Source organism: Papaver somniferum, chromosome 11, assembly GCF_003573695.1.
Source record: "Papaver somniferum cultivar HN1 chromosome 11, ASM357369v1, whole genome shotgun sequence".
Taxonomy (NCBI): domain Eukaryota; kingdom Viridiplantae; phylum Streptophyta; class Magnoliopsida; order Ranunculales; family Papaveraceae; genus Papaver; species Papaver somniferum.
In genome coordinates, this window is record NC_039368.1 from 128457635 (window position 1) to 128527897 (window position 70263).

Genomic DNA, 70263 nt, shown 5'->3' on the forward strand with positions numbered 1-70263 from the left:
GGTTTTCACTTATTGATTTTATGCATCCTTTTTATGCACATGCATAATGTCTTATGCATCATTTAGTTTAGATGCACAAGACATTGTCTTATGCATTATTTGTTTTCACTTTTCTGGTTATGCATCATTTTCCGTTTTAGATGCATAATGTCTTATGCATTATTTAGTTTAGATGCATGAGCCATTATACATTTTTTTAGCTGCACATACTTCATGTAGACGCTGGCTTGATTTTACATTTTTTTTCTGTGCAGGCTTCTTCCCACTAGCCATGGCCCTGGTACCTGGTGAAGATAATGATAACTGGGAATGGTTCATGAGGAATTTGAGTAATGTTCTTGATCATGATCAAAGGCCAATCACATTTTTATCTGATCGTGCAGAAGGATTAAAGAGAGCGATTCCATTTTACTTTCCTGGAGCCTTCCATAGTTTCTTCTATTATCATCTTAAGATGAACTTACCTATTAATGCATCTGACGAAAGGTATGGTGCAGTTATTGATTCATTTCAAGCTGCTGCTTATGCTCTTAGTCGCGAAGGTTTCCAAACTGTCATCGCTATTATTAGAGGTCTTGGTTGTGGTTTGGTTTCCGACTATATTGAAGATATCCCTCCAGAGAAGTGGTCAAATGCCTTTTTCCAGGGTTGTAGGTATGGTATGACATCTTCTACTCTTGTTGAATCCTTCAATAGTTGGATGAAGGTACACAAGAAGCTCCCTGCAAATGTCAGAAAGGCGGAATACGGGTAATAGTTTCATAACAATTCTCACACCGAAGAATGAAAATAAGATGAAGGCTCTTATTGATGGGGGTTTAACCTGGCTGGTTATACAGTCCGATACTCATGTTTATGAAGTAGAAAGAGGGGACAGTTCTCATAGTGTTAACCTTGAGGCAAGGACATGTACCTGTCAGAGGTGGCGCGTCTATGGGTTTCCATGTGTGCATGCTTTCGCATCGATAACAATGTCTGGTTCTAATCCATATGATTTTGTTGAACCTTATTTCACTACTTCATACTTCAATAATGCCTACAGTCATGCAATTCATCATATTCCAAACTATAACAGGCCTGAAGTTTATGAAGGTAATGATATTATCGATGTACCTGATGTTAGGAGGCCGCCAGGGAGACCACAAGCTAATAGGCATTTTAGCAGATATGAGAAGCCGCCCAGGAGAGCTATTCGCTGTGGTAATTGTTTTGAGCTTGGTCATCATAACAAGAAAACATGTACGAATCCTACCTGTTACAAGAAGCCTCCGAAGCCGTCGAAGCAGCCTAAGGGAAGTTAAAGAAGAGCAATTATCTTGTTTGTTTTTTCAGACTATTACTTTTATGTTTGAACCTTATTCATTTTTCTTTCATTAGTTTCCGTATTAGTTTTTATGAACAAGTATTTTTTCTTTACTTAGTTTCTTTTTTGTATTGGTTTTATGAAAAATACTTTTTTTTTCACTGTGTGTTTTTCTGCTTATCAGATAATGTTTTCATTTTTATTCTTAAATGCATAATGGATTATGCTTTCGTTTTTGATGATGCATAACTTGTTATGCATTAGTTTTTATGATGCATAACGTATTATGTGTTATTGTTTTGAAGATGCATAATCTATTATGCATTGTTTTTCGACGATGCACGATCTGTTATGCATTTATTCTTTTAAAGATGGCGTCATAACGACTCATGCAAATGTGTTTCCTTCATGCATCTGCATCTGCATAACAAGTCATGCACATTTATTTTATTAGGAATAACATGTTATTCAGATTTATTTTGTTGCATAACTAGTTATTTAGATGTTTATATGTAACATGTTGTTCTTTCATTTTCCTTGTAAGATTTATATCATAGTACAGTTAAATGAAATAAGATTGCAGCAAATAGAAGCACTGAAACCAGCATTGATATATAATAAATATATATATAAACATCGACAAGATAACATAAGTTGTTCTGACAAGAACTACTGACTAAAGTTAAGTTTTCATACCAACACATTACACATAACTACTGACTGAAGTTAAGCTTCACACTAACTATTTTCCCATTAGTTTTCACTCCCAAGTTAAATTTCTCAACCTACCAACAAGACACAGGTTGTTAAAACAAAGTTATGTTTGAGCCTTTCTATTATGCACAGCTTCACATTTGATGCTCAGCTTCATCACATTGACGCGCAACATCATCCCAGATGTATTCATTGGCATCTATCGCCCAACTATTTCTAAGATCCGTCAGCATTTTCAATACCAGACTTACTCTTTTCTTGTTGGCTTTTTCTACTGCATCTTCCTTTCCCAACTTCAGCCATTTGTCCCTGACTTGAGACTTCATGCTCATCTTCATATAATAGCATACAAATATGAGGCAGTCGGGGTGATGACCTTGTTCAGGAACAATCTTGGTAAAAATATCCTTATATACAAGCGGTTCCCGCTTTATATCCACGATTTGTGGTGATAGATTCAGTTCATCATATCTTTGGATCAAATACGGCATACAAACCTTTGCCATTATGAGAGCTTGTTTCTTGCAGTTAGATTTATATCCTTCAACACTGTTATAGTAGTTCCACTCACCCTCTGAAAAGTCATACTCTAACAATGTCCAATGTGTACCAGCAGGGTTTTCCTTTGTCATATCGTTCATTGGAATGAACATTCTCTCAACTTCAATAGGGAGATTCAAGATGAATTCTCCAAAAAATTTGGCAATCCCATCTTTCTCCTTTGTTTTAACAAAGAACTGCAAAAGAAATATTTTTTTGGAAAAAAAAGTTAGTGGATGCAATTGAAAGGGTGCACAACAGGTGTAGAAAACAATGTTGAATAACTTGTTATGCAGTTCAATCTAGTTGCATAAAATTTTATGCTGAAGTAATTATATGGGCATAAGATAATATGCAGGAATGACTTGTTATGTAGCAAAATGATTTTATTTTCTTGACTTACCCAAGCATCTGGCGTCATGAATGCAGACTCCGCATACCTATGTTCAACGCTATCAGCCATCTTTTCATTTTCCCGCTTCTTGAACAACCTATAACTGTAGTAGCGTACTACTTGGTCTTCTAAGTATTCGTTGTTCATTAGCTGTCTTATTATATCTCCGTGAATCCGAATATCCCACAAGTACGGGTCTTCTCCTTCTCCGATACTCCAAGCCGAATTTCTGCAGATGACATAAGACATAATTGGTGAGATGTTTTATTCAAGTGACATGCGGCAGCACCATAAACTAGAGGGTTGTGTTATGCATGGTTTTTTTTTTAAGCATAACTTGTTATGCATTTATTTCATAAGAAGCATAACCTGTAATGCATTGATTTCTTAAACAAGCATAATAAATATAACAACATTTTTTGCATAACTAAACATGCATTAAACATTGGAGATGCATAACATGTGATGTAGATATTTTAAACAATGCATAAATAACCATGCATTAAACATTGGGAGCTTCATGACATATTATGCAAACAAGCATAAAGGTAATTTTGATGTACTTACATGATGTTGGCATTCTCAAAGTATGTCTCCAGTACTTCCATCATGGCTGGTTCTATTGTATCCTTGTAATCTTGAAAGCATTCCATTGTTTCCAGCGGAGGTAATTTTCTGAACGGCAAGCCAGCAGACGTACGGGGATTTTCTTCTTCAACTTTATTCTCATCAGGCTTGTCTTTTTGCTTCTTCTGCTTCCCTAGCTCACAATCTTTGAGTAGTACACTGGTTGTCCTTTGATTCCATGTTGTCCTTTCCTTGATTCTTCTTACCTTGCTTCCTGGTTGCTTCCCATCCTCTTCTGCCTTGTTTGCTTTTCGCTTCAATACTGACTTTTTCTTCAATGGTGACCTCTTCAAAAATTCTGTTCTTGGTACAAACTCCCCTCCTACGTCTTCTTCCTAGAGATTCATGTAACCAAAATGTGTTAGATATAAACAGTTTATTATGAAATTAAGTAAATAGTTGATTAAACAACAAAACAACAATATAGTAAACAGTTTATAGTTGATTAAAAATAATAAGTAGTACATAGTTGATTTGACATTAATAAAATACCATAATAAAAGATGTTATATTTTAGGTACCAGGTTTTTTGAAATGGTCTCCATCAGCATCTTCATTATAGCCTTTTTCTTTTCAGCATCTTGTGTGGCACCAGGAGTTAAAGGATTCTCAACCACCATCTCCTTCTCTGCATCAACAACCATCTCAACAGCTACTTGTTGTGGCTTTTCAGCCACTGGCTCTTCTGGTTGTTGTGGTTCTTCAGTTTGATGTTGTGGTATCTCAACAGCGGGTTGTTGCAGATTTTCAGCTTGCTCTTGTGGTCCACCAGCATCATCTTTAATTGCAGCAGCAGGTTGTGATAAATGCAGATTAAATGTGGGCACCACATATTCTTCTGCTTTCTTCTGAGTTTCTGGAAGAATGTCATCATCACCACCGGCCAAAAAGTCTCTTTCCTGTGCTTCAAGTCTTTCTTGTGTTGTTGCTATATTTGGTGTTGTCTCCAATTCCACTTGAGTTTCTGTTTCCTTGTCGTCGCTGAAGAGATTAACAGCTTTTTCCATGTCCATGAACTTGAAAGGTGAAGACTGGATACCTTGACTAGCCGTTTGGTCTTGGCTATCGAGTCTGATAACTTCTGGAACTGATTCTTGTGTAGGTGGTTCAGTTGAAGATACCAGTTCAACAAGAGTCTCATTCCTTGGAAAGTTTTGGCTCAGTGGGTCGCTTGGCTCAGCTGATGATACATTGACACTTGGTCCACCTGACGACTCCTCCTGCACTTCTATGTTGCCACAATCAATGAGAAATTCCTTCACGTAATTATACAACTTTTCATTGAAGTCTACTCCACTCTGTCTATTCCTCTCCTGAGTCTGCTTCATGTCTTTCAGCTTTGCTTCAATGATCTGCAACCTTGCTTCAGCACAATCCGGTGGACACGTTTCTTGTTCAATGATCTTAATCTCATCCAAAAATGCTTCTTCATACTTGTCCTTGTTCTCTTCAAGATTCATTGCGACGAGATCATATATCTCTTTCCTTTTTCTTGGTTTTCTTGGTTCACAGAATTCCATCTCCATTGCACTGTACTCATCTCTAAATTTCTCATTATACTGCAACATGATTAATGACACTCATCAAAGGAATGCATAAAAAATATAACAACATTTTTTATATGCATAACCTGTGATGCAGCTAATCTAAACAATGCATAACTAGTCATGCATTTAATATTGTAACTGAATAATATGTCATGCATTGATTTTTGTTAAGGTGCATAACTTATTATGCATTTAAAAACACAACCCTGCTTAACTCCTTTTCAATATTGAAAAATGCATAACCGGTCATGCATTCATATATTGGGCTGCATAACATGTTATGCATTGATTTATTAAGGTGCATAACTTATTATGCAGTTATCATTTTTTGCTAACGTAACTTATTATGCATTCATTTTTAAGGAATTTAGAGATACAGTCATAGATGCATGAAGGTCAATTATAAATCATGAAATGTTCACAAATAGGTGCCTTTAAGAACGTAATATTCTTCTTGAGCATTGCTTTCTTCATTGCTGCCAAGTCTCACTTCGCAGCTCTCGGTGTAGCATTGGAAATGACCTTGACGATGTCTGATGATATCTCATCTATGTTAGAATGATCAGCCAACCAAAGCTGCAAAAAATAATAACTAATAAGATATTCTGTATCCAAGAAAGTAATATTTATTGACAGATGTTATGAAAGTAAAAAAAAAAAAAACTAACTCACAAGAGAATATATAGTGCAACCACTGCAATTCCTGATATGAAGATTGTTTCTTTTGACAGTCTTGATGTTCTCCATCAGGTGTTCATGAATAAGATCAGGAAAAGAGACAGAGTCCATGGTTTCCAAATCCTTGACCAAACCAACATACGAGACATCTAAATTGTCTCCACTTGAACGACAAAAGAACAAGACGACTAGCATGTAAAGGCAGATAAGGCAGACAACTTCCTCTTCATGACCTTTCTTATCAAGTTTTTCCAACACCAGCCTTTCAATATCATCTATCCACACCTTTGTTACCCGTGCTTTGGGATCTTTGCTGATAAATCCTGGCTTTGTTTTGAATGGGAATTGCTTGACGAGGGGATGTGACTGAGTCAGCTCTATCTCTGCCTTCGAAGTCAGAATATCATTTCCTCTGTCTCCTTCAATTCTTGGAATAAAAAATGTAACAACAAGCTCACTAGACGTTGATGCTATGGACTTGTTTTCAGAAAACTTGAATGAATGTTGATTCAAATCTTCATGGTCATATGATAGAAAGACTTCATCCATCAGCTTGTTGCTCTCACCATCCAAGTATGCCATGTTTGCAGCATATAACCAGTTATAGAACTTTCCAAACACACACACGTTCATCATGTTAGCCTGCAACGGATTCAAACCTCCTCTGTCTTTTATCTTACTAAACAAGTGACCTACCCTAAGGAAACCTGCTCTATAAGTACCTCCTTGAACTGCAGATTTGGTTTTAGGTTTAACTGCGTAAAAAAAAGAACAAAAAAAATGCATTTTAGAACTGCTATTTTAGAACAACAAAGGAATGCATCACAAATATAACAACATTTTTTTATATGCATAACATGTGATGCAACAAGTCTAAACAATGCATAACTGGTCATGCATTTAATATTTTAGAACAACAAAGGAATCCATAACAAATATAACAACATTTTTTTATATGCATAACCTGTGATGCAGCAAGTCTAAACAATGCATAACTGGTCATGCATTTAATATTTTAGAACAACAAAGGAATGCATAACAAAGATAACAACATTTTTTTATATGCATAACCTGTGATGCAGCAAGTCTAAACAATGCATAACTGGTCATGCATTTAATATTTTAGAACAACAAAGGAATGCATAACAAATATAACAACATTTTTTTATATGCATAACCTATGATGCAGCAAGTCTAAAAAATGCATAACTGGTCATGCATTTAATATTGGAACTGAATAATATGTCATGCATTGATTTGTTAAGGTGCATAACTTATTATGCATTTAAAAACACAACCCTGCTTAACTTATTATGCATTTAAATGATAAGAGAAGTTTATTAACTGATGCATAACAGGAACAGGAAGGAATTCAACGCACCTTGTTTATAGACAACACATTGCTTATTAGATTCAAAGTAAATCTTACCATCTTCTGCATCATTTGTATTATCATCCTCATTATCTGTATCATCACCCAATACTTCCTTTGGTGCAGCTTTCTTTGCTTTCTTTGCCTTGATTTGCATCTCCTTCAGTGTTTCAACACTATCAATTTCTTCTTGTTCATCTTCAACATCAGTAGGTAAAATCACATTGAGTATAAAATTATGTTAAAATCGAAGAAGAATAAAGTGATAACTCAATAAAAATTATGGGTATTCAGGATGAAACAGTTTTCTTTTTAGGTTTACTCTTTTTTTCTGGTTCATCATCGGCAATTACTGTAACAAAATTTAAGATTAAAAAAAATAAATTCAAAAAAAACAAAATCAAACACAAACAGATGAAGCTAATGATAAATCTCACCGGGTTTTTTCTGTTTCTTCGACTTCATTTTTCCTTTTTCATCTGAAGCATCAAGAACAAAAATTAAAATCTAAAATCAAATAAAATCAAATGTACCGAATGCATGCAAGAATAAGATCGATTAAACTAGTTTTAGTACCTAATTTCTTCTCTTTTGATTTCTGAAGACGTGTTTTTGTCGGTGTTTCATCCATTTTGGTTCTACTGAATTCTAGGGTTAAGGTTTTTTAGAGTTTGAAATTGATTTTTAGGGTTTGATCAACTTCAATAATCAATCATCCGTTACAGTGTTTATGGAGGAATAGGAATAGAAAAACGGATGAAGAAAAAATGAGAAGAACGGATGAAGAAAAAATGAGAAGAAGAGAAAAGAAATAGTTCCGACCGTTTTTGGGAGTTAATAAAACTTCCCAGAACCGCTGAAGGGTAATTGAGGAACTCTGCACGTTTTTAATAATTTTAAATAATGTTGGGTGCGACTGTAGGAAAAAGTAATTCTGGACCTGGCGGTAAGAAAAAAAAATTTTGGGCCTGCGCCTAAGTTCCCCAATAGCTAATCGTAAAGATGAGACTCATATGGTGTCTCGTGCCCTAGATTCGCATAGTTGGTCTTGGAAACCTAGCTTTACCGTTTACAGTAGAGAGTGGGTTGTAATCACACGGTTCAGGCTCGGTTCAATGTTAGCACGTCCGTGGGGTAATGTGGGTTATGAGTTTTTCTTTTGGAACAAATATAAATTATATGATATTCATATATAGATGGCATTTATCACCACCCAGCGATTTTATCATTCTATCACACAGATCTTTTATTGTGAAAAAAATTAAACTCTTAGATAAGTCATAAGCCAAGAATCCGCGGAAGTTGAATAACAACCCAAACTCAAGTGTTTAAGAGTAGATTATTAATCAATGTTCCAATTTGCACTTATGAAGATCTTGTTGAAAATGAAAATTTATTTGATAAACCGAGTCCACCACTTCAATTAGGCTAAGAGCTATCTTACTCCTTTAATGGGCTTTCCCATCTTCAACAAACGCATCATCTTTTGACTACTTGTTGGACTTGGGCTATTAATTGGACCTAGTTGGTTCATTGTCCTCACTTCTCCGGTTCCGATTCCATCAGTGCTTGAACTCATTGACAAATCGTTCAAAAATATCCTCCTAGTTGATGATGAAGAGCTTAATAAAGAATTCTGTGCCGATTTTGCCTTTGCTTTTGCTGACTGAGTCGTAGCCATGTAACTCGGTGTATTCACATTTTCTGTTTCCACCGAAACCATAACTCTTTGTTTCCGCTGGCGTATCGGGACCGAGCCAGCCGAGTTTATACCGAGCTTTGACAGGTTAGAAATTGGGTTAAACCGGAGCTGATAACTTGGTGATAATGATACCAAGTCCGTATCTGCCGTTCTTTCAGACGCATTATCATCGTCGGTGTTATACGTACGGCTGGTGTAAGAGCTCTCCGGTATTGCTGCGACATGTTTATCACGATGCCATGGTTGCGAATCAATCCAACGATCCAACAAGTTCCAGCCACCTTGGTTTGTTTTTTCATCCGAATATGAATCAACCGAGTTCTGACGGTTTGACACCGAGTCCTGCACAAGGAAAAAAATGAACTTACTGACTGCACAAATGCATCCACAACAACTGCAAGTACAAATGCTAACCTGGTAGGGATAAGCATATGCAAGGGCTCTTTCATTTTGAATCGTCATTGAATTACTCGAAAGATAATGTTCTTGTTTGTTGATCTTCTGAGACGCGTATTCATTCTCAAAGCTGAAACTATTGCGCGCCTGCTGCTGCCTTCCCCTGCTATTATTCCACGTCTCCGTTGCTCTCTTTTTACCTTTGTTTTTCTCGTTGTCGCGAGAAGTTGCACCCTGTAAACGGAGGCGATCTGCTTTTGTTCTTGCCTGCACTCGAACGATGGCTTGCATACATCGCATTGTCATCTCAGCTTGTTTCCTAACATTGTGCCCTCTTACTAGTGCTTGTAGCTTCACTAGTCCTCTCAGTGCTCTCAAAGCTCTTCGTGCCTAATTCATAACCATATACAGAAAAATTTGAGCTTTTAGACTAATAATATGTATATTAATGACCAGGGTCATTGTACTACAATGATAAAGTCACTGGGTGAAGATACCAGTGGCCTGAATTTAAATTCGCCGGCGCCTAACTTTACTGATCAAAAAAAAAAACTTGATTAATAATATCGAGAAGATTAGGATGAATTAGTAGTCCTTACCAAGTATCCTTTGTAATGGGATTGTATTTTGGTGGCAGCTCTTTCTTCTTTAGAGTAACCATAAAACCTGCGACGATTATAACTAGAAAACCTAGACACCTTTGTAGCCTCATGAGCAGCTAAAACCGCCGCTTCTGCTGCAACAACTGCCATTGCGATCGCATGATTACTTCGTCTACGATCTTCATCTCTCATCTCTACCACTGCTTCAACATTATTTTCATCTATTGTCGTCGTCAGAGACGAAGTATCGCAAACCGGATAATGTTCAAGCGACACAATCTCCGGTATCTCGTGTCCCTCCTCTATTATCTATAATTAGATATAAACAAATTATTAGCACAACTAATAGCGGCATTACTGCTACATGGTTATGAAAGGGGGACCAATACATTGATGTTGAGATTACAAAGTGAATAATGTGAAGATGCAACCCATCTCACCAACATTTACTTGTGGATCATTTTATAAAGCGGCAATCGCATATGCACAAGGGACCATCAAATTTTTTGTGTTTTTTCTCAGAATATGTTAAAAGTCTCCTCCACCGTTGATGAAAATTGCAGCAACTTAATTTGAACTTTGGGCAGTGCAAACAAGTATATCAGTGTTCTACTAAACTGACAAAAGTCAGAGAGGAAAAGAAAAAAAAACAACAAGAAAGTTTGTTGACTAGGGTTGACTGAGAACAGAAGTTCATGTGTTATTAATTGGGGGTATCCTGTTCCAGAGGGTACTCTCGTTATCACCGTCACCATCAGTTACCCCCCGGTATCCCCATGACATGATATTAATATCTTTTGTCCAAGTTGTTATGTGTATTGTCACTGTCCCTGTATGGCTTGTGCCCATCTGTAAATTTTATCAACTCAGATTGCCCATTTTTTCCGGGCTACTACTGCAGAAATCTAAACCTCATTTGCCTGAATCAAGAAATGGGTAAGCATTTCTCGGTTCGAAATGGCACTGACCAAGTTTAAAACGCTTACAACACATTAAATTAATTATGCGCTCTCATCATCAATAGCTAAAATCAAGATTGTTATGCTAACTTGGAAAAATTCTAACGATAAACAAAAAAAATTAGTTATACCAGCATAAGTTATCATCTACAACAACTATAATCCAATTTTTTACAAAATCTAACGCTAACCGAACATATAGTTATACAGATTGCGCACTTACCTTATTGGCTAAAGAGTAATCCTTGGATGAAGGAGATGATGATATTGGTGCTGAGGACTTGAAGGCATTCTTGACAGAGGTGAACCAGTTCTTTGCCGTCTTCTTTTTCTTCGACATTCCCATCATTTCTAACGGAATCACAAAATCATGACCAACTTCAGATGGATATGAAATTCATTTTGAATGGAAAAAAGATGATCAAAATTGACCAGAGGAGGAAGAAATCAAAGAGGAGGAGCTAGAAATCTAGCATTTATGGTTACCCTTTTGTGAGGGGCTTTATATAGTGGGGAAGCTGCCTTTAATCATCTCACGGGGATTTTAACGATTTGTTGCAGTATGTAGTTGTACTTTATACACTCTTTGTATTTGTTTGGTTATAATTGAATTTTGTATGACACTTGTCGACTGGGTAGTAGACGTGCCAAAGCCCTGTGCTTGCTTGCCTAGTATGCAGGAAGCCCGTTGGTCAAAAGTCCAGATAGGTAAGATTAGAAGAAACCCATCATCGGGGATTTTCGTTAAGGGTTACATTAGGATTGAAATGTCCTAAATGTGGATATGGGACCTTATATGTAGCAAATTTATAGCTATTAAAAAAAAAAAAAACTCAACTTTATTCTTTACTTTTTTTTTTTTTTTTTTGCATCCATTTCAACTTGTCCTTCTCTCTTATCTATTTATTTCAAACGATGATTTATAGTTGAATTGAAATGACCTTTGTTTGGTAAGAATTAAAAAAACCCACCATATTTTCTTGCTTTTGATTGCTTTAATAGGTTTGATTGTTCGAAATTCAATTTCATGCTTCAGTTCCAAAAAATACATACAGTTCAGAATTGATGAACTCCCAGTCAAAAACAAAATGTTACGGAAATAGATTAACTCCCAACCGTAGTTTATATAACTAGGGGGAGTAAAACGTTAGATTTAATATTTTCTCCAGATGTCAGTTAGATTTAATGTTTTCGTCAATAGGTTTGATGATTCCAGTCGTAGTGAAAAAATTTTAATCTAACTTATGGGTGGGAGTTCATCATTTCCCATCCGTAAGTAGTTTCTGAAACTGAAACTTGAATTTAAATTTCGAACAATCTAACTTATTTAAGTAATTAAAAGCAAGAAAAATGATGGGTCGAAAAGCACACTTTAAGGTTTAGTTTTCGAGATAAACCTTAATTTTGAGATAAGTTATGTCTCATGATGACTTATCCATCAAATCATCTATAATGTTTCAAAACCTTCCTATATGATGACTTGTCCATCAAATCTTCCATAATATATCAGAACCTTCTTATGTGGTGATCACATATCCACCAAGTACTCTAGAAATTTTTGGAATTTTTTTCTAGGATTTTGGAATTGAGCAGACAGAAAAAGTCAGTGGGGGTGGACTGGCCAAAATAGAACGAAAAAATAGCCTGCGAAGTGGGTTTGTGAAAATGAGTTGCGAAGATGTAATTGCAGAATAAGCTGGAGGAATGTGCTGAATTTTCCGGCGGACTCTTCCAACGAACATTTTCAGCAGACTTTACCGGCGGAAGTTTCCGGCGAAATTTGACCGGGAAGGGTGGGGTGGGTAGGCGGGGGATTACCTGCAAAAACCCTCTAGCGTTCAAATATAACATAGAATTTCCACATGAGTATTTAGGGTTGGAAGGCATACCTTTAGGGTTTAGATCCTTGAATTTATAGAGTTTAGTCTTTGGGAAAAAACCTTATTTCGAGATAAGTTCTACCTGAAGACGCGGGGGTACCAAAATACACTACCAACTTTTTCGCAGGCAACCTGTATGGACTAAACTCAAATAAAATTCCGAGAGTTACAACTTAATGAATCTCAATCAGGAATTATATGAAGAGTTTATATCTCTTTCTCTCAGAATCAATATGTAAATGGAGACAAGTCCGTGAACCTGATCATACCATGAGAGTACTTGGACGATTTCAATGATCAATATCCAAGATCAATCAAGTCATATCCAATAATTAAGATGGACGTATCTACTTTTATTTGTTTTTACGTACAACATGTGATATTTCAATTATATAAATAAACAATAATGCAGAAAAGAAATAACACAGACACCGGAAATTTTGTTAATAAGGAAGCCACAAATGCAAAAAAAAAAAAAAAAAAAAAACCCGAGACATAGTCCAGATTTGAACACCAAACTGTATTAAGCCTCTACAGACTCTAGCCTACTATCAATACTTCGAACTGGAATTTAGTTGAGACCGAATCCACCGTCACAGTAATTCAGTTACATTCGCGCTCCTTATGCCTCTTGAATCTCACAAGACTCTTCGCAATTGATTCCCTTAGATGACATCCTTTACAGCCTAAGAGTTGCTTCAACTTAATTGAAGACTTTAAACCAATATGTCTCCCGCAGATAATCCTATATGTGATTTTTTTTCTGATCGTTAGATCAAAGTGAGATATGAAATCGTTTGCAGTAGATTAGTTCTAGCAAACCTAAAAATCCGGTACTTATAACTCCCAAAGAGCAGCCTAAATTATTATTCACCCCACAAGTAAAACCTACTCTGATTTCAACAAAGAATCATTATAGAGGAATTAACTTGTGGAATCATAAAGTCTGAGATGAAGAACTTTGCTGTTTGTATCAATCTTACCTGATCAGAGTGAGACTCAACAATCAATAGCAAGATCAGGATATACATGAACTATCAAGATAAAAATAGTCGGACCTGGTTTCACGAATCCCTAAGCGAAGTCTTTTTAGTCGCTAAACCTAAAAAGGTTTAAAGGAGAGGACGACTTAAGTTTACAACTAGGACACACAAGAAGAGTGTCAGGGATTCAAAAACCCCAGTTGCTTGAGGTTCTCCTTTTATAGACTTTCAGGATCGAAGGTTCCTTTAGATTTAAGCTAAGGTAGCTTTGGAATCAAGCAATCTTTTTCCTCCGCTAGATGAAAATTCGACTATAAATGAACACAACAAAATATACACTCGGGTTAGGATGAAACGTAACCGAACCGTGTATAATGACTTGTTCATGAAAGGTTAGCCGAAACTAGCCATACGAGCTATAAGGTTCACCATTTTCATATAACACCTTTAGATTTTAATTGTGAGTCACACCCATAGGTTATAATGTGATCAAATATGTCTAGAGGTGTTTTAGAGAGTTGTTCAAATGTCGATTATTTCGTACAAATAATTCTGATGCATCTAAAACTATTATACTGGGTATGTACATGTACTGGTACGTGTACTTACTTCCAGTCCGTGAGTTATTTTTGTCATAGTATGTATACCGGGTATGTGTATCCTTAAGAAAAAAATTTTTAGGAACTTTTGGCATCCATACTAGGTATATGTACCTTCCTGAGTTCACGAGTCAATAAAACTTTTTGGTATCCATACCGGGTATGTGTACCAAAGGTCATTGTCGAACAATAACTATACCGGTACGTGTACTACAGCTCCGGACCTATAACAATTACGCCAATACGTGAATTGGTATGTATATTTTCTTGTATCCAAATTTACAGTAGTTGTATATCTCTCTAATAATTTATTTGAAACATTCCTGAATAAAATGAATGACATATATCGTTGTTCCAGGCTATTTTCAAATGATTAACTTGAATCATGATCATCAAGTTTTGAAAAAATGTTCTTAAGCGTAGTCATTCATATTTCTAGAATAATTAACACGATAAACTTGACTCGAAATTTATATTGTACAATACTTTAAAGTCCACTTAGTCGTGTGACTTAGTCTCATAGATAGAGAGGTGAAAACATGAGTAATAGGTTTGTTCAGTCTTCACATACCTTTTATCGATGAAGCTCTCCAAATGTGTTTAGTTGATCTTCGCCTGCAAACCATAGAACGCAGTGATGTCTTATATCTCAACTACACATTTATAATCTTAATCTGAGACTTTACTAAATGTAGACTAGAAATAAAGATATAGTTTTGATCAACTAAATTTGACAACAAACTTGAGATAGCCACACTTGTGAGTTTGACCGAGCAATGCTCTAACACTGCCTAATGGTGACTTATCCAGCAAATTTTCCAAAATATTCAAGAATATTTCTTTGTAGTGACTTAGCTAGCAAGTACTCCATAAACTTCTAGAACCTTTTTCTAAGATTTTGGAATCGGGCCTATGGAGAAAGTACGTGGAGATAGACCGGAGTGGAAAGGCTTTGTGCTTACAAAGTTAGAAATCTGTTTTGAGGCATACTCATTTTTTTGAGGCATACTCATTCATTATACCATCTAGGGTGGGTTGATAAGGGGTGTCTAAAGGTAGCGCAATTACCTATATATCCTTAAAAAATTTAAATTACTAGAGTGCCCTTATCCTCAAAAACCTAAAATCAAAGTAACTTTAAACTCAAACATCTTGGACTCCAATTCAATCAAAGAATTGATCAAGCAAAGCAAACATGAATCGAAGTGAGCGATGTTAGAGTGCGAAATCCAAATCTCAAATGCTCTTAGATGTATTTTAGAATGTATGTGTAACAAACCCATCTTGTTTTTGATTGATTTTAGTTTGTTTGATGGATATAATATGATTTCAAAGATGAAATTAGGTTTTCCGAAGATCAGTTCGGCTGATCTTGGAGTATCAATTTTGAGACGAACCTAGTGTATGATTTAGAGAAACACTGTGCGGCTAATTCGACTTTGCTAAACTTTGTTCGAATCAGCCGAACCAAAATTCATCAGTTACAGAGTGAAGTTCGACTGATAACTTTTCAGCCGAACTGTTCATCTGTTCAGTAGATCTGGGTTTTAAAGATTCAATTTTTTGACAGATTCAACTTATAAAAAGAAATTAAACCTCGTATAGAAGTTTACCTATGATTTGAATCACACATTGTGGTCACTTCTAATCACTAAAATCTCAAAATTCAAAACCCGAGTTTTTTTTTCACTTCTTCTTCTTCCTCTCAAAATCCCAACTCTCTCACATAAATTCGATTTATCTACTAATTCACCACTAATAATTTAATTTTAATCAATCCTTAAAATTCCTAGCTAATCAAATCTAATCATAATCATTAACACCAATTATGTAAGGGTAGTTATGCCATTATCAAAAAGGGTGGATAAGGGATGATGTTGTTTTTTATTTAGTGACCCTATTTTGACATTATTTAGTATGCCTCAAAAAAATTCAGTATGCCTCAAAATAGGTTTCCAAAGTTACAAGTATATGGATCTCGTTGTTGCTAGGGAAGGATAACATATCATTTTTTTCGAGTACGAGGCTTTGGACCATGCATGAGTATTGGGATCACGATTGAGAAGAAGCCTAGTTTGTGCTTGTTATGCTGCAAGGACTTATACTCACTGTAAGGTGAAATTTTATGCTTGCGATGAGAGCAGGGATTAAGTTCTCACGCGTAAGGTGAGGATTTAGGATCTTGTATCATGCAAGGATAAAGGCGTTTAACCAATCCTCAAGTGCACTATTTGCACGTGTTGTTTAATCTTAGGTGTCACGTATAGTACCACTAAGAAAAGTTGTTGTAGTTAAGGTGAATGTGTCTTATCCCTAATAGATGATATATGTTTCCTAATGCTTGTGCATTTATATATGGAAGAAGGTCTAAATTTTAGGCTGATGGACCTGCTGGCGGATTTTGTATGCCGCTATGCATGTTAGCAATGTTTGTGTGATGTTGGACATGGCCGACACTGTTGTATAACAATCAGTTTGTTGGCGTAACCGGACCGGCAACAATAACATGAAATTGGGTGGCGACAATTCTTGCCGAAACTGGTCTGGCATTAGCTTTGCGCCAAAGATGTTTCGGCAAAAACGTATCTTCACCTCAAAAAAATATTGATGATGATTACTGCGATGATGTTTATGACCAGATTGATGACTTCTCCTCCTGGATGAACATATTTTAGGAGGGGGGAGGGGGGTTTCTACGGAAATCCTGTGACGCTCAAGTTAGCATAAAGTTTTCACATGAGTGTTTAGAGTTGGAAGGAATACCTGTTATGGTTATTCCCCTGTATTTATGGACTTTAATCTCAGGGATAAACCTTAATTTCGAGATAAGTTCTGTCTCATGGTGACTTATGCAGGAAATTCTCCACAATTTTTCAAATCCTTCCTTTGTGGTGACTTAGGAAACAAGTACTCCAAAATCTTATAGAACGACCTTCTTTTAAGGTTTTGAAATTGGATCGGCGAAAAAGTCAGTGGAGGTGGGTCGACCTAAGTGGACCAGTGATATGGGCCTGCAAACTAGGTTGGCGAAAATTAGTTGTGGAATGAGTCAACACAATGCCAAAAATGGCCGAAGGAATGTACGAACTCTTCCTACAAATATTTCCAACCGACTTTACCGGCAATTGTTTCTGAAAAAACTGGTTTGGCGACAATTTTCAGTGAAACTGGACCGACAGCGGTTTCCTGGAAAACTAAACCGCGTGCCGACGACGGTTTCGGTGAATATTGGTTGGAAGATTGGGCTGGAAAACTGGTTGGAAGACTTGTTCAGGCAGACTCCTCAAATACATGATTGTTAGTTTCCCATATAATGTTGGACTAAGCTCAACACGCTTCCTCACGTGTAGTCTCGTTAGGTCTAACACATAGACATTTAATCGGGTGCGGCAGTGTAGGCAAATTCCATGGACCTAACTATCCTCGGAAGCCAGATTACAAGGTTAGGGTTGATTCCCAACCCCGCTAGGTCTAACAAAGGGATATTTAATCAGGTGCGGTCAAAGGACTCATCCCATTAATCAGGGGCGACAAAGTAGGTAAAGTTCATGTACCTTACTATTCTCAAAAACCGACTTACAAGGTTAAGGTTTACCAATCCCGTTGGATCTCACACAACCTCGTTGGATCTAGCACATGGATATTCAATCGCGTTTAGTCAAAGTTGTATCTAACACAACCTCGTTGCATCTAACATGTGGTCATTTAAATGGACGAGGTCAAAAGACTCATCACAAATGTAAAAAATCCTCACAAACAAATTAACCCACACCACTACCATATTGGAGTTATGGGCCTATCTAACCTCGAAAATCGGCTTAAAAGATTAGGATTGTCCAAGATTTCTTAACTGCGTATTTCCCGTACAATGTGAGAGTAATAATCTCATAATATATAGCACTTCTCGTTGGGTACACACCATTATTCTCTAACTCGGCTGCAGTGGCATGCCACATCAAATTCGTTGTAAACCAGCAAGTTTAGGGTGTTATACTAGCGTGTCAAACAACATTAATTTAATCATAAAATCACAATGCAACTAACAAATTTTATTCTTGGCACAATGATCATGCAATGAACTTGTAAAAAGTTTAAATGCATCAAAATTTGAACTTTGAATCATTTTTAAAATACAACAATGGCAGGAATCTACAGAGACCCAAATGGATATGCATTGAGAAACGTTGTCTAAGTATGTCGTATTCCCCCACCCTCATATTTCTTTATGCTTATATGTCAGTTAATAATATCAATCTATGTTATCATGTCCCTCCCCATTATTTTTTAGATCATTGGATACTTCCCAACGGTCTAATTTAAATCGAAATATCAAATTTGAACACCAATTCTTGTCTCCTACGTACCTCGTGATACCTCATTGCCAACTCAATATAAATATATGCATTTCATTTAGTGTTTCTTCATTCATCTTAAGAAAAGACTATTTCTAAACCAAAAAGTAAAAAATCTAGCTAGCTACAATGGGGAACTGTTCTCTTAAAGGAATTGCAGGAAATATTAGTGATCCAGTTCGTATAATGACGGATTCCGGTGGAACTGTTGAATTCCGAGGTCCAACATTAGCGTGTGACGTTGTTAGTGAGTATCCGGGATATAATGTTTTCCGGGAAGGATATCTATCGTCACCGTTGTTTAATGATGAGCAACTTTTTAGTAGTCATTTATATTATCTTCTTCCAGTCATTGAAGAAGAAGCAAAGAAAGACGACAGTGTGATTGACAAGGATGAGGAGAAACAAAAGGAAGTGGTGGTGGTGGATAAGAGGAGGAAATCGGATGCGGAATTGTCAGGGAACCAAGTGAGGCCATCTTTTAGTAGAGTTTCGTCTGCCACGGTGACGGATCTTGGAGGTAAGAATCTAACCATGAAACCGGCTTTAGAAGTATTGCCGTCGTTAGGGAATGGTGTTTGGAGAGTTAAGATGGTGATTGACACAAAACAATTAGAAGAAATATTATCAGAACAAGTAAATATTGGCGAGTTGATTGAGAAAACGAGAGAAGTTGCAGCAGTTAGTAGAAATAGTAATGGCAGTGATAGTAGTCACAGTAATGCAAGCACACAAAGGAAAAGCTGGAGGCCTAGTTTTTCTAGTGTTTTTAAATCATCATCAACGACAGCACCACCACCACCACCAGTAGCTGTTGCCAAGTAAATTTACTTATATAGACCTGGATCAAGATCCATAAATTCTTGTTTTTCCATTTTTGGGGGTTTTTAATTAGATCTAGGCGCTAGATAAATGAATCAAAGAGTTCATGATTCAGTTTTTGTTTGTCATTTTGGTTTTGGGTCGACTCAGCAGACACTTCTCTGTACGTAATGTTTCCTTATCTTTCTGCCATGAATAGTGTGGGTGTCAAGAGTCCGTGAAATTTTATGGTCATGGGAATGGCCGGCCGGATGGGTCATATGTTATTTCTGCTTGGTATACATTTTATCGGGGAATGCTGTTAAAATAAATTGTTATAGTAATTGCTTTAGTTTAACGTCGGTACGTAATTTCTTTTTTTTTTTAAAACCACGTGCAATGTAATGTATTACTGACAGTTTTGAAGTGTAAATTTTCGCCCCCGGACAAGAAAAATTGTTAGGCAATGAAATCAGAGTATAACAGTCGGTAGTACACCAAGTTAATGGAAAGTGCTAAACAGTACCTAGTACCTAATGAGTTATATGCCATTAAGGTGCATCTATAAGGGCGGTTCCTATGGACATAGCAAACTGGCCAGTTTGTCAGTTTTGCACTCACTATGGAGCTGACAAACAAGCAAACTGGCCTGGCTAAGTGACAAATTTGCCATTTAGCCAGGCTAGGTCAACTTTCCACCGAGCGGTCGAGTCTCGACCGTTCGGTGTAGTGTAGATCTCCCGGTGTAGTCTCCAGCTCTCCCAGTGTAGTCTCCACCGCTAGGTAATTTTTTGATTTTTTTTTTACTTCTTCTCTCCTATTTTTTAGTTATTATAACAGATTTTTATTTTTTCCAAGATATCATTTAATATAATTATCCTGAAAATAATAAAATACACCAAATGCTGCTTTTGGTTGGCAGTTTAGCAACAAGCTGGGCTCCAACTCCTCTTTGAATAGCAACGCCTAATCTATGAAAAATAAAACTACCAAAACCACTATTAGCATCATTACTAACTAAACAATTCTTCAGACGCTTGAAAAAAACATAAAGTATCGTCACCAAGCTCCCCTAAAGTAGAGGCTAAAACCCCCAGACCATAACCCAAGGAAGTACATCTGTCCAGATATTTAGTGCGCTTTCTAGAAACTGCGTTAGAAATTGCCTTTCCAGGGACAAATGAGCGAACACCATCACCAGTGAAAGGCGAGACACCAGTAACATCCATGCACACATCACGTCCATTTTCCCAATTAAGAACAAGTATATCCGCAGGTCTCAAGTCTATGTCATCAACTGACTGAACACCAAGAGATACTTCCTTACGCGCATGTACATTGGCCTTGTAGCAAATGTCAAAAACAACATCCCGAACAAGATCATGTCGGAACTTGTGCCCAACATCTTTAGCACAATGAAGCGCATGGTCTCCGAAGATGTCCATTGACCGACTACAACTTGAGCATAAACCATTCTCAGCAAACAGAGGGATACCAAGTCTATAACATAGCACAATACGGAACTCTCTAGGACCGAGGCACTGATTAAGCCTACTAATAGGTATTCCCAATAAATAATCTTGAGCATGTTTGACACGGTTACACTGCCACATAATGGAATCTCTTGCAGACATTTGAAATTGGTCTGGGATTTGCTTCTTGACTGCATCAAAGTAAGTAACTGCCAGGGCGTGCATGGAAGGGGTGGCAGTATCATCGACACAATAAGAATGAGGTAATCCACATACCTGGATAAAGTTCTGTAGAGTCGACTGATAAGCAGAGCCTTTGTTTGCTGAGAATAAATCACCCAGAATTGTCTTCTGCACTGAAGTTGTCTGACACTGAGAAGCGAGGTAGCAGTAAACACGAGTATCAGCCATGGTGTATATGCCGAGGCCACCCTCCTTGATGGGCAACGTGGCTAATCTCTGCTGCAGAGGACCAAAACCAGCACCATCTCCAGTGATGAGTAAACGTAAATACTTAAGTAAATGGTCATCAAAAAGATCAGTAGCTGGCTGCAAGGCTGATGGGTTGGTAGTTAGCATTGCAAAGTATAAGCGAGACACACCAGTACAATTGCGAAGTAATAGCATCTCACTATGTGGGTCTTTGAGTTTTTTGATCGCATCCATTAGTTGAACAGTTTAATTCACCCTGGTCAACATCATGACCGGGGTCCCACAAAATATGCCACCAAACACAATCAAGAGTCCCACAAAACATAATAAAATATAATATTTTAATAGAATTTGCCGGTTTTACCGTAGTGAGGAAACTAATTTGCCATGCCACATGGCATGGCAATACAACTTTTATACCTCTCACCATAGGAACCGGCCTAATGAACCAAAATCTGGCCTCAATTAAGTTGTTGACTTATTGGCACACTTCCAGTTGGAAAAGTTTGTCTTAAATTATCTGTCCTGGATTGGATCCGTTAACACTGTCAAGCAAGGACTCTAACATTGTTCAAGCAATTCATTCATTTAATGGAAAGAAAAATCACAATTTTAATGAATGAGTGTTTATTTGTTTTCCACTTTCATCTTTTGGCATTTGTATTTGCTATAAGCCAGCCTCATTGCAAGGAATGTTATCATGGCATTATTTTTTCCGGACCGATAATCAATGGGAAGAACATTTAATTCGGAGCAACAGTTTCAACATATTTTTATACTAAAATTTAATATCAGTTGGATCACCCGAACACTTTTGAGAATATAATTCACAGAAAAATATTCGATTCTTTTTTAGTAAATATGATATTTGATTGTGCCTTTTAAAGAAAAATTAAAAATAATAATAAAAAATTAGTGCATTTTATCAATTTAAATTTTAACCGTGGTGATTAACCATTAATTCGAGACTCAACTTTAAATTAACATGGAGGTAGTGAAGTGAGATTTCTATAAACTTTGATAAAAAAATTATTTGAGTGACTTATAGAGATTTTCTGGAAATTTAGAGATTTCTAGTGATTTTATTAGAATATTCAGTGTTGAAGAGAGTCTTTGTGATTTATGGAGTAGTGAATTTTTAAAGAGTTCATGTGATTTATAAAAACAAAAAAAGTATAATATGTAATCAAAAGTTCAAAATACTTAACAACTTTTTTATTATGCAAGTTACGACGTCAAAAACGTTCAGTATATGTATCACATCATCTATGTTATCCTTCCTTATTTTTTCATATATTTTCTATTAATATTTTATTTTTCTTGACCATGACGTCAGAGTACTATCACGCGACACAAATAAAACATAATCAGTGTATAGTGAATGTAAAATATCTAGAGTCTAGCTACTAAAACATTGTAGAATAAATAAAAAGAAGATTTTTATGTAAATTCAATGCTTATGAGAACATAACCCAAACTTCCATGTCACCAAATATCTCACCTAGTATTTAGGAGAGATTTTTTGCATGCCTATTTTCTTGAAAAATCCCTCCAAAGTCTCTAAGATCTATGAATCCATGGCTTATAAATATAAATCCAAGAAAATGTGTTTGAGTGACTTTTAAAAAAATCTCAATCCAATGACATTGAGTTTTAAAGAATCAGAAAGACTTAAAAAAAATCTTAATTTACTAACTAGGGAGATTATGGCTGTCTAGTAGGATCTCTATTGACTAACAATTAATAGATAAGAGAACTCTCTAAAAATCCTTCAAATTCCCATTTAACTACCTCCCTATAACTTCGAGTCAAATAAAAATGAGGCACTACATGTACTTTAAAGGGTTGCCTGGTAGCATTTCACTTAATTTTTTTAGCCTCTGAAGTGCAATCATATTCTCCCGGAAATTGATCCAACCCTTAATAATTAATCTGAGAGGGACTCCTATGAGACAAAGAAACATATTAGTACCGTGGTGAAGTTGTGCTTCTGTAACACCTAATATTTGAAAGTGGTTGGTTAAATGAAATATAAGTAAAGATATATTCTAACAAAACACGAAAATATTTTCAGTACTATTGGCTCTAGGATCGGAAGACTTCTGCAGTTAAGCATGCTCGGGCAAGAGTAACCCATGGATGGTTGACTTCCCTAAAAAATTTATGCTAGATGACCACTGCGTTGCCTGTTAAAAATCCCACAATGTTGGATGACCGCAATTGCTAAGTGAGAAAGATATAAGTGGATGATTGGGTCATTACAAATTAATGGTATTAGAGCAGACGATGAATCACCTTTCAAAGGTGAGAGAGTACACTGGACGGGTTGGAAAAGATATTGATCTCATAACGGGTTGGACCAGATACTAGGCTTGTATATTCTGTAGCCAGAGACGGCACTCTAAGAGGGTGAGACTGTAACACCCGGTATTCAGTAATGGTTGGCTGAACGACACATAATAATTAGTAATGATCACCCTAAACAAAAACTGAGGCATTTTTAGCACAATTAGATCCAAGGTTAGAAAGAAATCTGCAGTTAAACATGCTCGGGCTGTAGTGATCCATGGATGATGACCTCCCGATAAGATGTTGCGGCTCATTAAAAATCGCACACTGCGATGATCGCAGTGACTATTACGGTTTTGGTGTATTGGATTTTTCAACTCTCGGAGTACTTGGTGAAGACATAATTTTATTTTTGAAGTGTTTGAGGAACTGCCTAGCCAGCCACGACGTGAATCCTAAGATAGGTGGTTCCCTATTTCATAGATTATGTATTGTTATTTAGAAAGGTGTTGGTGCCCACCTTGTTACTAGGCTACCCACTAACGCGCAACTCGTTGCCAACCCTGTGTAATATACTTTGTTTGTTTCAATAAAACCTAGTGGCATCCCTTTATGTAAAAGTATTAACAACAACAATAATAATATAATAGTATTTACATGAAAATTAAAATTAAAATAATAATAAAAAATGTATTTTTATTTTATTTTCTTTATAAAAAAAAGGCAACCCAAGGATATATTATTGAGATGAAAAATCAAGGTTACAAGAAATGGTGGGTAGCCTAGCGACAAGCTGAGCACCCACACCTTTTTGAATAATAATACCCAATGTATGAAAAAGACAATTACCAATTTTATAGTTGGCGTCATATCTAACAAAACAATTCCTCAAACGCTTTAAAAAAAAATAATATAGTTTCACTAAGTTCACCTAAGGTAGTGAAGGCTAAAACTTGGAATCCATAGCCATGCGTTGCACATATTTCATAGTACTTATGCAACTTGTGAGACACGACAGCATAAATAGCATGACCTGGAGTGAAAGAGAGGGTTCTAGCGCTTGTAAAAGGAGAGACCCCGTAACGTCGAAGCAAACATCTTTACCATCAATCCACTTGTAGACAAGAACATCTGCTGGATTTAAAGATTTGGAACTGTTTTTATTTTTTACATAATAAGTCTCTACTTTGACAAAAATTAATATGTTGGAAAATTACAAACTTTTGGTTGGCAACCTAGCAACAAGCTGGGCTCCAACTCGTTTTTGAATAGCAATACCTAATGTATGAAAAATAAAACTACTAAAACCACCGCTAGCTAGCATCATTTGCTAACTGAACAATAGAAGTCCAAAAGACTTCCGCTTTGTTTATATTGAGATGTAAACCCCTACTTGGTCCTTCAGTTTCTATTATACGCAAGGCCTTGGACACCTCAAGTGTATCACCAATGATTGTACCATCATCAAGGTACCAGCCGTGCAAATGGAGCTTGCAACTGGAAGCAATAGTCTTCACTAAGGGGTGAAGAGTCAAAGAAAACAACAAGGGACAGAGGAGGTCACCCAGCTGGACTCCGAGGGAAGAAGACAAAATATATTGGTCTTAGTAGAGTTTAGCAGGTCGCATGTAACAAAGTTCTACCCAACGAGAAATACTCGGACAATGAAGATGAACCTCCTTGATGAGCTAAGATCTGCTCACCATGTTGAATGCGTTAGAGAAGTCAATGAGCAGCATTGACATCATGTCTGAGTGACCTTTCAACTCTAATAGGCCATTTACATCATGTTTTAGACACCAATCTACGCTAAACCGTGCCAACTGCAATGGGCCTAAGGCCGCCCCAGGCTTGAGTAACGGTGTTAAGGGCGTGCTAGATAAGAACCCACCTAAACCCTCAGGGCATTTTCCAGCGAACGAAAGATTGACAACTCTTAAAAAAACACGAAGTATCAATAGATGCCATTTAAAATAATAGATGTCGTATAAAATAATTTTTAAATATGTCTATTTTCATCATTAGCCACATACAAAGAACATTCAACGACACTTCACATGTAAAGAACGTCATTAGCCACATATAAAGAACTTACCAAATAGATTTACAGTTTATTAATTCGTTCAACAACACTTCAAATATTATAGTTCACCAAACTATTTTATTTGTACAAGAGGTCCTTATATATCTTGTTAACAATCGAAATATGGTCAAAAGAAAAAATCTCTATTTCATGGGGCTTCTTCCTATACCTATGAATTCTATTGGACCCATAAATAGCTTGATCCAGCCTTTCCGATCTAGAAATTTTCTTTTAATCAAAATTCCAACCAACCAGGCACGCCACAGACAGCACAACAGAAAAAAGCTTTTTTAAACCTCACTGCGGTACTAGTATCAACTCGTCTTAACTATCAGTCAAATTTTTGTTTTTTATTTTTTTTAAAGGAAAGAAGAGGATACACCTCTTTAGATTATAATATTAATTGGAAGCCATGAATAGGCTAACTCAAGTTCATCAGATGGATACAACATAAAAATACAAAAGAAAAATATTACAACAACATAAGAATTGTAATATAACAAAAGTATGTAATTGTTGATCATATAAGTAATCTATGAAATTGGGGGATGGTGTTTTGATTCAGCATTCACCATTAGGAAACTTCTTCTTCTTCATTAAGAGAAAATCCTTCATAAAACGGATAATTTGCACTAAACATCATTATCATAATTAATTCCAGTAGCCATTGATCTTTCTTGATTGAATCTTGATCATCGTCACACCGAAATTGATTGTCTTCGAAGATATACTTGAATATATCATCGTATTCCAATTGAAACACTCGAAGGCTATAAGAAATCGCACTAATGGCGCACAAAAATACAACTACATGACATGAAATAGCTATGAGATATCAACAGTAAAATAAGAAGAAAAAAAACCCTAAAACCTAAAACCTAATTACAAAACCGAGTAGATTTAGAACTGGAGATGAAGAAATATAAAAGAAGAAATTTTTTGGATAATTTTCTGGAAAAAAAGGGTTATGACCGAATTTTTTTTTTAATAATTTTCAGTCAAAAATTTGTATCGGTTGACCAACTCAACTGTTGGACACTTGCACACCATAAAAAAAAACTTGTGGTGGGTGGTCCTCTCATCTTCTAGAAATATAAATCCATTTTTCTCCTTTAAGAAAAGAAAAAGTCATATGACGACTTCACGAAACTGACTGACCGCGCACGAGAGAGAAAAACTCTCCTTCTTCTCTTTCTTCTTCAGTCAGAATCTAGTTCGACTCACTGAGTCGAATCGATTATGGGGATTCAACCATGTATACACCTAATCTTCACCATCATCTGGTTCGTTTCCTTAAACCCTAATCTCAGCCCCCGATTCTCTTCAATTTTATAAAATTGTTTTTTTTTTAATAATATTACTCAATTTGATTTTTTTTAGGGTTTTGTGATAAATTCTACTTTGCATGTTTGAATTTCTTGTTTAAATCATTCTTAATTATTGTTTTTGGGGGCTTTATATTATTTTTTATCTTGATTTTGGTATATTTAGAGTTTTTTCTTAATCTGAGATCAGGGGGTGATGTTTTTGTACTGCATTTCAATCAAAATCGTGTGGGTGTGTGTTTCTTGAGATGGGTTTTTAGAGTTTGTCTAGTTTTTGTGATTTTTCGATATTTTCGATATGATGGGTGTAATGAGTATTTGTTTGATTTTGTGTGTATAGATTCATGTTCAAGTAATGCCATTACAAGTTCAAGACCCGTCGTCAATGGATTTCAATGACAGTGTGAGTCCTAGTGGAGGAGTTTATATGAAAAATATAAATCCTGGAGTTGCAGGAGTTGCTATTATGCAAAATGTGACTCCTGGAGTTGGAAGAGTTCATATGAAAAGTGACATTCCTAGAGTTGGAGGAGCTACTTATATGCAAAATGCAAGTCCTAGAGTTGGAGGAGATGCTTTTATGCAAAATGAAAGTCCTGGAGTTGGAGGAACTCACATGCAAAATGGAAATTTCAGTAAACCGGGAACTTTCGTGGACATTACTAACGTAGCTAGCTTTATACTCCTTATGAATGCAATTCAGTCTGACTTGTTAGTTTGGTGGTTGTGATATCTATACAAAGAGTGTCAATATGTGTAAATCGTGTTTTGACAACTTGAGAATCAAGCAAACAAAATAGGTCTTGAAACTACAATGGAAGGCTATACACATAGGTTCAGTTACTGAACCATGTATAATGATTGTTCGGTTTGGAAACTTAGATAATGAATCAAAAGCTATTTGATGTTCATTAAAACACCTAACAAATTAAATCAAAGTTCACGCACATAAGTGTTTAAGTGATCAATGAAGTCTTAGAAGTGTTTAAGAGAATTCTAACTAGCAATGCTAAACATATTAAACAATAAGTTTTTGAGCATCTGTTAAACATTGTCGGGACAGTTGGTACGACAGTTTGCCAACCGTAGGGTTTGTTCACGACTCAGGGTGCTACGGTTCGTGAACCGGGTTCGCAGACCCTACTAGACTACCGAACTCAGTTGACCTCGGTTCGTGAACCGAGTTTCCCAATTGCTAGACAATTTATCCAACCTATAAAATCAGTTCACCATGATTCGCCAACCGGGTCTGCGAACTGTACCCAACTGAACTTGTGGTTTGTGAATTGGTTCATCAACCTTCCTGTATTTATATATCTCATATATCTATGGTTTATGAACTGGTTCGCCAACCTACCCTGAGTATAAATTTCAGTAAGTTCATATTTCTCTTTTATGATGTTTAAAACATTCCCAAGTGATATAATAATTTGCATGGGCAATTTTAAATTGTTCCACAAATTAATTCATAGAACTAATATTGTTAAGGACCGTTGAACATCTAATCGCTAAATTATATATCGATATTTTTCAGAAGATAATCTCGACTTGAAACATCTTCTTTGTAAATCTACTATAAGCCATACGACATAATCTCAATAGATAGAATGATGGTATAATGAGAAAAATAAAATGGTTCTGCAGTCTTCACAAACCTGATACAGAAGTTCTCCGAATGTCTTCGTCGATCTTCAGTCTTCAAGGGCGATCTCTGATACTCAACTACAATTCTAACATATCCGAAACTTGACTCAGTAGATGTAATTTTGATCACCTAACATTAACAACAAGCCTAAGATAGCAATGCTTGTGGGTTCAACCGAGCAATGCTCTAACAAAATCTGAGGGATTAAATATCGATAAATCAAAAGGAAACAAATGAAGACGTGCCAAATGATTTCATTTTCCTTTGATTTCAAACTCATAATTTGATATTTTTGTGAAAACCCTAGATGTATGATAAATAGAAGATGAAACTTCAAGTGGATTTTGATCTTTGAGAAAGGTTGTCCTAGATCCAGACAATAAGTTCGATCCATAACCTGATGAATCACTAACAAAGATTCGATTGTTGAGGATAGTGTTTTCAACTGATCCACAATGGACTTGGTAATTATCTGTAAAGATGAAAAACCCATGATAACCAGAATGACATTTGCAGGAAAACATGATAACAATGGAATTTTTCAGGAGTTTAGGGAATTGAAAAGTCTTTATAAGACGATACTGAAGTAGTTATTTTATTTGGATATCAAAAATATTCATGATTGAAAGAAGAGGAGTATATGATCTAGTTTTTTGAAGTTGTTTAAAACGTAAAAAAGAGTTTTTCTTCTGAATCAACGATTCCTCGTGGTAAGTATTTGAAAACTCTGTATTTTGGTAATAAATTTCGTCGGTTTTAAATAGAATTTTGTTTATGTTGTCATTTTTGTTTCATGTGTATCATAAGAAGAAATGATAATCCAGTAATCTTTAAAGGATTATCATTTTTCATAAGATAATCCAGTAACCTTGACTAAGAATTATCATCGTTTATAAATTCTCTAAAGCAGTTGGGATTTGATATAATTTAAGAAGAGCACAGAAGATGGAAAACTTATATTACTCCAGATATAATTTTTAGGAAGGTGAAGTCCGGTGATAGAATGTGTGAATCATAGCCAATCCAACATATGACACGTATTTGAAGATGTAAGCCATAGTCGACCTAACATAAAACGGGATGGCTCGGGTACAGGTTAGGTTGGGTTTACGCAACCCTATTTATAGTAGGTGGATTTGAAAGACAATGGGTGGGAGCACCCATTCAATCCAAAGGTGGAGGGGATGGTGGACCAAAATGACCATCTCATCTTTCAAAGATATCGGGTATATATATCTTGCAAAGATGGTCACATGGACTGATCCAAGATTTCAAGGTTGGGGATGCAGAAATTTGTTCAATACGCAAAAAAAAAATAGGGGTACAAAGAAGCAAAATTAAACGACTTTTACGTAAAGTTAAATATGTAATTGGGTCAAAATTAAGCTTTGGAGCCAGCTGGGCTGGAGGTGCAAGTGAACACCTCTGCACTGGATTGGCTCCACCCTGGATGGTCATATCTTCTCTACTTGATACGTATTGATCTCTATACCTTGGTATCTATTACTATAAAAGCGGAATTCAGAATAATAATAGACGAGAAACTTCGAAAACATAACACAAGTAGTAATTCGAAGAAAATATCTTCTCTAGATTATGAACAAGAAAACGATTACAATTCTCTCTTTGTTATGCTCACAATCTTCTCTAAACAGTGGATTAACCTTAAACTGTTTGCTAAGCTTGCACAAGTATTGTTCCAAGCTTTCTCTATGTTTTCTCTGCCTAATATCTGTTTAGCTATTAGCCAAAGCCTTCTATTTATAGCCTCCATCGTACTCAGCCGACCAAGGACTTCTATTAGGAATCTATTTTCTAAACTAAGAGTATTTTCTAAAACAAAACTCTTCCCTGACTAGGAACTCTTCCTAAACAAGGATTCCTTCCTAGAATATGATTCTTCCCTCAACTAAGCTTGAGGTTAACTAAGTTCCCTAAAGGAGTACGGATACACATGTATCATGGGTCCCCCTTTTAAGAACTTGAACTCATGTAAGAGTTAAAAATGAAGGTTAGGGAACACGAGAGTCCTCTTTTCCTTGTTAAACCACTTGGCCTTGCTAGGAACTTTACCTTTACATCCAATTAGAAAAGTTTCTTTCTCTCCTTGTCGTGTTTGAGTCAATATGCAGTCTTCCTTGAGTGGTTCCTCTCTATCAAACCATTAGTCTTCTACTCGTGCTAAGATCATAGTGTCGTCGTCGTCATCATCAAGTAATGGTGGTTCAAACAACTTCAAGTATTCGGCATTTATAACCGAGTACATTCCTAGATAATGTGGCAGATCTAGACGAAAGGCACTGTCAACAATCTGATCGAGAATACGAAACGGTCCATACCTCAATGGCTTAAACTTCTTACCTTCCCCCTTTAGTCGTTCCTTGCCAAATTTTAACCATACCAAGTCACCAACACCAAAATTACAAGGCACAAGATGCTTGTCACGGTTTTCTTTGTATTTGTCTTGTGACTTCTTTGATTGTGCTTCAACAGTCGCATGAATCTGAGATATCTTCTCCAAGAACTTTTGTGCCTTTTACCGTTCACTCCCCCCCCCCCAATTTAGGTGTCACTATAAAATAATAGATCAAAAAGACTAGGTGGTAAGTAACCATAGCACGTCTCGAAAGGAGATTTTACCGAAGAACTATGAACTGCTCTATTGAATGCAAATTGTAGATATGGTAAAATCTCATCCCAAGTTTTAGGGTGCTTGGAATTATATCCCCTTAACATGTGAACCATAGTCCTGTTGACTACTTCTGTTTGTCCATCTGTTTGTGGATGAAAAGTTGTACTCTTCTTCAACCTAGTGTCCATCATCTTCCATAAAGAATCCCAAAAGTGACTAAGGAATCGACTATCCCTATCAGAAATAATCCAAGTAGGTAAGCCAAAATGCTTCCACACATGATCAAAGAAGAGCTTTGATGCACCGGCTCCTATTGCCGTCTTTGTATATGGAATTAATGAGATCATCTTGCTAAATCGGTCGATCACAACGAACAAGTAACCATAATCAGACTTGGTCTGCTGTAGTCCACCAAGAAAATCCATAGAAATACTCTCCCGAGGCCTTGATGGTACCGGTAATGGTAGATGTAACCCACGTTTTCTGTTGGAAGGTTTAGATGTGCTGCACAACTTACACCCTCTAACTAACTTAGCCACCTCATCTTGCATTTTTGGCCAAAAGACATAACGACGAAGGTTAATAAGAGTTATTCGTTCCAAAGTGTCCAGCAACTCGGGATGTGTGTGCCTCTCTCAACCATTGTAAACAATCTCCAAAACCAAAGCTCTTTTTCCAGTAGCAAGTACCGGGTAGAGCAGACATAAACCGCGTAACGATCTTATCTCCAAAATGCGACAAAAGTTTTTACACCGGTCATCTGCCTGCCTAGACGTAACCTTCCCAGGGGTAGGATTAATCCTTAACACATTCCGTGTCGTGTTGTTATGAACAGGGAGTGAGCACACCACTCTAGTTGGATTTATGTATTCACGACCGTTAAAGTAGCATATTCACTTTAACCCTGCCAAGAAGACAGAGCAAGTCTGCCAACTGGTTGTTTAACAACTTCGCATGCTGAGGGTATAGCCAACGAAAGAGTTGACCCTGGTGAATGGCCCGTACACATGAACGAAGGTCCATGGATGCGGCTTACCACCCAAAAGGGCACTTCGCCAGATACTACTAAAGACGGTGTTAACGCTCAACATTGTTGGGTAATGGAGTCTGGTTGTTGGATTACCTTTGGACAGGGTCCATTGCAATGATCTATCCCCATCACGATGAAATTTTCGAAGATTACCCGGGCCTGTCGGCCAAGGCTATATACTCGTTGAATACATCAGTGTAGCGCGCGTGCGGCCCAGAACATCTAAGGGAATCACAAACCTGTTATTGCCTCAAACTTTCGTGGCCTAAACGGCCATAGTCCCTATAATACGCTGGTCGCGGAGGGAATCCTCCGCATAGTTAGTTAGCAGGCTGGGGTCTCGTTCATTAACGAAATTAACCAGAAAAATCGCTCCACCAACTAAGAACGGCCATGCACCACCACCCATCTTCTGGAATGCAAAGTAACTGACCTTGTATAACAATCCATCACGGAGTTCAAACTCGCCTTTCAAACCACGCTTTACACCTTCTAACACCTTCTTGAAGTCTTTGCTAGATGCGTATGACTCTGCATACTCTTGAGGAACAATCGGCTGAATTCTCATAGACACCATTAATGCTCGAATTGGTGGACGAGACAACATATCTTCCAACTTGTTTGTTACTCCCTTCTTGTACTTAATGAGAATGTTGAAACTCATCAAGTAATACATCCACTTCATGTGTCAGGCTTGTTGTAGTTTCGTCTGTGCGTGTAGATACTCCAATGGTTTATGATCTGAATGTACCATTACTTCTTTGCCTAAGAGATACACTCGCCAGTGCTTGATACATTGATATAAAGCATAAAATTCTTTATCATAATATGTGTAGTTCTTAATAGCACCTGAGACCAATTCTGAATGGTATTCCACTGGTTTACCATCATGTAACAACACTCCTCCCAATACATAGTTAGAAGCGTCAGTCTCAACTTCAAAAGTACGTTGTAAGTTAGGGAATGCCAACACTGGTGCTTCTGAAATTTTCCTTTTTAGTAACTGAAAAGCGTCTTCATGGGTTTGCGGTCATTCAAACTTTGGCTTAGCTCCCGTCAAACCATGTAATGGTCCTGCAATATTCGAAAAATGTCGGATAAACTTACGCAAGTATGTGCAAGCCCTTAAGAAACTCCTGATTTCAGTTACAGTACTAGGTCTAGGCCACTTAGTGATCACTTCAACCCCTTGGATCAATCTTCCATTGTCCTCTACCAACAATGAATCCAAGGTACACCAACTCCTCCTTTCCAAACTCACACTTCTTTACGTTCCACTTCAGTTGACCTTCATGTAACACTTTAAACACCTTCTCAACGTGAACGAGATGCTCTTCCCAAGTTCTGTTGTATATAAGGATATCATCCAAATAAACAATCACAAAATCTTGTATAAAAGGTCGTAACAAATCGTTCATCAAACGCATAAACGTCGCTGGAGCATTACACAAACCAAAAGGCATCACCAACCATTCGAACAATCCTTGTTTGGTTTTGAAAGCAGTATTCCATGTATCATCTTCTCAGATTCTCACTTGATGGTATCCGAATTTGAAATCTAACTTTGTAAAGACTCGAGCTTTTTCTAACTGATCCATCATGTCTTCTATCCTAGGTAGAGGGTAACGATTCTTGATAGTGATCTTGTTCAATGCTCTATAATCAATACACATACGCCAGCCTCCATCTTTCTTTGGTACCAACAATACCGCTGATCCACAAGGTGAAGCACTTGGCACTATCATTCCTAATTCTAGGAGTTCATGGACTTGTTTCTTGATCTCATCAGATTCCTCTATGAATGTGCGATAAAGACCTACATTAGGAAGAGAACTCTCTTCGGTCAACATAATTTCATGCTCCACACTCCTCTTTCGCGGTAATCCCGTGACATCTGAAAACAAATCCTTATACTTCAACTTCAACCTTTCTGGGTCGCCTTCTTCTTGTGCAGCCAAGGCTTCCAAACAAACTTTAGTCGACTTCTCCTCATGAGAACGGATCACAAGGAGAATGAACTTTGTGCTAGCATTCACTAACCGCTTAGCCTGAGTGGCTGTGATCAAGCTTGCTCCCTCAAGAGTAGAATATATATCCCGAATCACAAAAATTTCCCCATCTTTGGTAAAGGTATACTTTTGTTCCCTCCTGTGTAGAGTTGCATCTATATCCCGTAGGTAAGGACTACCTAGTACTACCTGGCAGACATCCAAAAGAACTACATCGCATGTAACTTCGTTAATATATGACTCATCTAGAGCGAATTTGAACGTGCAGTGCTGTGGAACTTGTAACCCCCCCTTCCTTTTGAAGCCATCCTAAAGGGTATGGTTTTGGATGTTTGATAGTCTTTAATCCTAACTTATGCACCAAAGAATTTCAAAATAAATTCTCCTGACTTCTCGGGTCAATAACAACATCAGCTAGTGATGTTTTGACTTGCATCTTCACTGTGAAGAGTCGCTCCCTAAGATCATCTTTTGAAGGTCTTTCTTTTTCCCCTGTCATAAGAGAAAGCTTTGAATTGGGATCCGTTAGTCCGTGGACTTCCCTTGGAGTTTGAGTGACTAGTGTTGCCTTCTTGGCTTCTTTCCTCTACAACCCTTTAGGCTTTAAATGAGGGTTCTTAACCCTATACTTGTCGATAACGTGACATGTTTGCTTGCAATGGGTGCAATTCAAACATTCCTTGTCACTAGACTTTCCTTCTTCTTTCCTCCTTTCACCTCCTTTCACAGTGGTAGCTTCAGATTTCACCTTAGTATTTCTCTTTGGGTTAGATTTCTTAAGCCTTCCTTCAATGACATCAACTTTTATACTTGCTTCGGAGATAGTATCCACCGAAAACATCTTCAATTCCTTCTGTATATACTCATGGAACCCGGAAATATATTTCATATAGATAACATAATCTCCCAAGTCTAAATCCAAAATCAGAAATTTCGAAGTATATTCTTGCACGGTTTGGTTGTAAGTCTGCTTCAAGTTGTGCCACTTGAACCATCTCTCCTCAAGGTAGCCAACCGGATAAAACTGTTTCCTTACAACTGCCTTGAATCTTTTCTATGACAATACTCCCCTACCTAGGTTTTGTCTTTGATAAGCTTTCCACCAGGTTAGAGCATGCTTTTGTAGCTTCAATGCCGCGAAAGCAATCTTTTCCTTTGAACCATATTCAAAGAAAGAAAAATACGTCTCTAGACGTTCAATCCAATCATCCAATTTTTCTATATCGACACTCCATCGTAAAGTGGAATATCAACACGAAAATCAATTTTCAGATTCTTACCATGAGGTTTAGTAGATGTAGGACTTTTAAGAAACTCACTTTTCTTCTTTTCTTCATCTTCATCCTCATCATCTTCTTCTTCTTCTTCTTCTTCTTCTTCCGAATCATCTTTTTCTGAAGCTTCAGGCGAAGGTGTAATCTTTTTCTTCGTCTTCGGCTTGGGTGTATGAGAACGAATACAATCACCCAGCTCCTGAAGGGTAACTTGAATTGACTTCATGTCTATTTGCAGCTTAGCCACCTTTTCTTCCATAGTTTGTGGTTCGCCTTCCTTAGGATAATCATCTGACTTTGTCATCCTTGATCCCCTTGTTTTGTTAACGTCTTCTAGCTTCTCGAGTACCTCACCAAGCTTTATGTAGATAGATCTAGTGAAAACCATAAACCACAGGGATTTACCCTAAAAACTAACCTTGCTCGTGATGCCAACTTGATACGTATTGATATCTATACCTTGGTAGATATTACTATAAAGGCGGAATTCAGAATAATAATAGACGAGAAACTTAGAAAACAGAACACAAGTAGTAATTCGAAGAAAATATATTCTCTAGATTATGAACAAGAAAACGATTACAATTCTCTCTTTGTTACGCTCACAATCTTCTCTAAATAGTGAATTAACCTTAAACTGTTTGCTAAGCTTGCACAAGTATTGTTCCAAGAGTTCTCTAGGTTTTCTCTGCCTAGTATCTGTTTAGATATTAGCCAAAGCCCTCTATTTATCGCTCCCATCGTACTCAGTTGACCAAGGACTTCTATTAGGAATCTATTACCTAAACTAAGAGTATTGCCTAAAACAAAAACTCTTCCTAACTAAGAATTCTGCCTAAACAAGGATTCCTGCCTAGAATAGGATTCTTCACTCAACTTAGCTTGAGCTTAACTAAGTTCTCTAAAGGGGTACGGATACACATGTACCACTACTAGTCACATAACTATCGACCCCAATATCAAGAAGGCTTAGACCATTGAACATCCTACAAAATCAGTGTCAAAAGAACTCCACACTTCCCTTAAAACAAGACAATTTGATAACGCAAGGCAGAACTCTAAAAGTGGATAGATTTTGGTGGTACAAATACATACCAACTGTTCATGGTTATTAGAGGCGTAAAACATGCCGTCCAAGCACAACTCATCCCATGAAACCACGTGCTTAGCGTGTTGTGTGTCGTGCTGGAGATTAAGACGTATCGTGTTATGCTAGAAGGCGTGATGTGGTGTGCCATAAAAATAAACTTGTTGTGCTGTGCCGAACACATTTATTTTATGTTTTCCAATATAAATATTTTCCAAATATTTAGATATTATATGTATTGTTATGAAAAAAAAGTCAACATAACAATAATAAAATGCTAATAATTGGCTATAATAAAGGCTCCTTTGTGAAATATACACAAAACGTGATGTATTGTGTCATGTTGTGTAGTATATTATACTGACGTGCTTTCTGAATGTGTTGTGATGTGTCGTGCTATGCTGGGCTACTGTGCCAATTAGTCTAGCCCAACCCAGTCCATGAAACCAACATGCCATACCGTGCTGGGCTAAATCACGTGTTGGACTGAGCTGTGCTCAAATTTTAACGTGTATGGGGGCAAAAAGCAAGAACGGTTTTTTGGGGACCAGCCTTTTTTTGGGGGGACCATTGTTTTATTTTGGGTAAGACATTAGAAGTAAATCTAGGTCACCCCTTATCTCAATATTTATATTAATACCAAAATTATTCTCCTGATTATTTTTGTATAATGATTAGTTAATGTGATTAATCATTAATTAAGGTTAAATTAATAGATGATTGTATTTAAAAGAAATAGAATTATTGAGTGACCAAAGTAATAGAAGAAGAAGAAGATGATGGAGAAAAAAATTATTTGGAGATGGGTAAATATGGAGAAGAAACATTCTCTCGGTACTGAAATATGCTTGTAACTTAGTGAATGTTGTTATAAATGGCCTAAAATATCGTCAAAATCAAAATTGTAACAAAAAATTTCAACCAACTCAACAAAATTCGGTTATATTATATGAAGAACATGTAACCGAATTTTCTGCAAATGTAGTTTGGTTAATAAATCCAAAATCACAGGCAACCGAACCAAAGCTTTAATGGAGTTTTTGTTTCTGCAAATGTAGTTCGGTTGGGACATTTTTTGCGACGTAACCGAACCCAAAGTTCGGTTGAGACATTTTTTTGCGACGTAACCGAACTTTTTTGCGACGTATCCGAACTCAAAGTTCGGTTGGGACATTTTTTGCGACGAAACCGAACTTTTTTTCGCGACACAATTGATTTTTTGCGACGTAACCGAACTTTTTTGTGACGTAACCGAACTCGAAGTTCGGTTGGGACATTTTTGCGACGAAACCGAACTTTTCTCTGGAAAAAGAAAAACCTCCATTAAAATTGAGTTCGGTTAGTTCGACAAAGTTTTTCGCATAATTCCTAACCGAACTTCTCTCTACAACTTCCATTTTCAACTCATTTTGGTGATTACTTCTCATTTTTTTCAACCAAAAACGATATATAATATATATAGAGAGAGAGAGGCGGTGGTGGTTGTTGGTAGTAGTAGTCGGAGATGGTAGGTGATGGTCGGTAGTGGTGGCGGCGGCGATGGGAGGAGGTGGTGGTTATTTATGTATATATATATGATTATTAGGTGCGTTTTAAATTAAGTTGGGTTAAGGATATGTTAGTCATTTCGATATTTTAGGACACCCCTTATAACTATAGGGGAAGTGACCTAATAAGACCATGGTCCCAAAAAAAAAAATCATGGTCCCCAAAAAACCGTTCAAAAGCGAACCCTATTATGATAGCCCACCAACCTGGTATTCTCCAAGACTCGTTTCTAACCCACTTGGAAAACGAGCCCTTCATCATCCCATTTTTGAAAGCATCGATCTTGTATAAGTTATGAAGATTTCATCCGGTACTAGATCCAAACTCAAGCAAATAGAATCAATATCTCTGTTCTTAGATCTGCCCGAAGAGGTTCATGATGAGATCTTTCTGAAGTTGCCCGCAAAATCCATCCTGGTATCCAGGTGTGTATGTAAGCTTTTCTATAATCTACTTTCTAAACCTAATTTTATCAAAAACCATCTTAATCTCACTGTTCAAACTAAAATTAACAACCCCAAACTTTTGTTTAGTCATTACTCGCGAGGTAAGCACCCTACGATTTACTCAATTCCCATAGATTATGCTTCAATTTCATCATCATCATCAGTGACATCCTCTTTATTATGTGAATGTGATGGAGCTGTTCTGATAAATTACCCATTTGAATCCAAGGAAATGAATTATCTTGAATTTCTGGGTTCACTTAATGGTCTGATTTGCTCTAGGATTTCTAAAACTGATAGAGTTGCTTATGAAAAGGGATATTTTCTGGAGACGGATTATTTTAGTATTTTGAACCCATTAACAAGAGAATTTAAGGAATTTACAAAGCCTGAGTATAGTTACGATGCTGTCTATGGATTTGGATATGATAGTAACATTGATGATTATAAGCTGGTAGTGATATCGGATTATGTAAAAACTCATTGCTTCAAAGTCGATGTTTATACGGTGAAATTGGATTCATGGAGTAGTATTCAGGGCACAAGGAATTACTCGTTTGGTAACGGTGGTAAAGAATCTCATGGTGTGTTTTTCAATGGTTGTCTTCATTGGTTGGGAAGTATTGCCACCGGAGAAACCTCGTCGGAAGTTATTGTCTCTTTTGATGTTAGCAGTGAGTCAATGGTGGATATGCCGGTACCTGAAAATATTATGCCACCCAGAGATTATCGGGGGGAAATGTATGCAAATGTGGGAGTGTGGGGAGACTGCATTGGTATAACTTTTATTTGGAGAATTGAGAGAATCGATGTGTGGGTAATGCAGGAGTATGGAGTAAAAGAATCTTGGATCAAAAAATATACCACAACCACAACTCGACTACCAAGGCCCTTATATCCATATTGGAAGCCGCTATGGTGTTTTGATAATGGGGAAATTCTAGTAGATAATTCTCCCAAACATTTATTTTTATGTGATCCAGCAAAGGGAAGAGTAAAATCAGTCGTTGTCCGCGATATTACCAAGGCCAATAACCGAGAAAGTTATGTGGAGAGCATAGTCTCACTTAACTCTGGTACTTATCTGGAGAAACGGGTTACACAGGGGATTGAGTGATAACTTCAGGTAAAATTTAAAATATCACATGTTATGCTTTCTTTTTATTTTTTCAGTTTATAGTTGTTATATTTTTTGGGTCTGCAACTACAATGCTACTGTAGCTAATAGTAATAAGGAAAACTATGTCAAATAGAAATGGGTTAGTAGGTTATTTATCTTACATACCTTTTCATTCTCCGCTTTCTTTATGTGATTTGATTTTGAATAACTTGAGTGCATATATTGTGGAACATTGTGGTGAAATACTTTACTTGTTCTGGACATCTCAATGACATCATCTGTTACTGTAGTGGTTCCTTAGATATTAAGCTCTAGAAGCAAAAGATCACCTAGAAGGGCACCTTAGATATCATCAACATGTACAGACGCATTAAAAAGTATAAGATTAAAAGCTTCATTGTAAAAGAGGATTGAAAGGTGCACCCTGTAACCAGAGGCATATTCATTATACTGCCGTTATTGGTACCCTTAGGTGGGATATCCAGTGGGTGCATAACTTTGACTTGTGTGAGTTTCCAACACTGTTGAATGGGAGACATTGCCATCACTTGAGAGCGTATCACTCCTACCCTTTTGTCCATTTCAATAGTGGTTTGTGTTTACAATCCTCCTAATTTGTGGCCTGCCTTTTAAGGCTTAGAAATCGTGTTCTGGTTTATGTAACATTTCTTCTTTAAGACAAGGAAGGTAAAGAAAATAGAGATGTTGTACATTTGCTGATCGAACACCTAATGGTGAAGCTTATATGGTTGTGTAAAACTAGTTTAGTCCAAAGTAGTACTATATGACTTAGAAGAACATGCCAAGTTTTGCATTAGCTTCCTTGTAATGTGATTATATCTATATTTTTAAGGCTCCAAGGTTGCTCATTGTCTGGTTTTGTTTTCGATTTTTATGGATTTTTTATTGTGCCAGAAATATTTATTGGTTTTTCTTGTTTGCTCCCCTTTGAAACCATGTGTGTTTAGCGAATTTCTTGCTTTAAGATTTACAGGTTCAAAATAAAATAAAATGAAATGGGCATATCCACGCTTGCTGTTGCATTATGTTGTCAATGTGATTATTATAGCAAGTTGGAAACTATGTATGTATAATTGTCGTATATTTACCGTACCTGCATATGAGTAATGTATGAACCTACAAAATCTAAGAACAGTTGAGCCAGTTATAAGGTCAGTGTTACAATTAGTTAGAATCTCTATGTACTCAGTTTAGTCGTTGGTATGATGCAATAGACGAAGCTATTCTATAAGATGGAATTATACCTTCATGAGATGTATCATTTACAATTGTCACTGGGTTTGTTCCCTTTTTTCTTATTTCCATATTGTTTTCTTATTTCAGATGAACAACCTGATAGCCTTGTCTGAGAAGACTCTACGATCTCGTTGTTTATAAAAGTGAATCCCTGTAACTTTAGACTGACCTTTATGGAAGAGTCTTGTTAGAGAAATGATCCATGAAAGTTTCTGCGAATGAAGAAGTTTACAGTATTATTGGAGTTTCAAAATGCTAATGAGTGAAAGCTACAAAATTGCCTGATCAGCTGATAGTGGTAAGTGAAACTAGAAAATTTGAACTCAATCGTTTAGCAAGCAATTACTGCCAATATACTTTCCTATTATATCTATTAAACTAGTTCGAAATCGTTTTTATTGTGTTATGTGACCTGGTCTATTTGCTTTGAGTCTGGAGCTAGTGTTGACACTAATATTCCTGATGGTGAAACTTTAATAGGTATTTCTAAGTGATCAAATGATGCTGTTTTCTTTTGGTTGTTCAGAATCCAATAGACATCATAGCCATTAAACAGCTAGTTGAAATTCAAATCTGTTATAACGAATAAATCGAACCCACGACATTCCAAGTCATTAAGTCTCAGAAGATAACTGTGTTTTCTTTACTGCATTTACTTTACAAATGTCATCTTTATTAGGGACTGTAATTAGGTGTTTCTTTGTATATTTGGGCAGTGTGTGCGGTGGTATCTGATTGATTCAACTGATACTGTTGGAATTTTTTTTTAACCCCTTATAGTGCTTGGTATACATTTTTCTTAGGGCAACACTATTAAAATAGATTATTTTGAAAACTCGATACATTTTATTGTTTTATTTTTCTCTTAAGAACATGTACAACGCATTCAGTATATCAATATCTGTTATTTCAGTATAAATTTTGAGTTTGTATGTTGGTTCTTTCAGGGATTGTACATAAGTCTGGATTGTGCAAATGATACTGCAGTTGGTTCAGGTTCATTTTAGGCACCTCTGCCATGGTGGAGGGCTGAAAGTTGTTGGGCCTTAAAATCAGAGTACAATCAGTAGTAGTACATGAAGTTAATTTCTGTACTGTACCTGCTACCTAATGAGTTGTGCCATTAAGTTGTATCTGTAATGACTTATTGGCACAACTTCCAATTGGGAAATTCTGTCTTAAATTTTTGGCATGGACCAAAATCTACTACTATTTTTTCTTCTTTTTTATGGTTCAAAAGAAATTTCTCATTTAATAATCGGAACAATTCAAATGAAATGTTCCAAAGCAAAGCAGTTCATTCATTGTACGGAAAGCAACAAAATCTTAATGAAGGAGTCTTGGTTAGTTTGATTTTCAGTTGTATCTTTTCGGCATTTGTATTTGTTGGAAAAAAGACAGGCTAATTCCAGAAACAAAATAGTTTCATGAAGAGTAGTTCTAGACGGTCGACACAAAAACCCACTCTAAAATATAAAACGATTGTTTGGGATCATGGTTTTTTTTTGGGATCATGGTTTTATTTTGGGTAAAGACATTAGAAGTAATTCTAGGTCACCCCATATCTAGTTATTTATTTAATACCTAATCTATCCTCTTAATTAATTTTAAGTTATGATTAGTGAAATGATTTAGTTAAAAACAATTAGTGAGATTAAATTAAAAGATGGGTTTATTATTAGTTGAGTAGAATTATTGTGAGAGTAGAGTTAGAGAAGATGAAGGAGAAAAACATGGAAAATATTTTTTTTTTCCAATTCACCCCCTTTGAGTATTCAAGTGATGAAAATTCATCTGATTCTTCATCTCCATCCTCTCCTAGAATATTTGTTAATCTTCAAAATGATCCGGATTTGGCTTATTTCTTAGATGGTGATTGTATTCTTCCCTAAAATGAAACTCAAGATGAAAATGATGGATTTTATCAACCACAACCGGAGGAAGAGTATTTGGGTGAACAGGTATGCTCCAAACTTAGATAATGTATGTTGAATTGGTAAAAACTTCCCCAAAAATGTAAATTTTTGAACTGGATTTTGCACAGTTCGGTTACGTTATATGAAGAACATGTAACCAAACTGTTCTGAAGGTGTAGTTCGGTTGCCTTGTGAGATGAATAAGTAACCGAACTCATTTGAAGATGTAGTTCGCTTACTTTATCCAAACACGCAGGTTACCGAACTCCATATTAATGGAAGTTCTGAGATGTAGTGTTATGTTCGGTTGGTTCGCAACTAACCGAACTTTACGTAAAAATAAAGTTTAACTAAGTGTATGCAGTTCGGTTGGTTCGCAAACTGCATGTACCAACTATCTAACCGAACTATGTTTAATAAGTTTGGTTGTTTCGCAAACTTGAACCTAACAACATAACCAATCGAACTTAACAAACAAAAAAAAATCTGAAGTTCCAGTGTCTAGTTCGGTTATTTACATAAAATACAAAGTAACCGAACTCTGTTCCTTTTATTAGTTCGATTGTTGCGATAAAATTCACATGCTACCGAACTCTGTTCCTTTTATTTGTTCGGTTTCTTTGCAACTTGCTTAACCAACCGAACATTGAGTTCGGTTTTCCCGATAAAATTATTATGTGACCGAACTTATTTGTGATTGCATTGATGTTGTTACATTTCTTGTAGATGGAATCCCAACCTATACCAATGCATGATCAACCTTCTCCGATTGGTATGTTGTTCGAAGATACATCTCATCAGTATGCTAATGAGTTGGTATTTGACTTACCTATTGATGCGAAGAATTGGACTAGAGAACATGCCAAGAGAGTCAATTGCGTCTTGGTTTTGAATGGAAAAGAAAGCAACACTCTTTTTGAAATGGTTTGTGAGAGAAGTGGAGATCCCGATGTTAGTCACAAGAGGAAGGGTTATGAGTATAAAAGAAACACAACGAGGAAGAACACAACGTGCTCAAAGAAAATCAAATGTCCGTTCAAGCTAGTATTTAGCAAGAGCAAATTAACGACGAAATGGTTTCTAGCCATGGATAAGGTCGTAGGTTGTCATAACCACCCTCGTCCGGATGATCTTGAAGGGCATGCAATGGCCGCAAGGCTCACTCCTCGAGAAATGGAAAAAATAGACGAGTATAGGAAATTGTGTATTCCACCTTCCATAATGCTTCGCTTATTAAAGCAAGATAACCCGGGTAACGTATCATCTTTGTACACCATTTACAATGCAATTGAGACGATTAAAAGGAATGAATGGAATACAACAATTATTTTTTTTTTGGCTCAAGAGAAAGGCTACGCGGTTCAAAAGAAGGTAGGTCCGTAAGAAGAAATAACTCATCTCTTCATTGCACATACGAAGAGTGTTCAATTGGCTCAATCCTTCCATGAAGTTCTTATAATGGATTGCACTTTCTAGGTTTTTGTACCACTTCTTCCTCTTCTTCTTCCTATTCATCCGAGTCCTCCTCTGATTCATCATCATCCTTGTCTCCATCTTCCTCATCTTTTTCACCCTCATCATCGCCACCCTCATTTCCTCCTCCTTGAGCTGGTTCATCTTCTCCACCTTGATTATGTTCTTGACTTCCCATCTCTTACACAATCTCTTCATTAACTTGTTGGATTACGTTGTCAACATTATCTCTACTGACACCATCTTGGATGACAACACCCGGTAATGACCCACCTCCATACTTAGCATTTTTGGTTCCACGCTTACCGGCACCACAATGTACTTTGCCTCTAGGCGTGGGAGTTCTCAGATCTTCCAGTAAAGGTTGTTTTTCTCTAATCAAGAAAATAAAAGATATTAGCTTAACCGATAAATAAAAAACTAAATCAGATGCAACATAAGGGTTCTCAGCATAAGGTTCGGTTTGTCAAGGTTTTTTGCGAACAAACCAAACTCAACATTTATCACTAATAGTTAAGAGTTCGGTTTGTCAAGGGTTTTGCGAATAAACCGAACTCAACATTGGTCACTAATAGTGAAGAGTTCGGTTTGTCAAGGTTTTTTGCGAATAAACCGAACTCCACATGTATGCAACACAACATAGTTGGACAAGTTCGGTTAAATTGAAACTCAACATATTGGGCACAATAGCATAGTTCGGTTATATTGAAATTTGTTTTTTTTTTGGTAAAGTTCGGTTACTAGGTAGTTTTAGAATATGATGTGAACCAACCGAACAAGATAACTCAGTTCGGTTACACAAAAACTCAAAATAACGGGCAAAATTGCACAGTTCGGTTACATTTGAAAAAAAAAATTGTTATAAAACTGGTGAAGTTCGGTTAGAAAAAAGTTTTAGGCTTCTTTGCGAACTAACCGAACTGGCAGTTTTGAGGAAAACTGTTTGGTGCGGCTAGGTTTAGAAATTGTTTTGGTTTTTGTTTTAGATTAAGTTAGAGTTAATTAGATTAGGGTTAATTTTAATTAGGGTAAGGGCAAATTAGTAATCCCATGATTTTAGGACATCCCTTAAAATTGTAGGGTAGGTGGCCTAATAGGACCATGGTCCCCCAAAGAAACCATGACTCCTAAAAAATCGTTCAAAATATACCACAACCGATGGCGATGATGAACCCATTGGGAGAAGTGGGATGAATACCATCGGACCCAACAAATAATGGTTGAGTTTTTTGAACACCACCAAATCGGATAGACACATTAAATAAGATTTCTGCAAGTCTTGGGAAGTGAGGAGTAGGACTTACCAAAATTTGTAAGAGTCGGTTTCGTGATGTTCAAAAAAAACTTCATCTAGGTAAAAGAGTTGAAAAAAGAGATAAAATGACAATAAAAATTCGATCACCAACATGCTTGAAAATGCGATTTCAGAATATTAAATTTTTCCGGTGAAAAAAATGAATTTTATTGCGCCTATTATATGTAAAAAATAAACCTTCATTATCAGTAATTAAATTCAATACTCGGTTAAAATAATGATTTCGCGTCGAAGAAATTCAAGTAAATTTAAGGTGTTGTGTCTCCTTCGAAAGAGTGTGTGAATATACTAAAAACAAAAATCTAATACAAAAGTCAGAAGTAAATTTTTTGTTTTATAAAACACTTCCTACTTCTGGAGTCTCAACCTAATTTTTAATTCTTCTTTTAAAAGTTCAAAGATTATTCTTTAAGGAGATTACTCTTTAAGGTATACCAAAACACCCTTCTATAAAGTGTTCTGGTACGACTGCAATCACATTTTCTAGAATAATGATTTGAATGAATAACACTTATGAACAATTCTCTCAATCCAAGTTCTGATATTTTGCTTTTAAAAGTCAAAAAACTACTCTTTAAGGTATTTCTGGATTCCTAATCCAACCTCATCCAAAAAATCATTAACCGGATTACCGGGGAATCTAAAAAAATTAATTGGATTACAAGAAATTACTTTCTTAAGCAAAATTTTAGTGTTCGATTCAGGTTTTTCAGGAAACAATTCAAAGAATGAGAATATACGGTATAAAATGACTTTTAGGGACTTCCGCACTAAACTAGGTGATGCACTTCAATTTTTTTGGAGCGAAAGAGAATCTAGATAGATACAAAGATAGAGAGTTTGATAACAGCGAGACTAAGGCCAAGCACTATGGTGCAGGGCTTCCCTTCCCTATCCCTCAAATAAAGGAAAGGGATACGAGTCACAAGGCATCTCCACTATGGTGCCCTTTTATCCCTTCCGTACATAATACGGAAACTCAGTTTTCCATGTGAATAGTGCTATAGGGAAACTGAGTTTCCTTTTTTTTTCCCACAAATTTTTTTCCGTTGGAATATATTTGTTTAGGTAAAGAAAGATAATTTAGAGTAAATAAGGAGATATAATAGGTAAAAAAGAGTTTTAGGAAAGAAAAAAGTGAAAAAAAGAAAGCTTTAGGGTAAAACTAAAAAAACCAAATACGGGAACTGATTTTCCGTGTAAATGCTACGAAAATCGAGTATCCGTAAAGCAGAAATTTTGATGGAAACTGAGTTTCCGTCTCATTTCCCTTCCCTACTACCCGGATCAGAGGTCATCCACCTATTAGGGAAGGGAAGGGATTTCCCTACTTCTGTAGGGATATGGGAGTTCATAGTGGTTGTCAATTTGGATTTTTCCCTACAAATGAGGGATATGCAAGGGAAATGAGACACCATAGTGCTTGGCCTAAGGATTGAGGGGTTTTGGTTACAAAAGAGAAAGCGTGTACCAAAGATGAAAACATATTTCTTCTAATTGATAAAAATTAGAGCTGCACAAGACCCACCCAACTTACCCGAACCCGTCCGTAGCCGTGGATTTTTAATCCGAACCCGCCAGTTGTGGGTTTGGGGTTGGTTATGAAAATAAAAAAGCCGCTATAGTTGGGTTGGTAGTTGGTATTAGCTAAAACCCGCCCGAACCCGCTAAATATACACCATTGATCAAACTAATCCTAATCGTCTGTTATTGAAACCCTAGTGGTACTAGTAGATAAGATAACCCTCTTTCTCTCCACTTTCTAGTCTCTTCCTCTCTGTTCGGCCTCATAAGTTCTTATTCTTCCTCCTCGGTTCTTATTCTTCACCTACGACAACAACAACTATTTCGAGTCTTCACCAACAATCTATAATTGGGTCAAAAACCCGCCCGATGTTTGTGGGTGAGGGGTTGGTTATGAAAATAAAAACCTGCTATAATTGGGTTGGTAGTTGGTATTAGCTAAAACCCGACCCATGTGCAGCTCTAGTAAAATTTTATATGGGAGGGAAAATTTGTCAATTCATGAGAATTCCTCCTCAATTCCTAGGTATCGGTTTCCATTCATGTTGAGATTATTAGTCCCACATTGTTGGGCAATCTAAGATCCCGCGGTTTATAATTTCTTAGGGCCTCTCCACTCATTGCCAATTGATTGTGAGTTGGATGCCCGTATTCTAATATGTTATCACAGCCAAGCCCTGTATGAGACATGAGACCCAGTAAGACTTAAAAAGGCAGGAAACCATACAGCAGTCCATATGAGGTGTGGAGCTACTCCACTTATTGCCAATTGGTTTTGAGTTGGATGTCCGTATTCTAACAATTCCTCTCCATGACGGGTGTAATTCCCCGACAATACATCATGTTCTGTTCAAATAATTCATCTGATCCCCTATAATCGTATTGATCGGTTTTGGGTGAACCAAACACCATGGTAAGGTGTATCGAAATATCCTCTTAAGGAGTTGTCTGCATGCATTTCACATTTCTGTACTTTTTTACCACCGGACTGCAATCATATTTTCCAAGAGAATACCAATACCACTTTTAGACACCAGTCACATTTTCGAGGAAAATGATCCAAAAGAATACCATTTTCATCAAAAGAAAAAAAAAAAGAAATCCGAAAGAATATAAGAAGAGATTTACCACCTACAAGCCCAATTACCCGGATTCGAACCCATACCTTGGTACCACTACGAAGTGTCTGACCAACTCAACTGTTCGACACTTGCACACCATAACAAAACCCTTAGTGGTGGGTCCTCCTCCCATCTTCTAGAAAAATTATAAATCCATTTTTCTGCTTTAACAAAAAGTCATATGACGACTTCACCGAACTCACTGACTGCGCACGGGAGAGAGAAAATCACTTCGTCTTCTTCTTCTTCAGTCAGAATCTAATCGATTCTTGGGAGGGTTCAGCCATGTATACACCTAATCTTCACCATCATCCGGTTCGTTTCCTCAAACCCTAATCCCAACCCCCCATTCTCTTCAATTTTATGGAATTGTTTAAATCATTACTCAATTTTGTCTTCCTTTTCTAGGGTTTTGTATGAATTCTACTTTGCATGTTCGAATTTCTTGTTTAAATCACTTATAAATGTTCGTTTTGGGGTTTTTAATCATTGTTGATCTTGATTTGGTACGTTTAGATTGGTTTTTCTTCACTCAATTTGGGAATGTGAGGTTAGGGAGTGATGGTTTTGTACTGCATTTCAATCAAAATGGTGTGGGTGTGTGTTTTCTGATTTGGGTTTTTGGAGTTTGTCAAGTTTTTGTGATTAGATGAGATTTTTCGAGGTTTTCGATATTATTGGTGTAATGGGTGTTTGAATGGTGATTTTGTGTTTTTGTATTGTGTAGATTCATGTTCACGTAGCACCATTACAAGTTCAAGACCCGTCGTCGATGGATTTCAATAACAGTGTGAGTCCTGGTGGAGGAGTTTATATGCAAAATGCAAGTCCTAGAGTTGCAGGAGCTGCTTTTATGCAGAATGTGGCTCCTGCTGCTTTTATGCAGAATGTGACTCCTGGAGTTGGAGGAGTTCATATGCAAAATGCGAGTCCTGGAGCTGGAGGAGCTGCTTTTATGCAAAATGCAAGTCCTGGAGCTGAAGGAGCTGCTTACATGCAAAATGGAAATTTCAGTAAACCGGGAACTGTCGTGGACATTACTAAGGTAGCTAGCTTTATACTTCTTATGAATGCAATTTAGTCTGACTTGGAGATTTGGTGGTTTTGATGTGTAAGTCATGTCTTGACTTTGTGAATTGATGCATTTGTTGATGATGGCAGAGATTACAAGATGAACTGGCGAAGATAGGCCTTAAAATCAAAACTCATGAGGAGAATCTGAAATTCCTTAAGAAAGAGACGGACAATGTAGATGAATCCATTCTTGATTTACAAGGTATCTTTTAATTTAACGCTCATACGTGTTATCGTGTAACTAGTTCAGGTAGTTTACAGAGGCTAGAGTTGTTTAATTTGGTGTGAGAACTGATGAAAATATGGCACAAATCAGCCTCGCTGATGTTTAGTTACTGAGGGGAGTTGACCAATTGATAGGATGATCTGAATTTCTATCGCATATTCTTTGTTCTCATCACAAGATCATATTATGTCCCTATCATGTTCAAGTTGCAGCTAAATATATCCATCGTTTACTTTTTTCTCATGTTCTGGTGTTTCTGCAGTTACTCTTGGAAAGCATCGGTCTGAGAATGAGAGTTCCGCAGGAAATGACGACTCAACCCACATTCAGACCGAGGAAAACACGGTTCAGCAGATATTGAAGCAGGAGAAGTCTGCGGCTGGTGTAATATGTCAGCTGAAAACTCACCATGCAACGCAGGCATCAAATCTACCCTTAACCAAGGACGTGCTGGGTATTGTAGCTACTCTCGGCCACGTGGATGATGATAACCTTAGCAGGTAATATTTGTTATCTTATATTGGGTCATAGAACAATACCACCTCGATTACACCTCAGTTGGTCTTGACATGATACTTTTTCTGTGTAACTTTCTACGCGCAGACTTTTATCGGAGTTCTTAGGGTTAGAAAAGATAATGGCAATTGTATGCATGACCTATGAGGGTGTTAAATCTATCGAATCATATGAAAAGGAAGGAAAAATCAGTAAGGGTTCTGGTATACATGGTCTTGGAGCATCGATTGCAAAACCCGTGGACGGAAGATTTGAAGTCATCTGTCTTGAAGGTTTAAGGCAAGTTTATACTTTCACAGCCTGTGCAAATATATCTGAGAGCTGCCCTAATTTTATTTTTTCTTTGATTGTGCAGACCCTACGTCGGTGATATAGTTTCTGATGACCCACAACGGAAGCTTGCCCTTATGAAACCAAGATTACCAAATGGCGAGTGTCCGCCTGGATTTCTTGGCTTTGCTGTAAATATGATCAATTTGGACCATTCATACTTGTCTTATGTAACAGCCACTGGACATGGTCTTCGAGAGACCTTATTCTATAGCCTTTTCTCTCGCCTCCAAGTGTATAGAACTCGAGCAGAGATGTTACTTGCCCTTCCTTTTATATGTGATGGAGCCATGTCTCTGGATGGTGGGATGATTAGGAGTGCTGGTATGTTGGTCCTTGGTGATAGGTACGCATCAAGTCCATTTAACAACAAATAAAGAGAATGTTTTTGTCGATATAGCCAGTATAGGTTTTGGTTCGCTATTCTTGGGGTAGTTTTATTCCGTAAATCTCTTGAGTTTGCATATCTAGTTTGTTGTTGAGATCTTAGACTGAAAGGCATTTTGGAGTCTATTGGTAACTAAATCATTTTCAATCTGGTTCCAGGAAAGACGTGGAGGTTAGATTTCCTCTTACTTCTCCAACGAAGAAAATGGCTTTAAACTACTTGGATACTGAAGAAAAGTTGAAGCTGAAGAAATGGGAAAAGGAAAGGATTTTGGATGATGTTCAAAGAGAACAACAGTTACTGTTCCACGTGAAACAAAGTTTTGAATCTAAAAGGCAAGAATTTGTTAAGAATCTTGCTGAAAGCTCATCCTACATAACTCAGGTATGGCATCTCGATCCGCTTTTTAGTTTTTTAATTGTAGAAATGAAACTGTTTTTGTTTCCTCTTTTTGTTGGGTCAGCTAGAAAGTGGTTTCTTAGGCTCTATCTTTTTAAACGTTGATAGTGTAAACTCAAATTAATTTTTGTGAGGGAGGTTCTGTTTACATGCTTAAATGACATTCTCCATAGCGCTCAAATGGTGAAAGACCCGATGGCTGATTATTTGGGGATGATGATCTGCCCCTTGAGTAGAATATGTTCACCAAAATTAAGCTCATTATGAAACTTGAAAGCCCATTGTTTGTGCATTGGGAATAATGGTTGTAATCAAACAAGTGGATTACTGTAATTAAGGTTTTAAATTTTGGAATAGTCCGAGTTTTGGTGAGAATGTCCTCCTTGACATACACATAATCGTCTCCTAAAATCAGCCGTTCGGTCTTTCACTGATTGAGCGCTATGGAGAATGTTATTTTAAGCATGTGAACAGGACCTTCCTCTATAATTACCAGTTCTTTATGTGGTTAAGATATATGAACCAAAAAGCTGATCTTTATATTTCTTTGCGTTCTGTTATTGGCTCATTACAAATGACAGCAGCAATTCCAGTCAGGAAGTAGAAGCAGCACCCCAAGATGAGCCGTGTACAAACTGAATCAACTTTACTCTTTTAACAATGAGTTGATAAAGATCTGTAAATCCACCTCAACTTCTATCATGGACGAAGATTTTTATTTTGTGTCAGTTGAAAGAATGCATTTGAGAAGTTAACTGCCTTCTGCAGTGCAGAACAGTTGGTGGAATTTCCCCCCAACCCTCCAAAGTTTTGCATATATCAGACCTTCCATGTGCAAGTAATGAATGAATGTCATCACTTGGAAATATCTGCAATCAAGTGACCTGTGTAACTTAAAGAACTTTAATGTAGCGGTAGTCTTTCTTTGTATCGGTTTCGGTCATATTCTCTGTCTTCGGCCTGTTAGCATTTGTCTGTTTTCTTTTCTTCATCCTTAATGATTTTTTGTGTGCAAGTTGTCCTGATTAACACTGTTACTTCTTTCTGATGAAATACTGCACAGCAGTTACCCATAGAAAACTACTTCTCTTTGTATTTCAATTCAATTCATAACTCCGTTTTATCCCGCGGAGTGAGCAGCAGACGGGATTACGGAACCAACCTGCCGAATGATGGAATCTGGATTTGCACTGCCCCATGACTTTTTGCAGTGTTTTATACTGTAGGTTGTACGAGCGAGCAATTCAGATGTCGATTCTGAAGATTCTCTTGAACAAATGATCCGTAAGCGGAATGTGGAAGATGAGGAGGATGAGAAAATGGAGGCAATGGAATTTCAGTGGCACCAGTCAGCTGCAATTGCGATTCTAAATTCAGAACAAAACAAAATTAAACACAGGAAGGGCACACCACAAAGTAAAGCGCAGCAACAGGAGAAAGGTCCTTCCTGATGCCTGAAGTGGATTTTTGGCGCATATTCAACCTTCGCTTGCACTGTTTGTGCCATCGACTACAGCCCGATAGCGTCCACCAGATACTGATTTCATTCTTGAATTTTTGATCAATTATAGTCTGATTTATTTTAGTAAATTTTGGCAGCATTTTTTTCCTGCAGAAATATGATGTGTTGAATCCAACCATGTCGTGTACTAGTTCCCCGAACGTTTTACAGCGAACTTATAATATCACAAGAACTACTCTTTTTACATCATCAAAAAAGACCAACAGCCCAAAACAAAGGAAAAACATACAGCCGAAGAACATTACAGTCCCTGTCCAAAATCACTGTTAGATTTACTATAAACATCGACCGGTTCTATTTAAAAATAAAGATGTCAAGCTTGTATTCCAAAGCCTGACAAAGGAGAAATCAAAACATGATGTGTCATATATACGTCTAACGTGTCTGAAGTGTCACCTGTCAAAAGTGGCTGATGCGTCATATATGTAGGGCCAACGCGACAAGCAGATTAATTTATCTAACTCCTTTAAAATCCTAAGCTCCTTAGGCTCCACGTTGAACGGTGATCGTCACCGTCTCATAGAATTACTCCGTTTCACTTTTCCTTTAAGGAGAGAAAAAAGAGGAATTCTCACACAAATTTCGGACGCAAAACATAAAACCAAAAAAAAAACCATACCAAACCCTTTTCTGTTTCGGTCATAAAACATAAAAAAAAAAAAAAAAAAAAAAACGAACCCTAAAAGCAAATCCTAGGATATGCTTTGTTTATGGAGATGATGATACAAAGAAATTTGTTGAGAAGGTGTTTTGTGATGTGTATTTGTAATGGAGATATTGTAGCTGCAGGGATGGATGGTATTGGCAGTAAAGGAGATGTGATTGTGCGACCTCTTGCGTGCAATCATTAAGACCCCAAAAACAGTAATTATAACTAATCCAAACAATTATCTTTTTGGCCGTAGTCTTACAAGTATGATGTTGCACTTCCATTCATCTCTGCAACTCAATGTGGTTAATGTCTTTCTACAAACTTTGATTCAAAACCTAATGTGTTTTATTTATTTTTGCAGATTTGTGTGTGGTTAATAACTTTATTTTGATTCTCTTCTTATTTGATTCTATTGCTCTTCGGTTCTCTTCTTTATTTCCTCACTCATATTTACAACACAAACGTAGCTTTGGGTTTCTACTACGAAGGAATCATGCGCGTAATTGTATAAGAAACCTGCCGCTCATTAAATTTGTTAGAATCTGTTTTTCCATAATCAAAAATCTGTTTCTGAATACCGATGAAGATCCTGATGGTTGGATTTCCGTTTATAAAACAAAATACCAAAGTTAACTGGTATTTTGCTTATTTTGGCTTATTCTCATAATTTTTGGGTCTGTTTCATTTTTCTTTCTTTTAGAAACCCTATAAATCTATAATTTTAGGTTGATGTAAATAAATAACTAAATTTCCTAATTATGTAATCGTTAAGATTGATTTTTATTTTGTTTTTTGTGGTCGACTATTACAGGGAAGATGGTTAGGTTGCTGCTACCACAGAATTTTGTAGCAGAATGGTAGTGATTATGGATGTTTTTGAAAGACTTGGAAGATGGAGATAACATGGCATGATGGGTAAAAAGTGGTTCACAGAAATGGCTCGATGGTTTGCTGATTTGAATCAAGTCTGGGTAGTGAATGGCAGTAAAAGAGGTGTAATGCTAACAGTTTCATGTGATCGTTATCGACACAATTGTCGTTTGTTTAGGTGCTGAGATAAGGAAAGGGTTTTGCTAACCGTTTCTTCTTCATCACGGGTGATAATCAGTCGTATCCAGATACATGGTAACTTTCTCCTGTTTATGATTTAATTTTACTCAATGACGAAGAAATGTTAAGTATCAAGTTGATTATTGATTGCTTTCTTTTTTGGTTGTTTCGAAAAATTGAAACCCAAGTATGAAGCAGCTGCAAAGGCTTCTTGTCTCCAACAACAGCGTAGATATCAGTCCAGAGAAAACCTGTTATCACCACTGTCTAAGATCATCTGAATTATATGCTATGGTTGGTGCTGCAAAGATGGGTATCTCAACAAGACATGTTGTCGAATAGGATCTACAAAAGCAGATACTCGATCTATTCCGGTATAATCAATTTTAGTCGGTAATTTTGAGTAATTGCCCATAAATTTTGGAAGACAATCTTGCTTATGCAATATCGAGTAGTATAATCCTCTATTTCAATCACTTTAGCTCTGTTTCTTCGTGTTTATTGTTTGGCATCATTTTTGACTTTTGATGCGGTTTGATACTTAAATTTCTTGGCAATACAATACCAAGTATGAAGCTATTGATCTTATTGTTGCAATATTAGATTAGTAATGTATATGAGTACAATTGTTTGTTACTATCAAATTGGTTCAAGGGAATATTCATTTCTAGAAGCATATCCAACATTATGCAGTTTCGGTTGCACAGAGCATTGGTGTAACTCATCTCCAGGTATGGAGTGATTCAATGGTGACCATGAGCATTGGTGTAACTCATAGTCGTATTGATTTCCTGAATAGGTAACAGAAGCTTCTTAATATCTTGTTGTGGCAGGCGATGATCTGCGTGAGAGATGGGCATACCTTGAAAACATAGGTGAGTTTCTTGCACCGTGGGATATTGTTTTCTACGGTGACTATCCTTTTTTCCCCCTTCTTTTCTTTTGCGTATTTGGAACTTACAATACGTTGGTTTCATCGTTTGTTGAAGTCTATTTAAACCATTTAACATGTAGCTTTTGACATCTGTATGTAGATAATCATCACCATTTAGTCAAGTTTATGTTTGAATTTTCATGCTCAATTTAGATAATTCTGGTGCTTGCTTATGTAACGTATTGTATTGCTTGAGATACACTGAATTCATAATATAAAAAACTTTGGTAGGACATCACTTTGTTACCATATGAATTCTAAATTCTAAATAATGTTTTTTATTCAACAGCATCCCTAGCTTAAAATTCTTTGGTGTCCTCCAGTCCACCTTTGCGCATCTTCTGAATTCTCACTTTTGTATCCCCATCATCTTGATTCTCTCGCCGAGTTCTAGGGCTTGCAGATTATCTGTGGCTAATGAATTTCATCTTAGGATTACATTGAAGCTATTCTAGGGAATAAATATGAGTCTGTGGCACAATGGTAGTGCGTCTGGCATCAAGTCAGAAGATTGTGTGTTCGATTCACACCGGATTCAGTCCTCTATGGATACTAGATTTGGTTTATTTCTTAGCTCTTCAAAAAAATTCTCAATTAAGATCCTGAGTGTTCTTTGTTGGTAACCTTAGTAAGAACTATCGTATTTGTTAACACAGGTGGTGTGGCATGAATGCATGGTGTGAATTGTATAAATTATTTTGTGTACTTAATATTTATTTTGTGTTCATTGTTTGTAGAGTCCAACTTTAGAAAACTGCAGCTAGCTCTTTCTCAAGGTTTTGGTGACTCAACATGGCCAATACAGAGTGGAAGGCTAGGGCAGGTGAACCTTCATTAGAAATCTTTATTTTTCTCTTCAAGTTTTGCATTGATCAATTTATCTCTAAAAACAATATGATGTTTTTCACATTGCAGACACAAGGGAGTAAAACCCGTGAGACAGACCGTTATAGAAATGATTACATCTGGTAATGTGGGATTACAGCTCACCGATGATGCTCTTCAGGTCTTCCTTGCAGAGATTTTGAAGCTTGATGCGGTGGCATTGGGTTATGATCTTGAATCCATAATGTAATCACATTTGTGGAAGGTAATTACCATTTTTTGTGTTTTATCGGGACCAAGCATATATCAAGATCCAAGGCTTAGTCAACAAATGCAGCAATGATTATCCTTTGGTAGAACCACCTACAAACTGCAATACTTAGTCAAAACAAGTATGTCTTTTCCCATTTCTGAATCTTACGGCTTTGATATTTCACAGCCCTATGTTTTTACACTGTGATGACTCAACTTTGGAACGCAATATAGATTAAGCTCGGAAATGATAGAGCTAATTCCCTGAACAAGGTTAACAAATCATAACAATGAAATAGGAACATCAAGTTTCGAAGCCCCAAACAAATTTGTACGGAGCTAGGATTTCAACATACACATTTATATGGAACTCGAAAATTTGGCCTTTCACTGGTGGAACTGCTAAGCCATCTGAAAGGTCATAACCATCCTAAATTCATATGGAATGTCAGACATCGGTCACAGCCAACCAAGATCCATGTGGAACGCAAAGTGGTATGGGAAAGCTTAGAATGAAAGATTTCTCAAGTGGGCAAAAACATACCATGAATCGATAAACATAACAAGAAAGAACTTATTCTGACTAATTATAAAGAATTTAAAATTGATCAGAGGCATATATAAGGGATGTAAATTCACACTCGAACTTTAGCATTCACGGTAAGTAATGCAAAGTGTTGTATATGGCTCGAGAAATTGAAAAGGTCGAACCACGATAATATGCATGAGTCGATGGGTACAATGATCGAATTTTATATTTCATGTTGTGGATCAGTGTCACAATCATATCAACTCACGGTCACCACCGATTTTGTTTGGAGGGGCCATGAATGACACGGTACAGTGACCTGACTAACTAACATACTAGAATATTATGACACAACCAACTAAATATTGGGACCGTTATACCATGACCCGACTAACTAAATATGCTGTCGACTATTATAGACAGGACCAACTAACAAACTAATTTAAATGTAGCACTACCTCTATCTTTAAATTTTCTCGACCGCCGGGTCCGTAGGACCCGGTCCCTCCGGCTACTATGATCCAACCAATTAAACACGCTACAGTGACCCGACTAACTAACACACTATAATATGACACGACAAACTAAATATTGAGAACGTTCTACCATGACCCGACTAACTAAATATGTTGTCGACTATTATAGACAGGACCAACTAACACACTAATTTAAATGTGGGCACTACATCTGCCTTATGCCCACATTTAAATCAAGTGCAAGGGTTAAACGAGTCGATGCAAGGCCATGCGATCTAACTCTTTTGCAGTTTTGTAGCTAATATAAAACCTAAGTCATGCGAGGCATGCGATCTAACTCTTTCTCTTGAGTTTCTCTATTTTTCGCTGAAATTTCAACAACACCACGGTAGAAACTAATACGTTTTTGATTAGATTTTCTATTAATTATTTTTTGAACAGAGAGGAGGGTTTTCATATTTTGTGGTTTGGATTAGGTTAATACCGATCGTTCGTGCAATTCGATTCTAAGGTTTATACGGTGGGAAAAGCCTGAAACTTGCATATATATTTGCAGGTCAGTTCACCAAATCTCTAACTTGCATATATGGAGGCACACCCAGTGGCTGGCTGAATTCACAAAATCTTTACCAAATCATATCGGGACTGGGGCGAGGCGAAGCCGAGCTTTACCAAATCATATCGGGACTGGGGCGAGGCGAAGCCGAGCTTTACCAAATCATATCGGGACTGGGGCGAGGCGAATCCGAGCTTTACCAAATACAAAATATGGTTCAAAGAAAGAAGCATTTATGCATTGTATTTGTAGTTGTATATTGAACCAAGGTTGAGAAGCTGCCTGGGCGTAGCACGGGCACAAAATCTAGTTAATATTTTATTAATCCTTAACCCTAGAGTCAAAGTGCGGTGTGGCGAGAGATTGGAGATGAAGTATTTCTCAACCTAAAAGGCGCATCACTCCTTAATTAGTTTTATCGCCTCACAAAAACTGTTTAGATGCAGAGAGGATGGAGGGGAAAAAAGCATTTCCTAATAGCAGTGCCGTGCGATTTTTTTCGAACTGCAAGCGTTGGGTAATTTGTAATCCTGATTTGTTTTTCTTTGTTTAGCTAAACCATCTTTATGATTTGTTATCATCATAGTCATTAGGAATTTGTAAGTTAGATACTGCTGAAACGGATTGCAAATTCCTGATGTTTAGATTATGATGTTGAAATGAAGTAGTAATAGTTACGGAGGGTTCTATGTTTTCTTTAACCCTTTGTTGTGTTTATACAATAAATTAACAATCAGAAAGATGAATTAATGATAAAAATGAAGATAAAATCTCAAATCCGTGAAGAAATGAGCCAAATCTGGTTCTTACAGAACGCAGCCAAATAGGTTTTAGTTTTCATAAATTTCAGATGATAAAAACATAAGCCTCTCTTACACAATAAGTAGCCAATCAATAACCCTAACTCTGCCCAGCTGATGAGAGACGCGTGGACTAAATCGAGTGGACAACAATCACCCAATAGCTAACAGGTGAAATGACTAATTACACCCACAGAGTAACTAATGGCATCCCAGAAGAGACAACCCCTCACTGTCACACTGTGACATTGCCTCTCCCTCAAAAGAATCCTTGTCCTCAAGGATGAATTTTGGATAATGTGCCTTTACATCAGAGAGAGCTTCCCAAGTGGCATTTTCTGGAGAGAGTTTGTCCATTGTAGAAGAACTTGCTTGACCAACCTGCCACCCTGCAAAACTTGTCTGGTTTGGAGAATCTTCTCAGGCATCATGATAATTGCTCCTTCATGGTCTACCACAGGCAATGTTAGAACTGGAGTGTGCTTGAGTACAATGTGTTTCTTCAGTTGGACACATGAAATACTGGATGTATGCATGCATAGGAGGGTACTTCCAACCTGTAAGCTACTGGTCCTACTTTCTGCAAGACTGGAAAAGGCCCATAGAATTTGGAGGACAATTTGAAATTCTTTCTCAAGGATAGAGATGCTTTCCTGTATGGTTGTATTTTTAGATACACCAGATCACCAACTTCAAAAGATCTGTCTGATCTGCATAAAACTTCATTCTGGCCCGAGCTTTGTGGAGTGATTCCTTAAGAATATCTAGTAAGGAATTTCTGTCCTTCAAATATGTTTCAACAGCATCTACAGAAGTGGTGACAGAAGCAGGAAATGCAAGATGTGGAGACACATACCCATACAGTGCCTGAAATGGAGACATCTTGAGGCTGGTATGGAAACTTGTATTGTACCACCATTCTGCAAGAGCTAGCCATTGGCTCCATTTGCCTGGTTTATGGCCAGTAAGACATCTTAAATAAGTTTCTAAGCAAGCATTGACCCTCTCAGTCTGACCATATGTTTGGGGATGATAATCAGTGCTGAGGTTGAGAGTTGTGCCCAAAGCCTTAAACAGATCCTGCCAAAAATTGCTGGTGAAGACCTTGTCTCTGTCAGACACAATGGATGAAGGTAAACCATGTAATTTGAACACTTCATTGAGGAAGGTATGAGCAACTTAAGCTGCTGTATAGGGGTGTTGAAGAGCTAAAAAATGAGCATATTTGGTGAGTCTGTCAACAATGACAAGAGTTACACTCTTTTTATTGCTGACAGGCAAGCCTTCTTTGAAGTCCATAGTGATATGCTGCTATGGTTGGTCTGGTATAGGGAGGGGTTGAAGTAGCCCTGCAACATTGGTTGTGTCACTCTTATTTCTTTGGCATACATCACAGTTAGAGACAAAAAGGACTATGTCTTTGTGCATGTCCTTCCAATAAAAATAGTTCCTTGCTCTGACAGAGGTTGCTTGCACTCCATAATGGCCTCCAAGTGCAGAAGCATGTAGAGATTCTAACAATGATTTTCTTACATTGCCTCCAGTGCCAATATAAAGTTTAGTTTTGTACCTCAAAATTCCTTCTGTGTAAGTGTAATGTGGAGCACTGTCAGGACTTAGGAGGAGTTGAGATATTAGCTGGTTGGCCTTGGGGTCATTGGTGTAGCTGCTGTTGACATCATGGACCCAATTTGGAGTAGAAGTGGTAATGGAGTGACAAGAAGCAACAACTTAAGATCTTCTAGAAAGAGCATCAGCAACAGTATTCTCAGCTCCCCTTTTTGTACTGGATAACATAATCAAATCCTAAGAGCTTGATTAACCATTTTTGTTGAAATGTTATGGTGATCTTTTGCTCCAGCAGATATTTGAGGCTTTGATGATCAGTCTTAATAGTGAATTTAGTGCCATGTAGGTATTGTCTCCATCTTTGCACCGCCAGAACTATAGCCAGAAGTTCTTTCTCACAAGTGGACATTGCTGCAGCTCTTGGGCCTAATGGTTTGCTGAAGTAAGAAATGGGTCTTCCTTCTTGGATTAGAACTGCTCCAATGCAAGCATCACTAGCATCACTCTCAACTATAAATGGCTTTGTAAAATTAGGTAGAGCTAACACAGGAGTGTTACTCATTGCAGTTTTGAGGTTCTCAAAAGCAGTAGTAGCAGCTGGAGTCCAAAGAAAATAATTTTTCTTGAGAAGATCAGTGAGAGGTTTACTTATTGCTCCATAGTTCTTGACAAATTCCCTGTAGTAGCCTGTAAGTCCAAGAAATCCTCTTAATTCCTTTAAGGTGGATGGTGTTGGCCAAGATTGCATAGAAGCAATTTTGCTTGGATTAGCACAAACACCTGCTGTGATGATATGACCCAAATAATCTAGAGAGGATTGGCCAAAACAACATTTAGTCATCTTGGCATACAACTTATGTTGTCTAAGTAATGAGAAGGTATACTTGAGATGCTCCACATGTTCAGACATATTCTTGCTATATATCAAAATATCATCAAAAAACACCAGAATAAATTTCCTCAATGCAGGCTGAAATACCTCAGTCATTAAAGCTTGAAATATAGCTGGAGCATTAGTGAGGCCAAAGGGCTTTACTTTAAACTCATAATGTCCCTGATGTGTCCTGAAGGCTGTTTTGAAAATGTCTGAGAGATGCACTCTGATTTGATGATAGCCAACTCTCAAATAAATTCTTTTAAAAACAATAGCTCCATTCAATTCATCCAATAACTCCTCAATAATGGGCATGGGGAACTTGTCTTTGACTGTAATGCTGTTTAGTTTCCTATAGTCAACACATAATCTCCATATATTGTCTTTCATCTTGACAAGAAGTATTGGAGATGCAAAAGGGCTATGGCTAGGTTGGATGATGTCAGAGTGAAGCATTTCCTTGACAAGTTGTTCTACTATATCTTTCTGGATATATGGGCATTTATAAGCTCTTTGATTCACAGGGACTGAGTTTGGTTGTTAATGTATTTTATGATCTAAATTCCTTTGAGGGGGTATCTGAGTTGGCTCTGCAAAAATATCATCAAACTCCTGAAGTAATGGAAGTATTTCAGCAGGGATGGGGTTGGGTGTAGTGGTATATATGGAGTACAAATGACCCACCAAGCCATGTGAAGTTGAGTCAAAAAATTTCTTGGCTTCAACACTACTCATCATGGACAATGAAGATGTTGGTGTTGTACCTTGTAGTGTAATTTTCTTGTTCTTTTACTTGAAAGAAATACACAATTTAGAGAAGTTAAAGAGTACATCACCTAAAGTTCTGAGCCAGTCTGCCCCAAGTACAATGTCACAGCCCCCTAATGGTAAGACTCTGAGATTTTCCACAAATGTGTGGTTCTGCATTGCCCAAGTAACCTGTGGGAAAATACCAATACTGAAAGTTTTCTCTCCATTTGCAAATGTGACTACCATTGGAACAGTAGATTCAATATAGCATTGCAGTGAACTTGCTAAAGCACTGTCAATGAAGCTGGTAGTGCTGCCTGAATCAATTAGAATGGAAACTGTTTTGTGTTGTAGAATACCAGGAATTCTAATTGTGTCACCAATAGCTGTGCCTGTGAGAGAATGTAATGAAATTTCAACATCAGACTGAACTGGTGATTCAGTAGTTTCTTCAAAAACTTCCTCCTCTTCCTCATTTTCTGGAAAATCAGCAGTGTCCATCTGGAGCATGAAAATCTTTTGCTTGCCTTTACAAAAGTGTTCTGTCGTATATACTTCATCACAGTTATAACATAAACCTGGAGCTCTTCTTCTATTCATTTCCTCAGGTGTTAGCCTTTTAATGGTAGTGGTTGGTGAAATGATTTTGGTGGTAGGGTTGTGATAAGATTTAGGAGTGAGGGGAGCAGATTTGGGAGAAGTAACAATTGGTTTTGGTGGAAAATTTCCAGAAGTGTATTTTCTATTTGAATTGAATGAAGTGTTGAAAGACTTAGTAAATGGCTTAGTGGCAGCTGCTGCTAAGGCTATTTTCTGCTCTTTTAATCTAGCAAGGGAAAAAACATCTGCTAAGGTTTTAGGATGAAACATAAAAATAGTTTTGCCAATTTCATCTTTCAACCCACTAAGGAAACTCATAACAAAATATTCCTCACTCAAGGTAGGATTCATTTTCAACATCAATGCTTTGAGCATCTCAAACTCCTCATAATAGTCATCCACAGATGAACTTTGTACTAGTTTATTGAAGCTACCAACAAAATTTCCTTCAACTGGGTTTTCAAATCGAGCACACAAATGGCTAGCGAGATCTGGCCAAGTAATTCTATGTCGATTAACTTGAAAATTCAGAAACCAAGTTTCAGCTTTACCTTCAAGGTAGATTGCAGCAATATTTACTTTCTTGTGCTCCTCAATATCATTCAACTCGAAATATCTTTCACTCTTATGTATCCAAGATCTAGGATTCTCACCATCAAATCTTGGAAAATCCAGTTTAGGAAGTCGATGATGTTGATAAGGCTGGTGATTTGAATGATGAAATCGATTATCTCCCTGAGGTTCTGTATGAGAAGTACTAGCTGGTTCAGGAATTGAATCGAATTTCTGAAGAAGTAAATCAAACTTGGAGTTGAGATCAACAAAGAAGGTAGTGAAATTTTCTTGTAGTTTTGCAATTGCAGCGGTATTGGCTTCAACCTTATCATTTACATCCTTGATTGTCATTGTAAAAAAAACTTTTTGATGAAATTTGGAGTGGATAGAAACGGATCTGATGCCAATTGTTGTGTTTATACAACAAATTAACAATCAGAAAGATGAATTAATGATAAAAAAAAATGAAGATATAATCTCAAATCCGTGAAGAAATGAGCCAAATATGGTTCTTAAAGAACGCAGCCAAATGGGTTTTAGTTTTCATACATTTCAGATGATAAAAACATAAGCCTCTTTTACACAATAAGTAGCCAATCAATAAACCTAACTCTGCCCAGCTGATGAGAGACGCGTGGACTAAATCGAGTGGACAACAATCACCCAATAGCTAACAGCAGAAATGACTAATTACACCCACAGAGTAACTAAAGGCAGCCCAGAAGAGACAACCCCTAACTGTCACACTGTGACACCCTTCCACTAATTTTTTTTATAAACATACGGATGTAAATAGGGATTTAGATCATGACTTGTAAATTTCATGAGAATTGAGAAAAAAAAAAAAAAGGAATCCAATGATTGTTGGTTTGGCTCAATAATGCCATTGATATTATGGTGAAAAGCAGAATACGATGCAAGTTGCGGAGTGATTTAAAGTTCTAATGACTAGACATATTGATTTGATAATTTTCTTTGGATCGATAATTTGGTTGCCATTATGGTGCATGGCTTTCTTTTATGGAATTATTACTTTTCTTTTTGCTTTTTCGATTATTACGAGTAAAAATCTTACCAAGTGATTCTGAGTAGTGTACGAGAAAATCATATCAGTCGGTGGTGTGTAAGAACAAGAAAATTATGACATAGAAAGAAATAATTCATATAGAAAATCATACACTATTTGTGCTATGACAAACAGAAAGGAAACAAATGAAGGAAATGGGGAAGCAATTTCGTCAATTAAAGTCATGAAATAACCCGAGTAATATTGTAATGATTCTATTGCCTTGATGACAAAAAGTTAAGAAAATCATACACTATTTTTGCAGGCTAGGACGTACTAAGAGGCTGACAAAAAGTTTTCAAGGGAACAACCAGGAAATAACCCGAGTTCCCATGACTTGACACTTCTCTTTTAAAACATGGAGAATTTATATTAATTGTAGTAAAAAAAGTTAAAACAAAAAGTATTTAAAGCATGGAGAATTTGTATTAATTGTAGTAAAAAAGTTAAAACAAAAAGTAAGCAACGATTTTTTTTTTTTTCTTATCCTGAAAAAACCATTATATTATTTAGAGGAAAACATATATTTAAGTAAATTGCATTAAGCTAACAGCCCGTAATGGAATCTCAAGTAATATAGAAATACTTCAAATTTTATTAGCCACGCAAAACAAGGTCCCGAACTCCCGATTTAACTTAAAATGATTGGTTTGATTTTTGGTACACTAAATTTTCATTGTTGGAAAAGGGAGATCTTATCAACAAATACTAGTATTTTTCTTTTTCTATCTCAGTAAAATTAAACGTATACTCAGAAGAAGGTTCTAATGACGTTCGCAGGGAACACTGGGATTAATAAGATTTCTATTTAGCAGGATCTTATATCCAAATTTTGGTACGGGGTTAGGAGAAAATTGTTATCCATTATTAAGTAATTCGCATCATATGGTTCATCGCAAAATACGACATTTTTCTTTCTTTTTTTAAGGGTGTTTACGACATTTTCTATTAGACTTAAATAGTAATAAATAATTTTTCTTCCCGCCGAAATCCTCTGGAAGAACTGATTTGACATGGTTATTTCAATCATCACATGATCCTAGTTAGCAATTCGGGATTCGGCAAACGTACGGAACGACAAACGTACGAGTATTATACGGTTTTGTAAAACCCAAATTCGGTCCAAAATTCGGTCAACGGAACGTGATTCGTCAGTAATTCGGAACGGCATACGTACGTGTATAATTCGATTTATAGATGTGAGATCGGATCTGAAAATTCGGTATCTATATATAATAAATAATTAGTATTTATAAGATCATACACTAATTTTTATGCATACGTGTGAGCTATTTAAAGAAAAATAAACTTAATATGATGATATTAATAATATATACAACATTAGTCATCAAAGAGGACGTGGTACAGTGGTTTAGATCTCTCTCACCTTCACCTTCAAATCTTTTTTGTCATTTTTGTTTCATAAAAATTACAACAACGTCTAATATCGGGTCGTGTATGCTTGGGAGGCAGTAAAGTCCAAAAAATAGGGCCTTTGAAAACATAAAAACTAAAAAATTTCTGGCGAATTAAACGGACGTATCATTCGGGATACGTTCGTGAACGATTCGCGAATAATCCGAAAATGCCACATAATACGTCTCTTGGATTCGGAGTTGCAAACGTACGCGGTAAAATTGGTGATATGGAAAATCCGTGAACTTACTAACTAGGCACATGATTATGCTTCCCACAAAAAAAACAAAAAAAAAAGCATCACATGATGGTACAGTATCTCACTACCTACGAGAACAGACTTAAGTACGTACCCCAAAATTAAGTTCTAATGATTAGACAGCCTGTTGTAGTACACACATTCATTTGATAATTTTCCTTGGATCAATAATTTCGGTGGTGCGTGGGTTTCTTTTTGCTTTTTCGATTATTAGGAGTAGAAATCCGAAAATGCTAGGCATACACCGCATTCATACACCAAATACTTACACCGCTACGTAGAGCACAGCTGGCATAGTGATTTCGGATTGGGTGGACGATTAAATCGGAAGGATGAATAAAGTGATTTTTTTTTTTTAATTCTCACTGTCTGTTCGTAGAGAATAAATGTACCTCTTTTTATCAACCACATCTCATTGACACGTATTGAATGTTGGTATTCAATTAATTTGGTTTTTGCCGTGACTTAAACATCAACTGGTATATATGCTGTTTAACACCACGGAGTCCCTTTTCCCCGTTGTTGACCCATGTCCTTTTTGACGCTCGAGATCAGTGGCACAAACCCAGCTTCCAGTGGTATTTACCGAAGCATTATCAATATGCCAATTATCAGTCCATTCCCAACCTGAGGGCAAGTCAACTTTTGAAATCTCCTGTGTAACAGATTAAAAAATCCGGCGGATATATAAGTTTACTTCACCAGTAAAGTAACGGATAAATTTTTGATGTGGGCGTTCTTTGATGGGGGCATAAGGGACAAATCAAGAGTTGACATATGTTTTTCATATTAATTGATTCCAACAAATTTTGTTTCCAAAAAAACAAGACAAGTTTATTTTTTGAGAAAATATTGGTTATCTTAATTGCTTATATTTTATCTTTGATATTTTTGTCAGCAAAATTAGTTGAATCAATTAATATGAAAAACACATGTCAACTCTTGATTTGTCCCTCATGCCCCCATCAAAGAACGCCCACATCAAAAATTTAATATTTTTTTATAAGCGACTTGAATTCAAACCTTAAAAGCGACGCTAATGTGCGAGGAAATTAATCGTCTGATTATGCATATAAACTATTAAAGATTTCAGAACCAAATAAGAAGCAAAAGCTTCTTTTTTGTTAAATGATCAAAATGTACGCAGCATCCACTGAGTAAATGAACCCCCACTAAATCAACTTGAGATGGATGCATATCGTCAGCCCAACCATCCTAGTTAGACAATTAACGGTTAAAATAGATGACATAATTAACAATAAGAGAAATAATGAAAGTAAAACAATCAATCCCATAAATACCTTTTTTTTTCCGGACACCTTTTAATTGGTTGGTGTACTGTCTTACGTGTTCGACCTAATCGTGTCTTTCGTAAAAGGTCATCCATGATAATAACAACATTATCACCTACTCCGTATTCAACATCCCCGTCTACCGCTTCCGGCATATTCTCCTCAAGCTGATTTCCTTTGACTTTATCGCTTTCTTTTAGTTTGATAAATGTTTGCTCTTTGTTGCACCTCCTTCTTCTTACAATCCAACCAATCATCAATATTACGGTATTGACTAGTACCTGCAACCCAATCTGCAAACTCACTGAATTTATTGCACAAATCATAGTATTCGGTACTTGCATCATCGTTTTTCCAACAACTGAAACCCACTTTCACCTTTGTATGACATTTTTTCACATCCTTCCGCCACCGTCTTAATATATATTTATCCGGGAGTTCTTTTACATCATTATTAGACAACACGCTTAACACATGGCAGCATTGTATTCCTCTAAATGCAAACATTTGACATGTACCGTGAATATCACAAAATACATTCTTTAAGTTGTCGTTATCATCATCCTGAATTCCAAAATAAAAACTTGAATTTTCGGCAGTCATCTTTGCAAAATATTTCATAACAGACATTGCATCACCATCACCATCACCGAGCCGTGAATTTCTTACTTTATTGATTGCATTTCTCACATCCTTTAGAGTGCATCCTGTCTTTTCATACCCACCAAATCCAAGAACAACCGCGTTAAAAATTTTTTTGATTGAAATCCCAACTGGATCGTTAAGGTCAATTTGTCGTCTTAATGATCCACTAACCTTACGAAAACACCTAAAAACACGAGCATCATCGGGGTTGCACCCGTGATTATGCTCAAAATGTACTACTGAAATATACCATTTACTATCACTTACTTGCATTCTCCTAGTAATATAAGCAGTACCCCCACTTTTGACTGTCCATGTGGCTTAGTTTGATTTTGAGTTCGGCTTTCATGCTCACCAGATTTTGAACAAGCAAAAGTCACACTTCTTGTAATGCCGTCAACGTTAGTCCTTTTTAATCTTTTCTGCACTGGAAATCCAAATTTTCTAGCATACTCTTTGTAAAATTGAAATATTTCTTCATGCTCATCAAAAGTTATCCCTACCAAAGGAGGTTTTATTTCATCACTTCCATAAAAATTGTTGCCCTCTTCATCCTCTGGAAAAGCAAAATATATGTTTTAGTTAGAAACTTTAAACAGATAAAAAGTCAATGTTTAAGTGGTTCACAAATAAAAACCGACAAAAATGAAATTTAAGTGGTCCCAAAAATGGAAAAAACAACAAAGTGCACATATGATTTTAACTATTTAACTAATCTTTCAAACAAAAAAGTTCTCCGCATGTCAGTATTTAGCATGGATGTGAACGCTTTAAGAAAAAAGAAGAAAACATGGATTATCCCGTAGTAAATATTTAATAAGAATTATGTGCTAAAAATACTTATGATTGAACAAATATTATCAAATTAGAAAAGATTATGATCCTGATTTTTTGCTATTATCATCCTAACGGATATGAATTGAAACATCCTTAACATATACAACAGTATAGTAACAAATATGTAAACATATTTTTCATTCCATTTGTGAAAATTTACTATAATTATTTAGAAATTAAACTAATTAAGTTGATGAATTTTAACGATAAGATTCTCCAGGATTTTCTTCCATGTTTGTTAAGGAAGAGAGAAAATCAGGAATTTTGGTGAAGAAAATTTCTAGATCTAAACAGTAAATGAGTTTCCTTTTTCTACACAAATATTACTCGGTTAAAAAATTAGATAGCTACTCTTTCTTTATCTCTCCCTATTTAATTTTGACACGATCTCTGCCGATTTAATCGTCCATCCAATTTAACTTTTCTCTGGGTCCTGTGCCACGTGTGCGCCACGTAGTGGTGCATTTATTTGGTGTATAAATGCTGTGTATACCTAGCATTTTCGCTAAAAATCTTACCAAATGATTTTGAGTAGTGTCATATCAGTCAGTGGTGTGTAAGAACAGAAAAATTATGACATAGAAAGAATTCATGTAGTTGAGTACAATACATTATTTGTGCTATGACAAACAGAAAGGAAACAAATGAAGGAAATGGGGAAGCAATTTCGTCAAATAAAGTCATGAGCAGCTAAAGAAATGCTTAAAAAAGAAAAAAAAGCTAAAGAAAAACATATACAGTATTTAAGTAAATTGCATCAAACTAACAGCCCGTAATGGAATCTCAAGTAAAATAAAATTACTTCAAATTATATTAGCCAGGCAAAGAAAAAAATAAGGTCCCGATTTAACTTAAAATGATTTGGTTTGAGTTTTGGTATACTAAATTTTCATTGTTTGGAAAAGGGAGATCTTATCAGAAAATGAATAATCAGAGAAAACATTAGATTAAAGACCCATTTCAGGTATTAAAAAAAAAGAAGGTCCATCATAGTTACCTTAACGGTCGTGACAGTAGATTCAGTAAGCGCCTTCTTCTTGGCAAACCAAACATAACAATTCACGGAAGCAGAAATGGGTTGATGGGAATTTTTCTTTTTTCTATCTCAGTAAAATCAATGATCCAAATTAGAATCCGACGACTTTGAAGTCATTGTTGTTTTGCACATACAAATGCATCCACTTTACGTTTTTTCTTTGTCAAGGGTATTTATGACTTTTAAATTCTTTTTTCTTTTGTAATTTCAAATATTTGTAGATATGTGTGATATCTTTTCGGGGAAAAATATCGTTTGGTCCCTTTTTAGGTGGTCCCAAGTCAGTTTGGTCCTTTGGGAAAACGTCTTTACTGTTTGGTCCATAATTATTTAAAAATATTAAATGGAAAAATGTATCCTTTCGTGTTAATTTCTACTTATTTTTTTG

At 36.6% G+C, this 70263-nt stretch overlaps 4 protein-coding genes across 5 annotated transcripts; 3 read left to right on the forward strand and 1 right to left on the reverse strand.

The window, feature by feature from the left end:
* Positions 1-8477: 8477 nt before the first annotated feature.
* Positions 8478-11364, reverse strand: LOC113320264 (protein IQ-DOMAIN 1-like). Its single transcript, XM_026568190.1, has 4 exons — positions 11058-11364; positions 9873-10184; positions 9292-9663; positions 8478-9219 (listed from the first exon to the last, which is right to left on the reverse strand). Exons 1-4 carry the CDS (start codon positions 11181-11183, stop codon positions 8611-8613), a joined length of 1419 nt encoding a protein of 472 aa, XP_026423975.1. The 5' UTR covers positions 11184-11364; the 3' UTR covers positions 8478-8610.
* Positions 11365-18743: 7379 nt separating this feature from the next.
* LOC113320848 lies at positions 18744-19759 on the forward strand. The gene has a single exon (XM_026568745.1). It carries the CDS (start codon positions 18778-18780, stop codon positions 19471-19473), a length of 696 nt encoding a protein of 231 aa, XP_026424530.1. The 5' UTR covers positions 18744-18777; the 3' UTR covers positions 19474-19759.
* An 18736-nt stretch (positions 19760-38495) lies between these two features.
* LOC113320516 (F-box/kelch-repeat protein At3g23880-like) lies at positions 38496-42457 on the forward strand. The gene is made up of 3 exons (XM_026568422.1): positions 38496-39847; positions 41186-41396; positions 42046-42457. The coding sequence occupies exon 1, from the start codon at positions 38570-38572 to the stop codon at positions 39836-39838; it is 1269 nt and encodes a 422-aa protein (XP_026424207.1). The 5' UTR covers positions 38496-38569; the 3' UTR covers positions 39839-39847; positions 41186-41396; positions 42046-42457.
* A 6178-nt stretch (positions 42458-48635) lies between these two features.
* LOC113323629 (protein DEFECTIVE IN MERISTEM SILENCING 3-like) lies at positions 48636-52460 on the forward strand. 2 transcript variants are annotated; one of them, XM_026571947.1, is made up of 8 exons: positions 48636-48762; positions 49175-49492; positions 49609-49723; positions 50010-50247; positions 50351-50542; positions 50619-50939; positions 51140-51365; positions 51962-52460. In XM_026571947.1, the coding sequence occupies exons 1-8, from the start codon at positions 48733-48735 to the stop codon at positions 52001-52003; spliced, it is 1482 nt and encodes a 493-aa protein (XP_026427732.1). In that variant the 5' UTR covers positions 48636-48732; the 3' UTR covers positions 52004-52460. The 2 variants fall into 2 exon arrangements, with proteins under 2 accessions (XP_026427732.1, XP_026427733.1); XM_026571948.1 differs by having other exon boundaries at positions 51965-52460.
* The last annotated feature ends 17803 nt before the right edge of the window (positions 52461-70263 follow it).

Bases quoted from the DNA above. Each gene is read 5' to 3' on its own strand.
- LOC113320516 (XM_026568422.1), top strand. From the start codon at position 38,570: ATGAAGATTTCATCCGGTACTAGATCCAAACTCAAGCAAATAGAATCA.
- LOC113320264 (XM_026568190.1), bottom strand. From the start codon at position 11,183: ATGATGGGAATGTCGAAGAAAAAGAAGACGGCAAAGAACTGGTTCACC. The intron at 10,185-11,057 runs GTAAGTGCGCAA...ATCTAATTATAG, and splicing joins ATTACTCTTTAGCCAATAAG to ATAATAGAGGAGGGACACGA. The intron at 9,220-9,291 runs GTTAGCATTTGT...TTCCTTGTGCAG, and splicing joins CATATGCTTATCCCTACCAG to GACTCGGTGTCAAACCGTCA.
- LOC113323629 (XM_026571947.1), top strand. From the start codon at position 48,733: ATGTATACACCTAATCTTCACCATCATCCG. The intron at 50,248-50,350 runs GTAATATTTGTT...TTCTACGCGCAG, and splicing joins GATGATGATAACCTTAGCAG to ACTTTTATCGGAGTTCTTAG. The intron at 50,543-50,618 runs GCAAGTTTATAC...TTGATTGTGCAG, and splicing joins ATCTGTCTTGAAGGTTTAAG to ACCCTACGTCGGTGATATAG.
- LOC113320848 (XM_026568745.1), top strand. From the start codon at position 18,778: ATGGGGAACTGTTCTCTTAAAGGAATTGCAGGAAATATTAGTGATCCA.